Below are 72,089 nucleotides of genomic sequence, written 5' to 3'. Positions count from 1 at the left end.
GACTCCTCAATTTCCATGACTCCGACTCCAGACTCTGACTCCTCAATTTCCCTGACTCTGACTCCAGACTCTGACTCCTCAATTTCCCTGACTCCGACTCCTGACTCTGACTCCTCAATTTCCCTGACTCCGACTCCTGACTCTGACTCCTCAATTTCCTAGACTCCGACTCCAGACTCTGACTCCTCAATTTCCCTGACTCCGACTCCTGACTCTGACTCCTCAATTTCCCTGACTCCGACTCCTGACTCTGACTCCTCAATTTCCCTGTCTCCTCAATTTCCCTGACTCCAACTCCCTCATACATGGCTCATGTTTAAGTGATAAATTTACTGTAGTAAAATGGTAACATCACGCTTTTCATTCCACATTATGATACAATATTTGAGCTATTTAGATACTTAGCAGTACTTTGCACACACGGTGGGGTCAAATCGAAAGTGACGCACATCCAGCGTCGCTGTCGACATCGGAGTGTGTAAATCGTTTTTGATACGATTAACGAGCGCAAAAGCGTCAAAATCGTATCATCGGTGTAGTGTCGGTCATTTCCATAATGTCGTGGCAGCGACAGGTACGATGTTGTTCCTCGTTCCTGCGGCAGCACACATCGCTGTGTATGAAGCCGCAGGAGCGAGGAACATCTCCTTACCTGTGTCCCGCGGCTCATGCCGGCTATGCAGAAGGAAGGAGGTGGGCGGGATGTTTACGTCCCGCTCATCTCCGCCCCTCTACTTCTATTGGCCGCCTGCCGTGTGACATCGCTGTGACGCCGCACGACCCGCCCCCTTAGAAAGGAGGCGGTTTGCCGGCCAGAGCGACGTCGCAGGGCAGGTAAGTGCATGTGAAGCTGCCGAAGCGATAATGTTCGCTACGGCAGCGATCACAAGATATCGCTGCTGCGACGGGGGCGGGGACTATCGCGCTCGGCATAGCTACCATCGGCTTGCGATGTCGTAGTGTGCAAAGTACCCCTTAGTCAAACTTAGCCATTGCCATACTGGTGCTAGGATGCTAAATCCAGTCATACTTTTAGTTGAGAGATTGGCTGCTTGATTACAGAAAAATGTGTAATCAAAGTTCCAGAAATGCAGTGATTGAGTGGTGTGTGCATCGGGGCAGGACTATATGGGTTGGGTCTTGCGTTATTATTCCGCCCCTATATGTTTGCCTGGCCTTTCTACCCCCATTGTCACCATTACATTTCTGTCCAATGTGCATGCAGGAGAATCTAGAAGTATTTCAGGAACTCTTCCCCTAAATGGCGTTGCAGTCGGCGCCTGCACATACCGCTATCTCCGGCACCATCTTATTGAAGAAGCTGTTCCCCTGCTTTGGACTTCTTGGCTGCTTGTGCTGAGGGTGGTGAATGTGCTCTTGTATCCTCTCTTCTCATCAACTTTGCGGCACGGCCTCTGATAAGTCCAAATCAGGAGGACAGCATCTTCAATAAGATGGCGTCGGGGATAGTGCTATGTGCAGGCATTGACTCTGATGTCATCTTAGTGAAGAGTCCCTGAAATGCTTCTAGATGCTACTGCGCGTACGCCAGACATAAATGTAATGGTGGCGCTGGAGTAAAAAAAGGCCAGGCAAACATAAAGGGGCGGAATAATAATGCAAGCAAAGACTCATATAGTCCCACCCTGATACACACACCACTCAAACAATCAGTGCATTTTTGGAACTTTGACTACATATTTTTCTGCAATCAAGCATCCAATCTCTCAACTAAAGGTATGACTGGATTCAGCATCTTAGCACCAGTATGGTACTGGCTTTACTTTATATATGAAAATCGTGCTGGTTGGTTCCCTTAAAGTCTCACCTGGGAACACTCCTAAAAATGCAAAATAAAGAATTTTTGAAGTAAACCTTGTAATTCAGCTTGCTTTCAGTCTTATGTTGGTGGTTACGCTTCCTGAAAGTTAAGATATTACACTCATGGCCTTTATGAAAGGCCATGAGTACTGGCACCAAAATGAAAGACCCAGTTGGACTTCTGCTATGAAGCCCCCTCTATGTTGCGTACTCCCTGTAATTTAGCAGACACAATGCTTTGTTTTATAGACCATACTATGGTTATTTATTAGTTGACTCCATCGCTCAAACTTCGAGGCTTGAGTTTGAGGAAGAGATAATTGTAAAATTCAATATAATTACATTTACGTAAAGTCTATTATTTCTGAGAGTGTTACGGGGGATATATACAGTTGCAATTCTCATAATGTAATACATATATCTAACAGCAATTAAAGTAGAGGTATTTTTGGAGTGTGGATGGAAACAAGAGTACCGGTGGGAAACCTAGGGGAACATGCCAACCTTGCATGCAGGTGGTGGTGCCCTTAATGGGCTCAAACCTATTAGTAATTCTACTTCATGCAAAATATGGATTATATCTGAAATGTAAAAACTAAAGGCCCCGTCACACTAAGCAACATCGCTAGCAACATCGCTGCTAACGAACAACTTTTGTGACATTGCTAGCGATGTTGCTGTGTGTGACATCCAGCAACAACCTGGCCCCTGCTGTGAGGTCGTTGGTTGTTGCTGAATGTCCTGGGCCATTATTTAGTTGTTGCTGTCCCGCTGTGAAGCACAGATCGCTGTGTGTGACAGCGAGACAGCAACAACTAAATGTGCAGGCAGCAGGAGCCGGCTTCTGCGGAGGCTGGTAACCAATGTAAACATCGGGTAACCAAGAAGCCCTGTCCTTGGTTACCCGATATTTACCTTTGTTACCAGCCTCCGCCGCTCTCACTGTCAGTGCCGGCTCCTGCTCTGTGCACATGTAGCTGCAGGACACATCGGGTTAATTAACCCGATGTGTGCTGTAACTAGGAGAGCAAGGAGCCAGCGCTAAGCAGTGTGCGCTGCTCCCTGCTCTGTGCACATGTAGCTGCAGCACACATCGGGTTAATTAACCCAATGTGTGCTGTAGCTAGGAAAGCAGGGAGCCAGCGCTAAGCATTGTGCGCTGCTCCCTGCTCTGTGCACATTTAGCTGCAGTACACATCGGGTAATTAACCCGATGTGTGCTGTACTAGGAGAGCAGGGAGCCAGCGCTCAGTGTGCGCTGCTCCCTGCTCTCTGCACGTGTAGCTGCGTGAGCTGGTAACCAAGGTAAATATCGGGTTGGTTACCCGATATTTACCTTAGTTACCAAGCGCAGCATCTTCCACGCGGCGCTGGGGGCTGGTCACTGGTTGCTGGTGAGCTCACCAGCAACTCGTGTAGCCACGCTCCAGCGATCCCTGCCAGGTCAGGTTGCTGGTGGGATCGCTGGAGCGTCGCAGTGTGACATCTCACCAGCAACCTCCTAGCAACTTACCAGCGATCCCTATCGTTGTTGGGATCGCTGGTAAGTTGCTTAGTGTGACTGGACCTTAATTGTACATTATCATTGCATCACAGAGAACTCTTATACCTTTCAGGGCATCCAAGGATGAAAATGATATCTAATAGTTTACCAAAGGCTTACATTGATCGAATTCATGGGATGTAACATCTGGAAGAAATTTTACAAATCTATGAATGGTTTTTTACTTTGTGGTCATTATTTCAAAATCCAGATGTTACTGTACAAGGAATTTTGGTTCCCGCAACTACAAATGAGGACTTTCAAAGGGTTAGTGCGACTGTGTGAAGCACACGTCCAGCAGAATACGGCCCATTATTACTTACATGTAGCGCCTATACAGTAATAGCATTTGGTAGATAATATAATTTCCCGGGTCAGTGACTTTGAAAAGTTACGACAAATGTGCATTAGATGGAAGAGATTTATGAAAATGTTTCATGAATAATAAATCTCAAATCTAATTTTGATGCTTAAAGAGATTGAATGGCTATCTGTCCAACTACCGTAGAGTCTAGGACCAGTGCCACTGTTGTCCATGAACCATGTCAGGTGTTGCCACTAAGCCCTAATGCAGGGTTCCACCAACTCCAGTCCTCGAGGGCCGCTAACAGTGCATGTTTTCAGGATTTTCGTAGCATTGCATGGGTGTTGGAATCATCAACTGTGCAAGTGATTAAATTATCACATGTGCAATACTAAGAAAATTCTGAAAACATGCACTGTTGGCGGCCCTTGAGGACTGGAATTGGGGACCCATGCCCTAATGACTTCATATAGGAAACCCTGATGATGTCATATATCACATTTTTTATTTATAAGATCAGGCATCCTGATGATAATGTTTTTGGTAGACCATGACAATAAAGGGAATCTCTCAGTAAGATCAAGTTACGCGCCCACGGGGTCTGGGGGGTTACTCGTCACCGGCCCGGTGTAAGAGGTGGGATGTCACATCGGCCAGGCCCGGTTCTGTGACCTCGGTGGTGTCAATAAAAGATGGAGGGAAGGGAATATTTACAGGGGAGTAGAGTTTGTATTTGTGACGCCACCTGTGGTTTGCGGCTAATATAGGAGCTGCTGCTGCGGGAGGTATCCTCTGGGGCAGATGGTAGCTCAGCTCGGTTGGTCTCAGGCCCCAGGGATGTTGGGAGTAGTAGTCTCCTGCTGCTGTGCAGCTAAGGCGAGGGTAGGGCACAGGAAGGATTGGACGACACAGAGGTTGCAGTCAAAGTTCTTTACTCACTGAAGTATCACCGCCTCTGGAGTGCCGGGCTCCGCTGTCATGGGCTCCAGCAAATTCCGAATAATTCGGAGGTCAAAGCCAGTGTTTCTCGCTGTGAGTCCTTCTTCCTTGCACTGTGATGTGCGGGTCCCTGCAGCTTGAAGCTACGCTGAGACCCTCTGCCTTGTGTTGGCTCCGGTTCTTGCCCGTATAGCAGGTAGCGTAAGTCCATTACTGCTGCCGCTCTTTTGTCATGGCTCCTGGCTCTAGTATGCTCCTGTGCCTCGGGCCCTTTGTGTGGGCCAGGAGACTTGCAATCTCTTGCCCGGCGCATTCTGCTTGTGGGACTTGAAGTACCCACCCAGCCTAGGGCTCTGCACCCTGCTTTCTGCACTCAGTCCTGAGTGAGCTATGGCACCGCTCTCTCCTCAGCGACCATCTTCTCCCCTTTCCTTGTTTCCTGTCTGTCTGTAAGTGCAACTGCATGTGTGTGTGTCGCCTTGCTCCCCACTGTTTAGCTCCACCCCTGGGTTAATGAACTAGTAGGTGGGAGGTCCCATACTCTGTGATGTGCACCCCCAGGACCCTAACCTATCTCAGTCCCAGTGGGAGGGAAACTAACTGTGTGTTGGGTGGATTGTGGTTAGTACCTGGGTTGAATACCGCACCTCAGCCAAGGTGCAGTACCATGTGGCGACTGAAGCCTCAGGGGTGCCACACAAGCCTCCTAAGTTATCTATGTGGGCATGTATTTCATAGGAAGCTGAATAACATGATATCTTGATATCTGTGATCTGATATCTTATTCCAGAGAAATTCATGTTTTTCTTATATGTAAATGAGCTGTTAAGAGTTATAGGCCGGACACTGATCTCCGTGAGGATCTGTCTCCAGAGATTATTATAAATAGAAGAGGTGAGACAAGTAACTAACACAGGAGAACTTTGTCTTCTTGCACACACATTGTCTACAACTCTCATAGCTCTGCTGTATTGTAACAACATTGTAACACTGTCTGCCTGTGAGATGGAGGCTGAAGCACAGAGGCTCCTGCGGAAGTGTTAACCTCCATCACACATAGCGATATCGCTAGCGAGATCGCTGAAACGTCACAGGTTTTTTGACATATCAGCGACCTCGCCAGCGATGTCACTGTGTGTGACACGTAGCAGTGAGCGGGCCCCTGCTGCAAGGTCGCTGATTGTTACAAAACATTCAGGACCTTTTTTTGCTCGTTCGTCTCTCGCTGTGCAGTTCGCTTCGGCGTATTTGACTGCGGGAGACCAACGAGCACCGACTCTGTGTAAGAAGCGTACGCTGGTAACCAGGGTAAATATCGGGTAACTAAGCAAAGCGCTTTGCTTAGTAACCCAATGTGTACCCTAGCTACGTATACAGAGAGCCAGCTCTGGCAGCCTGTAAGCGATGTACGCTAGTAACCAGGGTAAATATTGGGTAACCAAGCAAAGCGCTTTGCTTAGTTACCCGATATTTACCCTGGTTACCAAGTGCAGCATCGTTACACGAGTTGCTGGTGGCTGGTCGCTGGTGAGATCTGCCTGATTGACATCTCACCAGCGACCATGTAGCGACGCACCAACGATCCCTGCCAGGTCGGATCGCTGGTGGGATCGTTGGTGCGTCGCTACGTGTGACGGGACCCTTAGTGATAGTCACACACAGCTCTGCAGTGAGGATGAGGAGAGCAGAGAGCGGCCATCATGTATCCCACTGGTAACTCCCCTTGTAATATAAATATGCTCTGGAGGCAGAAGATTCTTATGCAGATCAGTGTCCAGCCCATAGCCTGGAACAGCTCATCTACATATAAGAGAAACATGGATTTTTCTAGAATATCATCAGATCGCAGATATCAAGGTATAATTTTAGGCTATGTGCGCACTTTGCTTTTTTACCTGCTTTTTCGCAGCGTTTTGAACTGCAGCGTTTTAATGCCAAAATGCATGCGTTTTGATTTTCAATCAAAGTCTATGGGAAATAGGGATTTCTTGTGCACACAATGCTGTTAAAAACGCTGCGTTTTAGTTGCAGAAAATTTGGCAAAAACTCAGCGTTTAAAGAAAGAACATGTCAATTGTTTTTTCCATTTTGGCAGCGTTTTGCTAACATTAGAGTCAATGAGAAATTTCAAAACGCATTCTGCATCACAATCCTAGCATTTAACATGTTTTTTTTTATGCAGAAAGCATGCTTTTTTGACAAATTAAATGCATGCGTTTTTGATATTATATTAAGGGCATGATATGTCCCTTTACACACACACACAGCCCGACAATTAAATTTAGGAAAATCAATAATTTAACGTTATTTTATACATAAATATTAGCGCACAGTTATCATTTTAATGAAATAATATTTTATGTATGATTTTAATCATGATATTTTTTTTATCATTTTTTTCCTTTTTTTTCATAGTGTTTGAATGTTTAAACTTTATTTAGTAGTGTATTTGTCTTCAAAACGCATCTGACTTTAAGCAATGAAAAAGCATGTAAATCGTGGTAAAAACGCAGCCATAATGCAGTAAAAACGCAATCGTATTTATAGCGTTTTTGTGGTCAAAACCAAATTTGACAAAGACCATTTCTGCCAGAGGCTGCGTTTAGAACTGCAACTACCTCGACGCAAAGTGCGCACATAGCCTTATTTGGCTTTCTATGACCTGCATGCCCATGTAGAGGGCTTAGGGGGGTTGATTTTACTGACAGATTCCCTTTAAATAATTATACTTATATTTGATGTTGTTATAATATAACAATTAGTGATGAGCGAGCACTCACTATTATGCTCCAGTGCTCAGTACTCGTAACCAGCAGTTGGATACTCAAACGGGTTTGACTCGTGTACCGAGTAAAATGGAAGTCAATGGGGACCTTGAGCATTTTTCCGGAAGATCGTACAAGCGTCCAAATACTTGTTACGAGTACCGAGCACCCCAACATCGCAGTGCTCGCACATCACTAATAACAATTGTGCTGCAAATAAATAATTAAATATTACTATTATTATTATGTTTTGCCTTTATAGCGCCATTATATTCCACAGCGTTTTACAGCGTTTAATTATCTCTGTCCGCATTGGGACTCATAATCTAAATTCCCTATCAGTGTGTCTTTGAAGTGTTAAGCCTGCTTTATACCTTACAATTAAGCATATGATATCGTATGCGATGTGATACGCCCCCATCGTATGTGCGACACGTTCAATTTGTTGACCGTGTCGCACAAACGATTAATTGCTGTCACACGTACTTACCCTTCCATACGACCTCACTGTGGGCGGCAAACATCCACTTCCTGGAGTGGGAGGGACGTTCGCCGTCACAGCAACGTTACACAGCGGCAGGCCAATTTAAGCGGAGGGGCGGAGATGAGCGGGATGTAAATATCCCGCCCACCTCCTTCCTTCCGCATTACCGGCGGGAGCCGCGGGACGCAGGTAAGATCTGTTCATTGTTCCCGGGGTGTCATACACTGAGATGTGTGCTGCCTCGGGAACATTGAACAACCCGACGTGCAATTTTTAGCAAATGAACGACGTGTATGAGATGAACGGTTTTACGTTCACTCGCAATCGCACGTAGCTGTCATACGTTACAACAGCACTAACGATGCCGGATGTGTGTCACTTAAACGTGACCCCGTCGACACATCGTTAGATATGTTGTAGTGTGTAAAGCCCGCTTTAAAGTAAACCCATCCAAACACAAAGAGAACATACAAACTGTTTGAGGACAATTAACTTTGGAAAAAAAAAGAAAAATATTATGAGGACTTGAATGACAATCATCATGAGTCAATCATCATCTGTATAATATATATATATATATATTGTTTTGTTAGCCCATAATTGCAGTGACAACAACGTTTTGGTTCTACGGTTCATACCTTGCCACTGCCACTATGGGCTAATGAACCACTGTGTTTTTTTTTTTGCCATATTGCTTGGTGTGCTACCTCCATTCGTTACTTCTTTCATATATACTGTATTAATATATACAGTGGAGGAAAAAAGTTTTTAGTCAGCCACCAATTGTGCACGTTTTCCCACTTAAAAAGATGAGGTCGGCCTGTAATTGACACCATAGGTGACCACAACTGTGAGAGACAAAATGAGAAAACAAATCCAGAAAATCACCTTGTTTGATTTGGCAAGATTTGTTTGCAAATTATGGTGGAAAATAAGTATTTAGTCAATAACAAAAGTTCATCCAATATCTTGTTATTTATCCTTTGTTGGCAATGACAGAGGTCAAAAGTTTTCTGTAAGTCTTCATAAGGTTGGCACACACTGTTGGTGGTATGTTGGCCCATTCCTCCATGCAGATCTCCTCTACAGCAGTGATGTTTTGGGCCTGTCGCTGGGCAACACGGACTTTCAAGTCCCTCCAAAGGTTTTCTAAGGGGTTGAAATCTGGAGACTGGCTAGGCCACTCCAGGACCTTCATATGCTTCTTAAGAAGTCACTCCTTCATTGCCCTGGTGGTGTGCTTGGGATCATTATCATGCTAAAAGACCCAGCCACATTTCATCTTCAATGCCCTTTCTGATGGAAGGAGGTTTGCACTCAAAATATCACAATATATGGACCCATTCATTCTTTTATGTACACGGATCAGTCGTCCTGGTCCCTTTGCAGAGAAACAGCCCCAAATCATGATGTTGCCACCCCCCTGCTTCACAGTAGGTATGGTGTTCTTTGGAAGCAACTCAGACGATATGACATTCTCCCAAAACTTTTTTGGATAATCCAAGTGCTCTCTAGAAAACTTCAGACGGGCCCAGACATGTACTGGCTTAAGCAGGGGGACATTTCCAGCACTTCAGGATCTGAGTCCCTGGCGGCGTCGTGTGTTACTCATGGTAGCCTTTTTACGATGGTCCCAGCTCTATGCAGGCCATTCACTAGGCCGCCCATGTGGTTCTGGGATTTTTGCTCACCATTCTTGTGATCATTTTGACCCCATGGGGTGAGATCTTGCGTGGGCGCCCCAGATCGAGGGAGATTATCAGTGGTCTTTTATGTCTTCCATTTTCTTATTATTGCTCCCACAGTTGATTTCATCACACCATGCTGCTTGCGTATTGCAGATTCAGTCTTTCCAGGCTGGTGCAGGGCTACAATTTTGTTTCTGGTGTCTTTCGACAGCTCTTTGGTCTTCACCATAGTGGAGTTTGGAATGTGACTGTTTGAGGTTGTGGACAGGTGTCTTTTATACTGATAACAATTTCAAACAGGTAATGAGTGGAGGACAGAGGAGCCTCTTAAAGAAGAAGTTACAGGTCTGTGAGAGCCAGAAATCTTCCATGTTTTAAGTGACTAAATACTTATTTTCTACCATCATTTTCAAAAGATATCTTGCCAAATCAGTCAAGGTGATTTTCTGGATTTGTTTTCTCATTTTGTCTCTCATAGTTGTGGTCTACCTATGATGTCAATTACAGGCCTCTCTCATCTTTTTAAGTGGGAGAACTTGCACAATTGGAGGCTGACTAAATACTTTTTTTCCCCATTGTATATACACTCCTCAACATTAAATTGTCACTCCAATCATAGAAGTCAAGTGATGGATAGACATGTTAATGATATGCAAATTATGAAAAAATGGAAATTAAATTTTCAAAACATCTCGACTTAATCACTATTGAGTACGAACGCCAGAAATCCCCGCACTAACATGCTTTGGCCTTATATGAATGAGGTTATTAATGGCTGCCTGAGGATCGTTCTGCCACATTGAATGTACTTTGGCATGCAGATCATCAGGCTCTGTTGCTGGCAGCTCCCTTTGGGATGGTCGAACACATGTATATACTGTATATATTTTATATATATATATATATATATATATATATATATATATATATATATATATATATATATATATATATTAAAAATGTAGAAGATGCCATCTTTCCCCCTCATGGTATAAATCTCTCCTGCTTAATGCTGATTTTTTGCTTTTTTCCTCTATGATTTCCAGTGGTATGCATAATGAGCACACTAAGCATGCATGTTTCCCCCAGAAAAGTGTTAGCACATGTTCTGTGGATCATATGAAAATGCTTGAATCTCCCTAATGATCTAAAAAAACTGATTTATCATTGTTGCGTAAAGACAGGGTGCATTGCTCTTACAAAACCTAAGACACTGGAAGATACATTGGTATTTAATGGTTTATATAAGACACTGAATACAAGAAAAACTGCTCCGAGTCAAGTCATCTGAAGACGTCTTAGAGGTCAAAGAAGGGGAAAATACACACAGATGATGAAGTCATGGAAAAAATATGGTTAGGAGAAAAAAAATACAAAATAATACAGTATAAAAGTCTGGAACTGGAAAGCGAAGCAGATAATATTTATGACATATAGAATGGATTTGTTTCCATGGCTGACTCTTTGAGTCAAAGGATCGCTCTTCAGAAAGGTTGTTTGCATGTAAGGGGATATATGCTGATGCCATACATGAATATCACGTCCATAACAATAGTTGACTTACAGCTTGGAAATCAATGCAAAGTACTTTTAAAAAAATAGTATTTGCCTAAATAATGTCACAGGGTAATTCATGAACATGACACTGCGGTGAACAGGCTGCCATCAATCACCTATCAGTCATCCTCCCTGGAAGTGCAACAGTCAGGATTTGCTGAGGACAGACAGCTCAATGATGCCGCATGGTAACACACGATACCCTGGTATTTTAGCTCTAATTCCAAAAAGATTCTACACCCATCAGTTTATGACGTCTATAGCAAGTGCATTGACTCACCATTTAGCATCATTTTTCACATTTTACGCAGCATTAATGGGGACTAGAATCCATCTGTCAGATTTATTTTGCACGGTTTTAATAGGGTTTTTGGTTCTGTAAGATTTTTTTTTTTATGTTGAAGGTACAATGATTTGTCAGGTATTTATTTTCGCAGGCTCCTTATTATGATATAAAAATGCTGCAAATTGCATGTATTTTAAAATGCCATAAAGAACCCAGTGTAAACCACAGAAAAATATGAAGGTTCCAATCACCCATCAATTTCATTTTTAATTGCTCATTGCTGCTTCTATCAACTCAAATTCTTCAAAAACAATACTAAGGACCAGAGGGCACTCACTGCGAGTGGAAGAAAAGCGATTCTTGCAGGTAAATAAGAAAGGGTTCTTTACAGTTATAGCAGTCAGACTGTGGAATGCCCTACCACAAGAAGCAGTGATGGCAGACACTATGAAAACTCTTAAAAAAGGGCTGGTTGATTTCCTCAGTACACACAACATTGTCGGTTATAAATAAATTAGTAAGAAAATGTATAATTATTGGAGGAAGGTCGAACTAGATGGACCTAGGTGTTTTTGTAACTAAGTAAATCACATTAGACTACATTGGTTGGTCAACAGCTATCTGTCCTATCTCCCCATACACATGAACACTCATCCAAGCCCGTCTGTGTCCTCTATAAAAGAACTGCTGCCAGAATCTTTTGGCGGTGGTTTATTCCCAGGGTGACAAAAATGATCAGACAATGAAATTATTCAGGATGGAACTTTCTCTTGTCTGATATCATCTGTCAGAGGAAAGTCAGAAGGCCCCCATAAATGCTGGATGGTCAGTCAATTCCTATCTATGACAACTAAAGCAGCAGATATGCCGAGAAAATACAGGTAGTGGGGTCTAGTCGTTGGCTCTGCTTTTACTTTCGTCTGTGAGGCCTGAAACACACATCTGTTAAAAACACGCACGTGCCGTGAGACACGTATTTTCCCTGCGTGTTGCATGAGGTAAGTACGTGTCTCGGGTACGTGCGGTCCACGTGTGTTCTCCGTGTGCTATCCGCGATAGCACATGGAGAACAGGTAATTTACATACTCATGTGGTCCGCGCTGCTGTCCAGGGTCTTGATTTTCGGCTCCAGCCCTGCCCGTTCCCCGCTGATGCTGCTTCCGGCCGAGCTGAGGGGCGGAGATCAGCGCCCGTGACAGCACGCCAGCCTCCTTTACACGCTCATAACGAGCGGCGGCCGGCAGGAACGGTTTGCAGCGGAAGAATCTGTGGGGCTGGTGGAGGTGAGTATTTGTTTTTTTTATTTTAAAATGAATGACACGTGTTCTCCGGCGCGTGTCACACAGGCCCGCATCCACACTACATCCGTGTGGTACGGGTGCGGGCCGTGTGACACCCGTGCTGCCGTAGAATACGTGGACATGTCATCGTGCAAAAATCACGGACGCACGTAAGTACGGAACGGACACACGTTCCGTTCCAAAATACTTACGTGTGTCCATACAATAGTGAAAACATAGGTCCACGTGTCTTCGTGCCGCCGGTACGTGAAAAAACTGCCAAACACGTACCGGCGGCACGGATGTGTGTCGGAGGCCTTAAACTGCATATAGGCATAAAAATTTAGGGTAAGGAAAGCCATTGGATAATGGCAGGAGAAAAGCATGCTGGGAAGAGAGAGAAAGGACGTTCCAACACCTATAGTGCTAGAAGAATTTTAAAGAGGAACTGCCCAATCCAAAAGAGCCCAGTGAAAATTACATGGCAGGAAATTCACTGGAAATATTAGATTGCTAAATGCAGAATTAACTTGGGGGATGAAGGCATTTAGATTAGGATTTTTTACGTGTTTTATGTAAACTTATTTTTCTACAACAAGTGAGTTATTTTCATGGGTTTACTTAACAGGAATGTTATCGGAAAAAAAAAATTAAAAAATAAAAACATAAAAGAGCACATGCTTTTATTTAAAAAAAAATAAAAAATAAAAAAAAATATTAGTTCAGATGTAGGAACATTTTATATAAAATTATACAGAATATGCTACAAATGATAGGAAACTAAGATATTGTGTGTTTTTACACATCTATAATGTGTGTTTTTCTTATAAAGTAATGTTTTAATGACTTCACAATTTCATGTGTTTCTATTTACAGGATGTTCCAGCGTCGCATCAACATTATCTCTGAGGAGCTGCAATGTAACGTGTTGGGTATTGCAGCGTATGTACAGTAGATGATTTACCAAGAGAGAGCGGTGTACTGTAGATCCAATCAATCATCGTGACTAATAGGAAAGCACACAAGTAACCCGCTACACTGGAAAAAACCTCGGAAAAGTTGGGATACATCTAGAGATAGTATTTGTGCGTCTTTTGTTGCTGCAAATTTAGGAAATATTCTTACTACAGTTTTGTTTTAAAAATATGTTAAATATATAGTGAAAAATGTGGAAGTGTACAGTATATCAGACCTTTAGGCTACGTTCTTAGGCTATGTGCCCATATGACAATGTACCCGCGTATTTTGCAGCTGGTTTGTCCGCAGGTTTCCCGCAGCTGCTCCCTGGAATCTGCAGCTATCCATAGCAGCGGGATTCGAGCATTTTTGTTGTGGTAAACCTGCGGACATTCGTGCAACTTACCTGAGGAAGCCCCGGCCTCTATCTCCATAGTGGAGAGGCGGGACATCCACAGTTATTTCCGCATAAATAATTGACATGCAGTTACATGTGGCTGTGGGACATCCGCAGCATATTCCGCAGCCGCACATACCGCAGTATTGATACAACACTCCCCAAATCCCATAGGATAAGTGTCTGTACTTGCGTAAACCTGCGGATTTTTCTAGAAAATCCAGATAAATCCGCCGGTTTTCTGCAAAATCCATGGGTACAGAGTCCCGTGGGCACATAGCCTTAGGATGAGTTTTTGGTGAGTTTCGATGTTACAGAATTTCTGAACCATTTCAGCATTTATAATGCAAATTGGGTTACATGCATTTTTTTACATGACTTGTTTGTGTTTTTTTATCATGTTTTTGGCACTGTCTTTTTTGTCTCTTTTTAGTATCATGTTTTAAATAAAGCTGCTATGTTTTTGATACATCCTAGTATTTGGCCTTTGATAAAACTTTATTGATATACTTGTGCAGATTATATGCTTTTTTATGCATTCCACAGCAGAAATGCACTAAAAACCAAGTGTTTTTCCCTACGTTTTTTTCTGCATCTAATGCAACTATATGGGCAAAATCTGCACATAAAACTCAGGGGACCCGCAAGAAATTGATGTTGCAGATTTGAAGCAAATTGAGTAAAAAGAAGCTCAATGGCAGAAAATTTCTAAAAATCCTATCAACTTTTCTGGAACTGTAAAACCTTGTGCACATGTTGCGTATTTGGTGAGTTTTATACCTCAGTATTTGTAGTAAAAACCAGGAGTGGAACTGTGGCGACCCTGAGGCTTCAGTCGTCAAAGGGTACTGCATCTCCCTTAAGATGTAGTACTCATTACAGGTAAGGAGAGATTAATCACTAGTGTTTCTCACATTCACACACAAAACACAGTTAGGTGCTTTTCCAGTGGGGGGATGGCCTGGGGTAGATAGGAGGGTGGCCATCACGAAGCATGGGACTTTCCCGGCCACTAGGGCAACCACCGGGGGGGTGGGCTTCACTTGGGGAAAAGGAAGGAGCATCTGCACACATAGTCAGATTGCCCCGGGAAGAGGTTGGGGTGAGGAGCACAGTCAGGAGTTCGGTCCATTTTTCTTTACCTCACACTTCTGGGAGCGCCAAAGGACCCGCGGCTTGGAGCAGGTAGATCAGCCCGGGTTCTCTACAGCTACATGGGATTCCAGAATCTGCGGAGAGTGCAGGAAACATCCACAGCCCGTTCCACATTCCACACACCGAGATTGGAGGGACCCCCATCAGAATGGACTCACAGTTAAATTCCCTTTAAAGGGGTTGTCCCTGGGTCCACTTGTGAGTCTCTGTCGCTGTTCCCGGTGTCTGGCAATGGCTGTGGTTCTGACACTATGTTGACAGAGCGTCAGACAATCTGTGAGCTCACCGCCTTTGAAGCTTCTGTTGAGCTCACTGATTGGCTGGCGTGCTGTCTACATGACATCAGCACTGCAGCAAAGCCGAATACCGGAGCAGCGGTGGAGACTTGCTGGTGGACCCAAGGGAAGGTGAGTACAGTCCGTTTGTTATTTTTTAATAAAGCTGGGGAAAAACATTATCTGCAAAGGAACAATCCTCGTAAGGGTATTTTTTTAAAATTTTGCTCTTTTTACATTAACTTTTTAGTGTACTTTGTTAGGGATTTTATGCATTTAAAAAATCCATTGAGGTCTGTGAAGAAACAATAAAAAAAATAACCATAAAATAAACCACAGTGTGTACAGAAATACTTGTAGTTTACTATAGATAATAGCAGACACCTGACTTCAGCAATTCTTGTTTAATTTCTTGGTTAGGCCCTGTGTTCACAGTGCGTTTTTTGATGCAGATTTTGATGCGCTTTTTGAGAAATCTGCACCAAAATCTGCATGCCTATCCCGAAGGCAGCAAAGTCTATGAAATGTCTGAAGTGCTGAGCACACGTTGCTTTTTTTTCCTTGCAGATTTGGTACAGAAAAAAATCTGCTGCATGTCAATCGTTGGTGCGTTGTTTCCTGCTATTTTTTGCCCTTCCAGCCATTGACTTAATAAAAAAAAAAAAAAACGCACCAAAAACGCATGTATTTTTCAGGGCATTTTTTGGTGCACTTTTCTGCCAGAAGGTGCATATTTCAAGCAGACAATATCTGCACCCCATCTGCAGCGTGTGCACATAGCCTAAAAAAACTACTACAAAATTGCACCTTAGCCTGGTGTGCTCATCTAATAAAGCTGCAGTATATCTCAGTTATTTAAACACTACTTCTATATCCTCTGATCACCTTTTTGAAAGTGATGAAACCTCAGTGTAAATCTCAATCTTCTGAAGCCGTTATCCATAATAATGCATTATAAAGTGAGTGTATTTCTGCTCCTGTAAATAGGACGGAGCTATAAATTGTGCTTTTTATTTTTAACTTTCAGCTTGATTTGATATAATGCATTTTTTATTGCCGAACTCAGATAAAAGGAATTAGGGGAAACCTCTTTCAATATATACTGAAGTATACAAAAGCTGTTTTTATTTTATCCATTGAAATACTTTTCTATCTTGTATACATTGGTCATTGTAATCTAATAGAAAATCCATTAAGCAGCTGAGAACCACAGGAAGATGCATCACCGTCCAAAATATAATTCTTCAACTAATTAAAGGTGTTGTTCATCCCTTTTTTCCTCAAACAGACTCCAACATGGTGCAAAAATAAGAAAAAAAACAATACCTGTCTAATGATCTCTGCCGCTCCTCTGCAGGTGTTCTTAGGTTCTGCACAGGGTCGTACTGGTCCATGGGAGAATTAGAAGATCATCCAGTGGGCCCATGCACTGACACCTGCTGGCAGTGCTGCCAATACCTTTATTGATGGGGCCTGGTGAAGAGGGAGGCATGGTCCCAGCTGGGGTAATTACTTCACTTTATGAAGCCCCTGGCCAGGCCCCCTACACAGCCGCACTACCACATGGCTAATTTGCATAAGATGTGCTTCACATGCAAATTAGCCATGTGCTGGCACCAGGGTCAGTGGAGCAGAGCAGGGCATAGGAGCGTTATCCTGCGGCTTAGCATGCAGCAGAGTAATGAGGTCATCAAGCTGCAACCTCATCACACTGCTGTGGGCAACGCAGAGTAGCGGAGGTGACGAGGACACGGCAGGGATGGTAAGTGCTCCATGAGCTGAAAACAGGGCCAGGAGACCGTATAAGAGTAAGGTCAGAGACTTTAGATGAGAATCCCCACTCCAGCGGTAAAAGAAAAAACCCTGGATAGGTGCCTAAAGAAGTGTATTACCTTGTATTATACCCTGATAGTAGCATGTTTTACCACACAATTGGTGGTCTTATATTTATTTTTATGTAGCTACATGGTGGGCCCCAAGAATAATTTTCCCTGTTGGGCCCAGGGTACTCCAGGCCGAAGCTGGTCCTGTACGTTGGTAGCCAAAAGGATGAGGATGCTCGGATACTGATATGGCACCATGCAGTGCCCAAACAGGAGCAGCAGAGGATCAGTATTTGAGGAGACGTTTTATTATTTACACCATGTTGGGTCCTGTTTTAGAAAATCAGGGTTATAATTATTATTATTATTAATAATATTTATTTATAGAGCACCTTTGAATCCATGGTGCTATACATGAGAAGGGTTTACTTACAGGATACATATACAAATTACAATAGACAGACTGATACAGAGGGAAGAGGACCCTGCCCTTGCGGGCTTACATTCTATAGGGTTGACATTAGACTTATAATATCTTGTTCACAAGCTGTGTTTTTTTCAACAGTTTTTCTTGTGAATAAAAAACACAGCGAATATTACCAGTGTACCGCCCCGCGGGCTCGGCTGCGACCGCCGAGCCACTCAGATCCGTGCTCGTACTGCGGGTGGTGGCTCGAGCCTCTCACGGACCCGGGGGTCACGTCGCTCTGCAAGGGAGTTGGCTCTACACGCGGGGATTTGGGTGTTTGGTTTGAAGTGATAGTTCGTGACGCCACCCACGGGTTGTGGTGATTGTAGACACCACCGCTGCGGTGAAGGTGTGGGGGCCCCCAGGAGCAGTGTAGTAGCGCAGCTAGGTGTTGACCCCTCCATGTGTAGGGGATGTTGGTACCGGGGTCCGGTAGGCCGGGGCCCGGGTGCAGGGTGTAGTGTTGCAGTGCAGTGCGGCGCGGTGCCGGATGGCACTGGTGTACTCACTCTGACACAAGACACTGGAATTGCTGGTAAACCAAACGGAGTGATGAATGGGGCCCGCAGCCGGCTGCAGCTTTTCCCAGATTAGGTTGGTAATGTCCGCTTTTCTCCTGCACCTCTGTATGTGAATCTTGACTCCGGTGCCTAGGCACCGGTAGTCCGCTCCCCGGCGTTTATCTGTCATAGGAGCCCGTTGCCCGCAGACGCTGGCCCTTTGGATCTCTGGCCCTTGGTGGTGGCACTTATCCGGAATGGTTGGGCTGTTGCCTTCAATCGGGACTTAGGTGGGAATGAACCCCTGAGGTCCAGACCGCAATCAGTTAATTTGACTATGGTGGTGGCTTCTAGCCTAGTTCGGGGTCTGAGTACCCTGCCTGGTGCTCCGGTATCCAGTTGGCTCCCCGGTTCGGTTCCGGCAGGCCACTACCCTGTCCCGGTCCCTTACGGTTCCACCGGTCGTATTCCCGGTCTCCTGCAGGCGGCCACTACCGTCTGCCTCCTTGCTAATGGTGACTGGGCTCCAACCCAGCCACTGGAGTAGTCTTTGGCAGGCCTGAGCACAGGTCTGCTTCTGGACTTGAACTTGACTCCTTCCAGAGCCTGAGCTAGACTTCAACTCCTCTGTTTTCCCGCCTCCAGGCCTGTGAACTCCTCAGTGGGTGGAGCCAACTGCCTGTCTCCACCCCCCTGGTGTGGACATCAAACCTGGAGGGTGGTGACAAGGCTTTTAGTTTGACTGCTGTTACCTAACTGGTAAGGGGGTGTGTAGTGTTGTTGTGTCTACCTGGGACGACCTGGTTAGTCCAGGGCGTCACACCAGCAAAATGAATTAAATTTCTGAAATGTCATGCTAGTGCGGCTTTTTTTCCTTGTGCATTTTATCAAATCTGAAGTTTGTCAATACTTTCAGGAATATTACAGTGTTTTCAAATGAAGGCATAAAAAAGATAAGTAAAACACAACGAAAACACATTAAAAAGCTTGTACTCTACTTACCAAGAGATGTGCTTGTGGTAAAATAACTCTGCAAAAACTCAAAGGTTGAACATACCCTAAGGCCAAGTGCACATGCTGAATTTTTGTATGAGTTTTTACCTCAGTATTTGATAGACAAAATAAGAAGTGGAAATCAGAGGAAAAGTAGAATAGAAACATGGGCACAACTTTTGTATTTTTTACCCACTCCTGGTTTTGATTTACAAATACTGAGGTAAAAAACTCACCAAATACTCAATGTGAGTGTCGCGGGCGGAGGGGCGCGCTCGCCACGCTCGGGTCCGGGGCTTCTGCTGCTGCTTGGTGGCTCGAGCGGTGGGCCGGACCCGGGGACTCGAGCGGCCCTCCTCACCCGTGAGTGAAAAGGGGGTGGTTTGTTTGGGGAGATAGTTCGTGACGCCACCCACGGGTTGTGGTGATAATGGGCACTACCGCTGCTGGTGACGGGGATCCCGGGAGCGATGGCAGGGAGCAGCTAGGATGTTGTCCCCTCTTTGGGTAGGGGTTGGTGATCCCGGGGCCTGGTTATGGTATGGGGAGGCTGGATGGCTGGGGTGCAGGGTTGCAGGGACAGCGCTGCGCAGTGCCGGATGGCACTGGTGTACTCACTCAGGCAGTTAATGACAGAGTCTCTGGTAAACCAAACGGCCGGATGGACGGGTTCCGCAGCCTGCTGCAGTGTTTTTCCCCTGACCCTGGGTTGGTATTGTGAGTCCTTTCCTGCACCTTCTTGTACGCTCCTCCTGTGCTCCGGTTTCCAGCTGGCTCCCCGGTTCGGTACCGGACGGGCCACCACCCTGTCCCGGCTACCTACGGTTCAACCAAGACTGTCTTCCCGGCTCCTGCTGACGGCCACTTTCGTCTGCCTGACTGGCTACTCGAGGGCCCTAGGCTCCAACCTAGGCCCCAGTCTGCGTCTGCCTCTCTGCACACCTCCTCTCTCTTCCTCTGCCTGGACTTGTCTCAACTTGTTTTCTGCCTCAGGCCAGCTAGACTCCTCGGTGGGCGTGCCCATCTGCCTGACTCCGCCCACCTGGTGTGTCTGTCTGAACCCAAGGGAAGAAATCAGGTCTCACTGGGGATGACTGCTGTGAACTGCTGGGGGTGGGTGTGTGTGTGTTGTTACCTGTGACCCCTGGCTAGTCCAGGGCGTCACATGAGCATGTAGCCTTAGTGGCATATTCCAGCTGTACTAGGCCTCATATAAACATTGAGTATTTGGTGAGCTTTCTACCTCAGTAAGCCAAAACCAGGAGTGGGTTAAAAGTAAAGAAGTGGAGCCTGTGTTTCTGTCGCGCCCAGGGTTATGGGGTACTCGGTCCCGGGCAGTGTATATCTTGGGAATGTCACTTTGGCGGCCGTTGCCCGATTCCGTGCCCTGGGCCTTTTTTGTAATGGGGGTGTATTTACAGGGGATTAGAATAGTGTTCACATGTGACGCCACTTGCGGTGTTGCTGCTATGTGGATGGAGCCGCCGCTGCACGATGTCACTACTGAGGCTGGTGTTAATTGCAGCCTGGATGGCAAGCCCTCCGCAAGCAGGGCCAGGCCCCAGAGGATGGGTGATGTGACGGGTGTCAGAAGAAGGTAGTCCACACAGAAGTTCAGTGCAACTGGTCTTTACTCACTTTTGCTGGTGGAAACTGGTTACCCAAGGCCGGCTGGTTTCACCTGCAGGTCCCCTTTGTCCCAGTGCCAGTGTAGTAGTCTGATACCTTCTTCCCCTGCACCTGTCTCTGGTTAGTGGGTCCCGTGGCGTAGAGCAACTGGAGGTCCCCGTCCGGTGGTGTTTGTTTCCACTTCTGTCCATATGACGGTAACGTGAACCCTGTAGGGATAGAGTCTCTGGTCCTGTCCCCGGCTCTCCCTTTGTTAAAGAGTCTCGGATTTTTAGGGTCAGCGAGGTCCTTGATGGTCCCCTCGCTGTGAAGGTGTTAACAGGCCTGCCTGGAGCTTTATGTCTGTCCTAGGGTCCTGTACCCCATTGGTGCGTAGTTCCAGGAGTACTCCACCATACTCCACCGGCAACTACTCTCCTGGGTACCAGGTTAGTGTCAACCCCATGTCAGTGCGTCTCCTCATGTCCACCTTCACTCCTCTCCTCTACTGTTCTGACTCTCCACTCTCCATAGTCTGCCCCTCCCACCTGGTCAACTAGTGGACTGGACTGGCTTCACCTCTAGGCGGCTATCCATTGGTCCGACCCTAGTCTTGCACCATTGTATGGGGGATCGTTGGGGAAAACTGGGATTACCTGTAGTTTTTGTGTGTTACCGGCACTGATCTTCCGGGGCCCTAGGGGGTAGGCCCTGCATCCTGATGGGGATGCAGAACCTTGTAGCACCCTGATGGCTTCAGGGGCGCTACATTTCTATTATATTTTTCCTCTGACTGTTTCACTCCTGCTTTTGGCTACAAATTCTGAGGTAAAAAGCTCACCAAATACTCAATGTGTGCACAAGGCCTAATACAGCTACTATATACTACTAATGCCATGTGCACACGTTGAGTATTTGGTATTTTTTCACTTAAGTATTTGTATACAAAATCAGGAGGGGTAAGAAATCCAGAAGTGGTGCCCGTGTTTCTACTATACGGTACTCTTCCTTTTATTGTTCCACTCCTGGTTTTGGCTACAAATACTGAGGTAAAAAACTGACTAAAAACCTCAACGTGTGCACACATGGCCTTAGGAGCAGCATGTGACAGTAAAAATGCAGCCAGTCACCAGGCCCTGGAGAGGAGAAAAGCACGCCAGCGCTGACAGTATACAAAAGAGAGAGCCTGACTGAACATGATCACCTTCATCACAGTGACAAAAGGAGGAGAAGGAACCATGGCTGCCAGTGCTGACACACTTCTCAGACACACTCTCTTCTACTACCTCTGCATACAGCTTTATGGGATATATGGTATGAAAGAATATATAAAAGTGTAATAATCTTTAAAGGGAATTTGTCACCAGGTTTTTAATATGTATGAGACTAGCATGATTCATTACAATGGACTATATCAGTGATTAGTGTAATAAAAGTTCATGTCCCAAAGAGGGACTAAGTAAAAAAAGTAAATAAAAACTGTAAAAATATTTAAAAAATAAATAAATCACAAAATAAAGAGCAAAGAAATGAAAAAAGAAAAGATACTAATAAATATGTGCCGCCAAAAAAACAAAAAAGTACACATATTTGTTATCGTTGCATCTGGAATGATCCGATTTATAAAACTGTAGCAAAAGGTAACCCCTTCAGTGAACAATGTAAAAAAACAAAAAATAAGGCATAAAAACTATGCTTTTTCATCATTCACAAAAAAAGTGTTATAAAAAGCGATCAAAACTCGCATATAAATAAAAATAGTATCACATAAAACTTAATCTTGTCCAGCAAAAATCAAACTGCTATACAGCTCCGTCAGCGATGAAATAAAAAAGCTATAGCTCTCAGAATACAATAATGCAAAACATTTTTTTTTTAGAAAATAGGTTTATGGTGTAAAAGTGACAAAACAAAAAAGACAAAGACAAAATCGTCACTACAACCATAGATGAATTGCCAGAGTGGTGTAATATCCAAAATGTGGTCACTTATGGGAGTTTCTGCAATTGAAGTTTGCAAACTCTACTGTACAATCACATGTGGGGTATTGCCACATTCAGGAGAAATTGTGGAACACATTTTGGGGCCTTTTTGAACCTATTCCTCTTGTGAAATTTGGAAATCTGGGGATAAATCATCATTTTAGTGGTAAAAATATGCTCACTACACGCCTAGATAAGTTCGTTGAGGGGTGTAGTTTGTAAAATGTGGTCACTTGTGGGGGATTTCTGCTGTTCTGCCACCTCAGGGGCTCTGCCAATGGGACATGGCCCCCGCAAAGCATTCCAGTAAAATCTGAAGTCCAATAAGGCGCTCCTTCCCTTCTCAGCTTTGCACTGTGCATAAGGCCCGTTTCACACATCAGTGAAAAACACTGACATTCTTCACTGACATTCTTCACTGATGTGTAAAACACGCACATGTCCCTCTGTGTTCCGTGATTCATAGCACACGTGGGTTGTCCATGTGCAATCCGTGATCCGTGATCCCATGATTGCATATGGACATTACTCACCTGCCTTCGCTCCTGCTGTCCATGGTGCTGAAGTCTCCAGCTCTGCAGCATCCACCCACCGCTCTCAGCAGCTACTTCCTGGTCGGCTGTTCCTGCTTTCATGATTATTCATGAGCCAGGCAGGAGCTGCCGAAAGCAGAGGCTGCAGAGCGAATCGCAGGTAAGGTAAGTTGAAAATTTTTAATATTTAATATGTCCGTGATTTTCTTGTAAATGTTTCACTGATCACACACGGATCACACCATAGTGTGGTCCGTGGGTCATCAGTGATGCCAGAAAAAAACTGACATGTCTCCGTGCAGAATCACGGCCAAGGGTGCACGCTGCACAGAGACACATTCAGTGAAAAATCACTGATGTGTGAGCAGACCCATTGATTATAATGTGTCTGCGTATGTCAGTGATTCTGGTACGTAGAAAAAAAAGCACAAACGTACCAGAATCACTGACGTGGGAAGGGGGCCTAAAATGTAGTTCTTGATTACATGGAGGATATTGGCACACTCAGGAATTGTTATGGTCCATTTTTTTCTTATTAGCTCTTATAAAAATTAAAAACTTGGGGTCAAAACAATATTTTAGTGAAAAAAATGCAATTATTCTTTCTTCAGTGCCTGATGGTATAAAATTCACTGACACACCTGGGATCAATATGCTCACTGCATCCCTAGTTGAGCAGTAGTTTGTAGTAGGGTGTAGTTTGTAAAATGGGGTCACCTGTCTGCTTTTCTAGCATGTTAGGGACTTTGCCAATGAAAAGGCCCCCCTTTAGAGCGTTTAGTGTGGGGGGACTCATGGGTTTGCGTTGCCTGACACGTTAATTCTTGTTTTTAATGGATTTGTATTCATTAATTTGTACACTAATTGTGGTTGGTATGGTCTGTTCTGCACCCGCTTTTGTGAAATTTTTTTGGTACTTACCTTCTAGGTGCTTCTGTAGCCAGTCAAATAACTGGGCAGATTTGAGCAACAGATACAGGATTGGCTGTTAACTTTTTTTTAACCTTCTCTTTATTAGTTTTTAATAACAAAAACAGATAATAATCATATAATGCAATATATTATGATTATATTAAACTACAAAATTAGCTGTTAACTTTTGGCGGGAAAAACGAGTTATATGTAGACTGTCATCTGGTGCAGGTGTCAGTTCTGACAGGAAGCAGATTCAAGCAGCTCCCCGCCCGCCCTCCTTTTAGGTTTAAGACGCGGCTTTATTAGTTAGGTAGTCGCCCAGCTAAGCCTGGGTGGACAGTGTTTTTTCTGAGATATTGCAAGATTAATTATTTATACAAGAGGTTATTTATTGGTCTAATTTTTTTAATGGTTAAAATTATTATTTAATGATTAAATTATTATGTAATTCATTAATAAGCACAGCGGCCTTTTGTCAACAAGGCATGTTTTCTGTGTTTTTATTGTTAAGTTATATTTAGCTGTATAAGGGGTGTCTATGGCGTCTGCGATCACATGCGATGTGGCACACCCAAACCATTCCAACTAAATCTGAACTCCAATATGGCACTACTTCAATTCTGAGCTTTGTACCGTACTACTTTTCAACCACATATGGGGTATTGGTGTACTCAAGAGAAATTTATGGTCCATTTTCTCCTGTTATCTTTGTAAAAAATTAAAATTTGAGGCAACAGCAACATGTTTGTGGCAAAATTGTACTTTTTCATTTTCACGTCTCAATGTTATAAAATTTTGTGAAGCTCCTAGGGGTTCAAAGAGCTCACCACATACTGTAGCTAGATAATTTCCATGAGGGATCTACTTAGCAACATGGGGTCACATGTGGGGGTTTTTCACTGTTTAGACACATAAGGGGCTGCTAATGATTCCAGCTAATTTTGCATTCTAAAAGGAAAATGGCCCTACTTCCCTTCCAAACCCTGCCATGTGCCAAAACAGTAGTTTTGCACCATATATGTGGTATTGGCGTACTCATGAGAAATTGCACAACAAACTCTATGGTCCATTTTCTACTGTTAGCCTTGTGAAAATGTTACATTTGGAACTAAAGTAACAAATTAGTGGGAAAAAGTAAAATTTTCATTTTTTCCTTCCACATTGTTTTAGTTCCTGTGAAGCATCTGAAAGCTTAATAAACTTCTTGGATGTGGTTTTGAACAATTTGAGGGGTGAAATTTTTAGAATAGTAGCACTTTGGGTACTTTGTCACCTAGGCCCCTCAAGTCACTTCAAATGTGATGTGGTCCCTAAACAATTCAGTTTTGTAAATTTTGTTTGAAAAATGAGAAATTGCGGATAATCTTTAACCCTTCTAACTTCCTAACAAAAAAAAAAAAAGATGTTTCAAAATTTGTGCTGATGTAAAGTAGACATGTGAGAAATGTTATTAATTAACCATTTTGTTTGATATAACTCTCCGGTTTAAGGGCAGAAAAATTCAAAGTTTGAAAACTGCGATATTTTAAAACGTTTTACCAAATTTCTAAGATTTTCACAAATAATTGCAACAAAATATAATACTAAATATACCACTAACATGAAGTACAATATGTAATGAAAAAAAAACAGTCTTAGAATCACCGGGATCCGTCGAAGCGTTCCAGAGTTATTACCTCATAAAGTGACACTGATGGGAATTGAAAAAAAAATGGCCTAGTCATGAAGGTGAAAACCAGGCTTAGGGGTGAAGGGGTTAAAGATCTTGGAATATTAATAAATTCCACAATTGGATATGTTTAAAAAAAATATTCCTGTGCTTGGATAATCTTATACAGGGGAACCTTGGTTTAAGAGTAACTTGGTTTGAGAGCGTTTTGCAAGACAAGCAAAGTGCTGCACTGGTTAGCAGAAAGTACAATACTTTATCCACAAATGCAAATTAATAGACATGCTATATAGTATATACTGTACTGTACAGTACATATGTACAGAAAGTTACCTCCAGAGCGGGGAGAGCGCCCCTTTCTAAAAATTTGTAACTTGGTGTAAGAGCAATGCTTTGCAAGAAGAGCAAATACTCACTGTACACACTTCCGGATCTGTCCTTCACCGCGCTCTGCCCTGCTCTGGAGGTAACTTTCTGTACATCTTTACTGTACAGTACAGTATATACTATATAGCATGTATATGAATTTGCAGTTGTGGATACAGTATTGTACTTTCTGCTAACCAGTATAGCACATTGCTTGTCCTGTAATCTGCCTGTGCAGTATTCCTACCCCAGATTTGTTTAGTTCTACCCTTATTTTTGGGAGAATAGATTTGGGGGTGTTTTTTTGTGTATTGTACTAAAATAAAGATTACATATTTATTCGTAATTTTTTTCTCTCTATAGTGAACCTCCTGCACACCAACAATTCTATTGTAAGCTAACATGCAGTATATTTTGTTTTATGTTTTTACTCTTCTGTATTTTGTATTAGTGTATTGTAATAATTTTATATAAATACAGGACATTATTTATATTACTGTAATACATTTTTATAAATACAGTAAATATTTTTGGGTTGTGGAACAAATTGTCTGCATTTCAATTATTTCCTATGGGAAAATTCACTTTGATATAAGAGTAACTTGGTTTAAGAGCACACACCCGGAACCAATTATGCTCGTAATCCAAGGTTCCACTGTATATGTGTCCCTGCTATGTGCTGTGTAATGGCCGTGTCTGACTGTACAGGGGCATAGTCTGATCATACCACATCTCCTGGGCAGGGGAGTACACAACAGACTATAAGACATTACAGCATGGCATTATAGCTGATTCTTTTTGTGAGTTAAACATTTCACTGTCTGTTTCTAAAGAATGTTTTACCTCAAAGAAAGAATTATGTGGGATCCCGGGCTGTATACATTTTTACTTCCTCCCCTGCCCAGGAGCTGTGGTATGATCAGCCCATGTCCCTGTACGGTCAGACACGGCCATTACACAGTACATAACAGGAACACATACTGTATATAAGATTATCTCAGCACAGGAACATTTTTTTAAACACATCCTATTGTGAAAATTATCATTATTCCAAGACTGATTGATGAAAATCAACTTTGTTCGTGGGAAAACCCCTTTAAGTCACTTTTGTTTTTTGTTTTAAAGGTATTTGCTGATATTTATTGCTACAAATGTATCAAATTGGTGCACACAGGTCATGAATTTTGTGCAAAGGAATAATGGTCTTTTTTTCCCTGTCATTAACCATTTTTTTGTGGCTTTTTGACCAAAAAGATGCATCTTTTTCAAAATGTTACAAAAAATGGGACTGTTTTTTAAGCCTTCTTCATAGCTTTGTGTCTTCGGTCCGTGTGGTGTCCGTTTTCACATGTACCAGCGACATGCTCACAAGCATATTCATTAAAGTCAATAGAGCTCTTCATACCTCAGTGTTTTCACCCGGACTGTGTGTCCGGGTGAGTCCCATGGAAATAAATCAGTTTTTTTTTCCTGCAGCATGGGTCAAATATGGACATCACAAGGATGGCATCGTAAAAAAACGGATGTAACTGAAATAATTTTTTTTATGTGTACAAGATGTGCAAAGCTTGCAAACTAATAGACAGATAGATAAATGCTAGATAGAATACATAACATAGATAGATAGATGAATAGATATCAATAGATACATATATATATAGAGAGAGATGGCTAGATAACTTGTACATCTATATAGCAAAACTAATGAATAATTTAAGTAAAAACATGATGTGGGGTCCCCCCAATTTCTATAACCAGCACAGGTACAGCATATAACTGGGGGCTGATATTTTTTCGGTGGGAAGGGCAATGGTTATTTGGCCCTTCCCAGCCTAAAAGTAGCAGCCTGCAGTTACCCCAGAGGTGGTGCATCTATTAGATGTGCCAAATCTAGCACTGTACTCGGCTCTTCCCAATACCCTCTAGCGATACTTAGCATGAGAACCATCATATGCATTGAACTGCACGGAACTCATAATGTCACTGCCTGCTGCGGCTCACACACTACTGTGTGACCAGTTGCTCTGACCTGGGGTGACCTCATGAGGTCATCTCAGTTTACAGCTGTCGTTCTCACACAGAACAGTGTGGGAGGCTGCTGTAGCCACTCTGACTACCAATGAGAAATTATCTGTTCTTTATTGGTTGGGACAGCGAGTCTTGAAATGTTGTGGGGGCCCCCTTTTTGATTTTGGTGGATCTCGGAGTAAGGTTTTTGCTGGGAAATAAATTGTTGAATGAGGGTGTCTTTTGTTTTTATTCTTTACTCGTTTTCTCTTTTTATGTCTTTCAGATTTGCTTTAGGGGAACGTTGTGGGACATCGCTATGGATTACAGCGGACTTTTTTTTAAAATACATTTTTAATAAATTAGTGAATGAGGTCCGTAGTTGGGGGTGTTTGTTCATATATAATATTTTGTTGCTATTTGCCACTAGTGGATTAGTAATGGGGGTGTTTTATAGATGCCCACCCATTACTAATGCCAAGGCTTGATGCCAGCTGGCAATTCACAGCTGGCATCAACCCCATTTATTACCCCCTTTGCCACCACACCAGGGAAATGGAAAGAGCCAAGTACAGCGCCAGATTTGGCACATCTAATAGATGCGCTATTTCTGGAGCAGCTGCTGGCTGCTATTTTTAGGTTGGGAAGGGGCAAATAACCATAGCCCTTACCACCCTAACAATATAAGCCCCCAGTTTTGTGCTCTTCCGTGGCTGGTTTTGAAAAAAAAATGGGGGGACTTATGCCATTTTCTTGAATTATTTTTTCAAATAATTTAAAAATCAGTGTGGAATCCTCTCTATTTTTCAAAACCAGCCAAGTGCCAGCTGACAGCTGAGGATTACAGCCTGCAGCTGCTGCTGTACCTGTGCTGGTTATGAAAATTTGGGGGAAACCCAAGTCCTTTTTTTCCAAAATTATTTATAGACTCTGCTATATAGCTGTACAAGCTATCTAGCTATCTCTGAATCTATCTACCTGTATCTGTCTATCTATCTACCTTTAGCTATCTATCTATCTACTATATCTATTATCTATCTAACTATCTAGCATTTACGATCTATCACTTTTCTGGCTTTGTTTTTTTTATGTGTAAAAGATGTGCATTCATTTCAGTATCATGCGTTTTTTTTCCGCTACCATTCACATGCAGGTCACACGAATGTCACATAGACGTGTCACATGAACATCAGACACAAACACATGGATGGCCATATGGAGGTCCAAAATTGACTGTGAAATACGTGCTTTTTTTACATGGATGTGTGAAGGGGGCCTTAAAACATTACACATAAAGAATAAGTTGAAAAAAATCTGGAAATGTTAAGCTTCAATCTCAAAGCAGAAAACAAACAAAACAAAACAGGTGAGCACATATAAAATAGACTTCAAATGCACAAATACAATAAAGAATTGGGTGCAAACAAAAAAGGTGTAAAACACACAAAAACTATACAAAATGCAGGCACAAAGGCAACAATAAAGCAGATCCTTTGTTTTAAGGTCTCCTGAAATGACAGATAAACTGCCATTTTCTATCTCTGTAGTGGAAAAATCTGTACTCACTGTAGACAGATTTTATTTTGAGAATGACTGATCAGTTCAGGAGGAGAAAGAAGCAGATTTCTTTAATAAGATATGTTACTACTAGTGTTGAGCGAGCACTACCATGCTTGTGTGCTCGGTACTTGTAACAAGTATTTTGACGCTCGGACGGGCTTGACTCAATAACCGAGTATAATGAAAATCTATGAGGGACTCATGTTTTTTCCGGAATGCTGAAGTTTCCTATAGGCTTCCATTGTATTTAGTTAATGAGTTGAGCCCATCCGAGCGTCAAAATGCTCGTTACGAGTAACGAGCACTCGAGCATGGTAGTGCCCGCTCATCACTAGTTACTAGTACCAAGTACTCGAGCATGGTAGTGCTCACTTATCACTAGTTACAATTACCGAGCACCTGAGCATGGTAGTGCCCGCTCATCACTAGTTACAAGTACCGAACACCCGAGCATGGTAGTGCTCACTTATCACTAGTTACGAGTACCGAACACCTGAGCATGGTAGTGCTCGCTCATCACTAGTTACGAGTACCGAGGACCCGAGCATGGTAGTGCCCGCTTATCACTAGTTACGAGTACCGAGCACCCAAGCATGGTAGTGCCTGCTCATCACTAGTTACGAGTACCGAGGACCCGAGCATGGTAGTGCCCGCTTATCACTAGTTACGAGTACCGAGCACCCAAGCATGGTAGTGCTCGCTCAACAAAAGTTGCAAGTACCGAGCACCTGAGCATGGTAGTGTTCGCTCATCACTAGTTAGAAGTGCCGAGCACCTGAGCATGGTAGTGCCCGCTCATCACTAGTTACAAGTATCAAACACCAGAGCATGGTAGTGCCCGCTTATCACTAGTTACGAGTACCGAGCACCCAAGCATCGTAGTGCCCGCTCAACACTAGTTACGAGTACCGAGCACCCAAGCATCGTAGTGCCCGCTCAACACTAGTTACGAGTTTCGATCACCCAAGCATCGTAGTGCCCGCTCAACACTAGTTACGAGTTTCGATCACCCAAGCATCGTAGTGCCCGCTCAACACTAGTTACGAGTTTCGATCACCCAAGCATCGTAGTGCCCGCTCAACACTAGTTACGAGTTCCGATCACCCAAGCATCGTAGTGCTCGCTCATCACTAGTTACAAAGTTTCTTATTTTCACATAACTGTTGATTTATGGAGGATGAATTTGTTTAAAAAAATTAAAACAACGGTTACTCTTTAAGTGAACAATAGGAAGATACAATTAATTTTACATTTTCTGATGAAGATAGATTTAGGTCCTTGCAAAAGGGCTCATGAGAAAAAAATAGTTGTGATGAATGTCCATTCACCATATGGTTCTGTGATACCAACAATAAAACACGGGCGAAGCCAGATGTCTGTGAAAGGTGCAGATGCATCTTCTCACCGCGCTGATTATTAAAAAGCAGTAACATCTACTTCCTGACGGGCACTTCCCAGTACTTCAGCAAGTCGCCTTCAGTCATTACAGGCCGAGCGCTGACAGCTTTCTGTTTACAGTCTCTTGCAGCCAGTGCGGGAGTGACAACAAGGTGACTGGTCCGGGCTTCACAATCACAACTGCTCCAGGGAAAATAGGATGTAGCTCATCAGCCGAGACAGTTACTTCAAGTGTGACCTTTCTAGGGTGAAGTCTCTGTGCTCACCTATGGGATACGTCTGGGCCATTCATAGATACCATGATTGATCATACCACATAAGGTGTGTGCTGAATGGGTAGGGGGCCGCACAAGACAACACATAAAAGGTATTCCAGACCGTTTGTATTGCTAAAGAGCTTTTTTCCTAAAATAAAAACTTTCCATTACGACTTAATTTCTGATGCTTCAAAACACATCTAATATATAAAGCTGAGTGTATATGTGTGTGTATGTCCGCTAAAGGAATCCGCACCGTCGCATTTACAATCACAAAATTTTGCACAGACACCGCATGTGACTCAGGGAATGTCATAGACTATGTTTGGGTGGGAAAATTTAACCCCGCGCTTTACAGTTACTCTCCAAAAATCCTGCCTCTATTAAACTGAATGGAGGTGGGAGCTGCAGGCTATAAATAGCAACTGTCAGTGGTTGCTATAGGAACAAAATAAACTGTTAGTATAAGAAGCTTCTGTGTGAGGTAATATGATGTCGGTGGTGAGACGGATAGAGAGAGACAGAAAAAGACAGACAGACAGACAGACACAGTAAGAGGCAGCCCTGGAAAGAGACAGAGAGATAGACGACCAAAGAGAGACCTCGAAAGAGACAGCCCTGGAAATAGACAACCCTGGAAAGAGACAGCCGGGCAAAGAGACAGCCCAACAAAGAGACAGCCCAACAAAGAGACAGACCTAGAAAGAGACAGGCCGGGCAAAGAGACAGACCGGGCAGAGAGACAGACGGAGAACGAGACAGCCCTGGAAAGAGACAGCCGGGCAAAGAGACAGCCGGGCAAAGAGACAGCCCAACAAAGAGACAGCCCAACAAAGAGACAGACCTAGAAAGAGACAGACCGGGCAAAGAGACAGACCGGGCAAAGAGACAGACCGGGCAAAGAGACAGATGGAGAAAGAGACAGCCCTTGAAAGAGACAGCCCTTTAAAGAGACAGCCCTGGAAAGAGACAGCCAGGAAAAGAGACAGCCGAGCAAAGAGACAGCTGGGCAAAGAGACAGAAGGGCAAAGAGACAGCCCTGGAAAGAGACAGCCCTGGAAAGAGACAGCCCTGGAAAGAGACAGCCGTGGAAAGAGACAGCCAGGCAAAGAGACAGCTGGGCAAAGAAACAGACCAATAAAGAGACAGCCCTGGAAAGAGGCAGCCCTGGAAAGAGACAGACCGGGCAAAGAGACAGACCAGGCACAGAGACAGACCGGGCAAAGAGACAGACCAGGCAAAGAGACAGACCGGGAAAGAGACAGACCGGGAAAGAGACAGACCGGGAAAGAGACAGACGGGTAAAGAGACAGACGAGGAAATAGACAGCCCTGGAAAGAGACAGCCGGGCAAAGAAACAGCTGGGCAAAGAGACAGCCGGGCAAAAGACAGACCTAGAAAGAGACAGACCGGGCAAAAAGACAGACCGGGCAAAGAGACAGCCCTGGAAAGAGACAGCCGGAAAAAGAGACAGCTGGGCAAAGAGACAGAGAGGCAAAGAGACAGAGGGGCAAAGAGACAGAGAGCAAAGAGACAGCCCTGGAAAGAGACAGACGGGCCAAGAGATGGACGGGCAAAGAGACAGACGGGCAAAGAGACAAAAGGGCAAAGAGAGAAACAGACAGACACACACATAGAGACAGACACAGAGATAGAGAGAGACAGACAGACAAGGAAGGAGACAGACAGAGAGACAGAGACTGAGAGAGGGACAGAGAGACAGTTACTATCCCGGGCAACGCTGGGTACTACAACTAGTAATAAAATATAATTTGAGTAACAAATGTAGTTTAGATCATTTAGTGTTGTAATGTAAATGTGTTATTACGGATGTTTTTAAAGGCAAGTCGTTTTCCCAATATAAATTATGGCCACCAGCTTTAAAGGAAATCTGTCATCAGGTTTTTGCCACCTAATCTGAGACCAGCATAATGTAGAGACAGAGACCCTGATTCCAGCGATGTGTCACTTACTGGGCTGCTTAGTGTAATTTACATAGAATCACCATTTAACCAGCAGTAGATTATCATTAGAGGACTACTTGGAGTGCTGCCAGGTAGTCCGGCATATTCATGAGCTTTGTATAACTGCTATATTTGCAGCAGAGAAAACATTGATTTTATCAAAATGAGAGCATACAACTCACTAAGTGACACATCGCTGGAACCAGGGTCTCTGTCTCTACATTATGCTGCTCTCTCAAACCACAAAAAAATTGGAGTAACACTTCCACTAAAATTATATATTTTTTATTGAAAAATCTCATAAAATCAAGATATATCAACAACAGTACATAGGTCAAAGTATATAGAGGAAATTTCAGACATAAATCCCACTACTAGGGGGGAATCCCTCCAGAAAACCCACCTTATTCAGAGGGCAAGTACCTGACTATACAACATCAATCTCTGAGTGGAGTGGGACAGTGAGCGTATATATTACCGCTAAAATAGCCACAATGAATACACTCATCACCAACCCACACTATGAAGCATATTTAATATTAAGATGTCAAATTGTCCATAATGAATGAGAAGGACCTCCCAGAGAGCCCCAGCAGCCCCGACGAGCGTTTTGCCTATAGTGGCTCTTTCAAGGGAATGTGCTTTCTGATGGGGTAGCAAAAACCTGGTGACAATCCTTAGATTAGTACAGCATTGCTAATGTATGTAAAGCGCTAAGAATTAATAGCGCTATATAAATGAAGAAATATTATTATTATATTATATTATTATATTATTCCCTTTAAGGCCGCTTTTACAGCATTCTAGTAAGCTGTATATATTTCCCCAATCCCCTCTGCACAACACAAAAGATACATTTTTTCAAACCCACAGCCGGCGAGGTCCAGACCGATTTATATCTCTGGTCTTGATTTAGCGCCTCCTCCCTTCCTACAATCACCATCTTTCTTCATGTCGATGTCTTGTCTTATTGTCGCGGGCGGGGAGGGGGCCGCTGCGCTCACCACGCTCGGGTCCGGCGCTGCTGCTACTGCTGCTCGGTGGCTCGAGCGGTGGGCCGGATCCGGGGACTCGAGCGGCGCTCCTCGCCCGTGAGTGAAAGGGGAATAGTTCTTGGGGTTTGGGAAGTCGGTCCGTGACGCCACCCACGGTTTGTGGTGAGGTTGGGGACACCACCGCTGCTCTGGACGGGGATCCCGGGAGCGATGACAGGGAGCAGCCGAGATGTTTCTCTCCCCTCTTTGGGTAGGGGGTTTTGGTGGTCCCGGGGCCCGGTAATGGTGACTGGAAAGTGGATGACGGGGTTCGGCGAGGTGCAGGGTCGTGGGGGTCAGTGCAGTGCCAGACGGCACGGTAGTACTCACTCAGCCAATAACGTACACGGAGTCTCTGGTGAAACAAACGGCTGGATGGACGGGTCCTGCAGGCGGCTGCGGTGGTCACTGCCGGTAGGTTGGCGGTGACTGTCTCTCCCTGCACCTGTGTTGTGTTTTCGGCTCCGATGGCTTCCCACCGGTAACCCGCCCCCCAGCGGTGTATTTGCCAGAGGAGCCCCTTTTTGCCCAAAGGCTCTGGCCCTGGGAACTCTAGCTGTGGCGGTAGCTGTATTTCCCTTCACGGTTGAGCGGTTGCCTTCAGTCGAGTCTTTGCTGCTGGGAAACCCCGGAGGTTTCCGTCACTGACGGATTTGACCGGTTTAACGGCAACTCCAAGCCTGGTCCGTAGGCCCTGCCGAATGGTGCTGGCTTCTCTTCGCTCCCCGGTTCGGTACCGGCGGGTCACCGCCCGTCCCCGGTCCTTACGGTTGTGCGTCAATCGGCCTCTCGTGCAGACGGTCACCACCGTCTGCCAACCTTGCTCTGGGGTGCCCGGGCCACGTACCCGGACACGGTCAGTCTGCTCCTCAACCACCACTTCACTCCTTCCACTTCCCTCTCCCTAACTGAACTACTGTCCTTTCCCGCCTCCAGGACTGTGAACTCCTCAGTGGGTGGGGTCAACTGCCTGGCTCCATCCCACCTGGTGTGGACATCAGCCCCTGGAGGGAGGCAACAAGGATTTGTGTGTGTGACTGATGTGCCTACCTGGGGTGTAGGGTGTGTTGTTGCAGTACCTGTGACGTCCTGGCTTGTCCAGGGCGCCACATTATGTCATGCACACTTTGTCTCCCAACCGTCCTCCTGCACAGGTGTACTGCATTCTGCTATTCTGAGGGCAGAGCAAAGTACTGTAGTGATCATGCGCCGGTTTTACTTTCCAATGATCAGCACTCTTTGATGTTTCCCGGTACATGCACATTACAGTACTTTGCTCTACCCTCAGCATGGCAGAGCAAAGTACAACTGTGCAGGAGGGCGATTGGGTGTCACTATGTGGATGATGTAGGACATGTCGTCTACATGAAGAAGGGAAGGAAGACAGAAATTATGGGAAGAAGGAAGACAGTGATTATGGGAAGAGAGGAGGCGCCGGATGAAGACTAGAGACACATCAGATTAGAGACACACACAGACCTTGTTGTCTATGAGGATAATAAAAGGTCTTTTTTTGTGCTATGCAGAAGCAATTTCGAACATACATGAAGTTTTTTTAAATGCTGTAAAAGCGCAGGTGGTGGCCATACTTTATATTGGGAAATCCTGGTGACAGGTTCCCTTTAAGTTCTATAGAGAAGCCTATAAAAATGCAAGAAAAACCCTGAAACATCAGATTGGATTGTAACACTTTAAACAACAAAAAGATACAAAACATATTGTATATAATGCATGTCATATTCCACAGTAGACTTCAAAAAGTAAAATCTGGCCACAGAGGTTTTGCTTCCCCCCATTAAAAAATGGAAGATAAAAATGCCCTGTGCCCTGAAAAACATTATTCTAAAAACCAATCATGTAAAACCTCTATAATAGTCCTATGAATCCTTGAGCTGTTCTCATCTCAACGTTTAAAAAAAATAAATAAATTAAAAAAAATAATTCAACTTTCTTCATCAAGAAAAGACCAAAAAACAGCCATAATATTTCCCAGCTCCTAAATAGGATATGTACCGGTGTCCTGAGAGGCCGGGTGAGCTGTATGGACGCTGTAGTAGTGACAAGATCAGATCAGGATTTATTGTTTAGGAGGAAATACCGGTACTTCCTTTTTTTTTCCTCAGTAAAACTTCTTTAGTTTGATATTAAATAATCCAGAAACTTTAATAATCAATCTGACATTCATTTCCCGCTTAATGTAATGTAGAATATTACAAAATTAGGTGGTAATGACTACTTTAACGCTGTTTCCTGAAGATTATTTTTTTTAGATTAAACCCTTCACCCCTGAGCCTGTATTCACTTTACTGACCAGGCCATTTTTTTCAATTCTGACAAGTGTCACTTCATGAGGTTATAACTTGGGACGCTTCAAAGGATCCCGGTGATTCTGAGACTGTTTTCTTTTTTTTTTCCATGACATATTGTACTTCATAATAGTAGTAAATTTAGGCCGATAAATTTTGTGTTTATTTGCGAAAATATCAGAAATTTGGCAAACATGTTGCAATTGTCAAAGTTTACATTTTTATTCCCTTAAACCAGAGAGTTATGTCACACAAAATAGTTAATAAATAACCTTTACCACATGTTTACTTTAGAAACAATTTTTTTTTTACAAGGGTTAAAAGTATATCAGCAATTTCTCATTTTTTTCAAGCAAATTTACAATTTTTTATGTAGCGCCCCTGAAGCCATCAGGCGCTACAAGGAACTGCATCCTGTCAAAGATGCAGGGCCTACCCCCAGGGACCCAGAAGACCAGTGCCGGTAACAACAAAAAACACACATATAATCCCTGTTTTCCCCTTCCCCAAGGACTGGTGACAGGCTAGGTTTGGACCCAATGGATGGCCACCTAGGGGTGGAACCGAACCAGTCCACTAGACATCAACAAGGGAGGAGGGGTCAGACAGTCAGTAAGTGGAAGTGAGAGGAGACGGACGTAACAGTACTGACGGGGGAGTGTAACAGTGACCTGTCAGGCTCAGGTGTGTGGTTGTCGAAAGAGTACGGTGCAGTACTGTCAGAACCATAGCACCGATGGGGTACAGAGCCCTAGGTCAGGAAAATGTTCCAGGCAGACCTGATAAAATCTGCATGGTGAGGGGACCATCCTTGACCTCACCGACCGTAAAGTCTGGGGCACCAGCAGTGACGGGAAAACCAGGGACCGGAACAGAGCACCGACCCTACAGGGTTCAAACTGCTTGCCGTACGGACTAAAGACTGAAAGAGTACGAGGAGGGTACCTCCAGACGCTCTAAGCCACGGGGACCCACCAACCAGAGACAGGTGCAGGGGAAAGAAGCCACCAGGTTACCACACTAGCACTGGGACTAAGGGGACCACTGGTGAGGACCAGCCTCCATCGGGTTGCAAGCATCACCATTGTGAAAGAACCAGTTACACTGCAAACCTTTGTGTGGAAAATACCCAAAAGTGACACCATTCTAAAAATGCACCCCGAAAACTGCCCAAAAACACATTCAAGAGGTGAATCACAGGCGCTAAAGAAATGTAAAAGGAAAAAATTCAAATTTTCCCCCAAAAAAAATTTCTTTAGCCCCAAATTTTGGATTATCACAAAGGTAACAGGAGAAAATGGCACATACAATTTGTTGTGAAATTTCTCTTGAGTACGGAAAAAAAGAAATCCCTGAAGAAGGAGACGGTCCTTGTCTCTGAAACGCGTTGGATTGCTAAAATAAAAAAGAGATTGCATCAATATCCTGACATCAGTGGTTTTTAGCGCGGCATAAACCCGTTTTTCCTATATGACATATTCTACCACATTTTTGCACGGGGCCGCTGCTTGGACCACGCAGACACTCACATGCTTGCTAAGGAAGGTAACTGGCACAACCCAACCAGGTGAGTGTACCTCTCTTTACTTCTAACGGTAAATACCGGGTAAGACCCTATTGTGCCTTCTGTCTCCCCATTTCTAGTATTCTCCAATTTTCACAAGGGAAATAGGTAAAAAAAAGGCCCCGTAAAGGAAGAGCCCGGACTGCTGCCCCGAAGGGGCTCAAGGGAGGGCTACATGACTAGGAGGGATGCCAGGCCATAGGGTTAATAAGGGGTTAATGGAGAAGTCAGTTTGGGCGCAAAATCTGGGGGTGGTGCTAAGGGTCAGCCAGGATCAGGGGTCAGTGTGATTGGTCAGGGGGTGGTGCTATAGGGGGTCGTATATAGGGCAGGTCAGAGGGGGGTGGGCCATTCCTACCTGGACAGTGACTGTAATCGTTGTGTCTGGATCCTGAAGATGGAAGACTTCATGGCACAGATGAAGAGGATGGCGGAGCAGCGTGGACAGCGGTGGATGGACGAACAGCTGCAGCGATGGACCGGCGACGGCGCGGAAGATGGGACCCCCCTGCCTCCGAAGCGGCAGCGAAGAACGCGGCCTCCGGAGCGCCTCAGCCCTGAGATGACGCCGAGGAGCCGGCAGCGGAGACGGAGCCCAAGTGGACGTGCGGCGGTGGATCCGGGAGCCGGGACGTCGCGAGGCCCCGGCCGGAAGTTGGGCCGCGGGCACCAAGGCAGCGGGGCGGTGAGCGACATGGCCGGCCTCCCCTCCTCTTCCGGTTCGCGGCGCACTGTGGTGACGCGCGCGTCGCGGCCGCGTGACCCGGCGCGGTCACCTGACCCGGCGCGGTCACCTGACCCGGCGCGGTCACGTGACCCGCTGCGCTCCCCTGGCCCGGCGTTCCCTTGTGATCCGGCGGGCTCACCTGACCCGGCGCGCTCACCTGACCCGCCGCGGTCGCGTGGGTCGGCGCGGTCACGTGGGTCGGCGCGGTCACGTGGGTCGGCGCGGTCACGTGGGTCGGCGCGGTCACGTGGGTCGGCACGGTCACCTGGCCTGGCGCGGTCACCTGACCTGGCGCGGTCACGTGACCCCTCGTACTCACCCGGCCCGGCGCGTCCTCGCGATCCGGCAGGCTTGCTTGACCCGGCGTGGTCACCTGACCCGCCGCGGTCGCGTGGGCCGGCGCAATCGCGTGGGTCGGCGGGGTCGCGTGGGCCGGTGGGGTCGCATGTGCCAGCGGGGTCACGGGGGCCAGCTGGGTTGCGTGGGCCAGTGGGATCGCAGGGCACGGATAAGGCCGCAGTGGCAGCGGCAGCACAGGCCAGGAACCGAGCGGGGCCTATGCAGGAGCATAGGGTCCCAGTGCAGGCGGGGGATTCCGTACGGAGACAGTCCCGGATCAGCGGGGCCCGGCCTTTTGTCACAGAGGATGGACAGCGACGGGACGGCGTCGGGGTCCGCTGGAGCGCGCGGGGATGCCGGACGGCATGCCCCAGGCGGAGATTACATGGAGGCGCCAGCGTCTGGATCGTCGCGGACGGTGCGGAGGATGTGTGGTGCTGCGGGCGGACGGGGTCTAAGGTCGAGTCTGCCAGACGGCGGGCTCCCTGGGCCTGGGTCCAGTGAGGAGGATGATGCCATCTTGGAGGAGGACGTCGCGGAGGACGACACCGGGGACCATATCGTGGATGTCGGCGAAACGGCTGGAGTGCGACGCGGAGGACATGTGACGGCTGTTTCGGGATCTTCTCGGAGTCAGCCTGGTAAGACCACAGTTTTTCCCTTTTCTCGTACACCTGGTTTGGCTATGGATGGTGTGTCTGGTGATATGGATGGCGTGCAGGGCGTGAATGTGGTTGGTGGTACGGGTGGTTTGCTTGGTGGCCCGAGTGGTGGGCAGGTCATGAATGCGGTGCCGGGTGACGGCAGTGTGGCATCCGAGTTGTTGAGGTTGGTCAGGGGTTTGTTTGCCCCTGTGGGGGGCCCTAGCATGGTGTGGCAGGGTGCGACGGGGCAGGATGTTGTGACTCCTGCGGCTGGAGGGGTTGCCAGTGGCAATGTGGTTGGTGAGCCGGTGGTGGCGGCTCCCGCGGCCGCAGCTGCGGCTCCCGCTGCCGCAGCTGCGGCTGCAGTGGATATTGTTCGCTTAGATGACAAGGCGAGAGGGGAAGTGTATGTCTGCTTTGATGGGCCGTTGGGGGCGCATCTGAAGCAGGAGACCAGGGAAAAAATATGGAAGGATGAATATGTTGAAATATTCTCATTGCTTCCGTTGGAAAAGTTTAATCTGGATCGGGTTAAACCGGATGAGAGCTAAAAGGACGAGGAAGAACGGCGGCGTTATCGCCTTATTCCTCGCACTTTTCAGAATTGGTTGCAGGCCTTTGTGATACTGGCCAGTGTGGTGGGGGAAAAGGCTCCGGATAACTGTTCGGCGCTTTTTTGCTATCTGGATTCCATTTGTGAAGCGTATAGGACCTACGGGGGGACTGCTTGGCTACGGTATGACGAGCAGTTTCGCCAGAGGAAAGCGGTCAGACCCAGTTTACGGTGGGACCACAAAGAAATCAGTCTATGGATGCGACTGATGGCTGCGCCGAAGTCGGCATCGCAGTCCTTTCCAGGGGGTACCGGCGGGGGATCATTTGGCACCCCGCCGGGGCCCAAAAAGGGCGTTTGCTGGCAGTTCAATGAAAAGGAATGCCGATTTGGTTCCTCCTGCCGGTTCAAGCACGAGTGTTCGGGCTGTGGTGGCGCCCACAGTTATCTCAAGTGCTTCCGGAAGGGAAAAGGGAAGGCCGCAGAGTCTTCGTCAAAAAGGGAGGACCCCGGTGAGGGTAGATCGGATGGCGCCGTTTCTAAGTAGATACCCGGATCGGGTGTCGGCGGAATTGTTGAGTGAAGGTTTTAGTTTTGGTTTCAAGATACCGTCGGTTGTTAAGACGGGAGAGATTCGTTTAAAAAATTTACAGTCGACTCGCCTACATGGTGAGATTGTTGCAGATAAGTTACAGAAGGAGGTGGAACTAGGACGGATGGCGGGGCCTTTTGATGCCCCTCCATTGCCTGACTTGGTGGTGTCCCCGTTGGGGTTGGTCCCAAAAAAGGAACCTAACAAGTTTCGGCTCATCCACCATTTGTCCTATCCTACTGGCAGGTCGGTGAACGACGGTATTGATCCTGAGCTGGTTTCAGTATCGTATGCTCGTTTTGATAAGGCGGTGGAATGGTTAAGGAAGTTGGGTTGTGGTTCGCTTTTGGCGAAAACGGATATAGAAGCTGCCTTCCGCCTGTTGCCGGTGCACCCGGACAGTTTTCACCTGTTGGGGTGTTGGTGGGAGGACAAGTTTTATGTAGATTGTTGTTTGCCTATGGGCTGTTCAATTTCATGTTCCTATTTTGAGAAGTTTAGTTGTTTTTTGGAATGGGTAATTAAGGAGGAGGCGGGCCTAGATTCAGTGTTGCATTACTTGGACGACTTTTTGTGCATGGGACCTGCTGGATCCTCGCAGTGTTCCCTTTTGCTTCGGACAGTGGAGCAGGTTGCTCGCCGCTTTGGCGTTCCGTTGGCGCCTGAAAAAACGGAGGGTCCGGTTACTGTTTTGAAATTCCTGGGTATCGAGCTAGATACAGTTGCCATGGAGTGCCGCTTGCCGGAGGACAAGCTGGCGGATTTGAGGCGTTGCGTTCAAGGGGCCATTGAGGCCAAGAAGATTCGTTTACGGGATTTGCAGTCCCTGTTGGGAAAGTTGAATTTTGCGTGTAGGATTTTGCCGATGGGAAGAGTTTTTTCCCGTCGCTTGGCTCAAGCCACTACCGGTGTGTTGCACCCTTTGCATTTTGTGCGTTTGAAGGTGGAGCACAAGGCGGACCTGAGAGTGTGGTCCCGTTTTTTGCAGCTGTATAATGGACGGTCATTGTGGCTTCGTGAGGTGGTGTCCAATGAGGAGTTGGTCCTTTATACGGACGCGGCGGGATCCAGTGGTTTTGGTGCATATTTTGGGGGGAGATGGTGTGTCGGCAGGTGGCCTGATTCGTGGCGGGTTTCCGGTCTGACTAGGAATTTGGCCCTGTTGGAACTTTTTCCTATTGTCATGGCCATAGAGGTTTGGGGACAGGATTTGAAAGACAGAAAGGTGCGTTTCATGTGTGACAACCTGTGGGTCGTTCAGTGTGTTAACAAGTTGACAGCTGATTCCCCCCCGGTGGTGGATCTCTTGCGTCATTTGGTGTTGAAATGTCTGGAGTTGAACTTGTGGCTCTGCGCTGTACATGTGCAGGGGGTGCTGAATTCCGTGGCTGATGCTTTATCTCGCTTCCAGTGGGACCGCTTTCGAATGCTGGCGCCGGACGCGGAGCAGCAGGAGACCGTGTGGCCCGTCTGGTTGTGGGACCTGGTTTGCAGCCGGCCTGGGAATTGATCAGACATTCGGTGGCACCCAGTACGTGGCGCAGCTATAATGCAGCGTGGGACCGTTGGCTCGAGTTGGTTGATGAGGTGGGAGGTGATGTACCTGAAGGTGACAGAGTTTATTTAGTTTTGTTCATGATGGGCAGGGCAAAGGAAGAAGGCCTTTCGTGGTCGGCGGTTGCGGGTAGGTTGGCGGGCATTGCTTTCTTTTTCAGGTTACTGGGCTGGAAGGATGTCACCAAGGATTTCTGGGTGCGCCAGGCGTTGAAGGGTTACCGTAGGGCGGGGGCGCGCCGAGACCTTCGGCGCCCGGTGTCTTTTGAGCTGCTGGGCAAGCTGTTGTCGGTTTTGCCTCGGGTGTGTTGTTCGGAGTATGAATGCCAGTTGTTTGGGACCGCTTTTGTTTTGGCCTTCTTTGGGGCGTTCAGAATTAGTGAATTGGTGAGCAGGAACACGAGGAGTCACGGAGGTTTGTTGTTGGAGGACGTGGCATGCGGTATGGATGCGGTACGGTGTTGCTTGAGACGGTCAAAGACGGACCAGCTGGGTAGAGGTCGGGTGGTGGAACTGTGGGGTGTACCTGGTTTAGCGGAATGCCCTGTTAAATGGCTGTCGGCGTTTTTAGAAGTGAGGGGAACTCGCCCGGGGTCCCTTTTGTCCCACCAGGACGGGTCAGCCTTGTCCAGTTACCAATTTGTCTGTATCTTTCGGAGGTGCCTGCAGTGTTGCGGTCTCAACGAGGCTGAGTTCGCGTCACATTCCTTTCGGATTGGGGCTGCGACTCAGGCGGCTCGTTGGGGCCTGGGCGCGCAGGCTCTCCGTAAGATTGGACGATGGGACTCGGCCAGGTTTAGATCTTACGTCCGGCCGAACTTGTTGTGAGATATTGGTGGGGGGGGGGGGGTCGGGGGCGGTATTTGTTTGGTATTCATTACCCCCTTTTCTTCCACGTGTCCCCCCCCGTGTTGTCACCTTTTGTTTTGTAGGTTTACCATTATTGGTGTGGGTGCTCGGCCACTCATACGTGTATTGGGGGGCGTTTCGTGCGGGAATACGACCGGACGGCCGTCAGTTGGGGGTCCCCAGGGAAAAGGCGACAGTGCGATGGATCGGCGTCAGGGGTATGCTGTGGAGTGAGGTGTTGCCTACCTGGCGCCACCATTCACAGTTGGATAGAGCACCGGACGTGGTAGTACTACACGCGGGTGGGAATGACCTAGGTCTCCGGGCTTCCAGGGACCTGATACAAGATATAAAGTGTGACTGCCTGCGGCTCCTGTCCTCCCACCCGGGTCTAGTAATTTTCTGGTCTGATATTGTTGCGCGGCTGGCATGGCGGCACGCCAGGTCGGTGGAGGCAGTTAACAGAGCACGAAGCAAAGTGAATCGGGAGATTGGGCGTTTTATTTCCCGGGTCGGGGGTGTCTCGGTTCGGCACCCGGAGTTGGAAGCGGCGTCCGCCGACTTGTTGCGGCGGGACGGGGTCCATTTAAATTCGGTGGGAAATGATATTTGGGCCTTAGGGCTTATGGAGGGGGTCGAGAAGGCTTTGTTGGTGTGGGAGGACTCGCGCGCACAAGGGGTCATGCGCACTCGCGGTGGCGGAAAGGAGGGGGGTGTCTGAAGGTGGGGGTTTGCACAGAGGAGAGGACGGAACCCAGTGCCGGAGCGGGTTACCTCTAGCGGTGCAATTGTTTGGTAAACGGGTCCTTGCTGGGTTGAGTCTCAGCGGGACATAGTGTGGGCAACATCTGGCTTGGGCTCTCGAGTCGGTGTGTTGCGGCTGAGGGTCAGGAGGTGGGCTGATGTTGCAAGGAACATTTTGGTTAACCTTCAGGTACCCCCCCTCCTTTTTCGGGGGTTCTTCAATGAAGAATTGTATTGTTACATGGCTTATGTTTCTGTTACTAATAAATGGGGCTGCTGTGGCCTTTATATCCAATGTCACGCAGTGTTTGTGTTTATTTTAGATAAGAACGCTGGGGGGTAGGGGGCTGTTGGGTGAAGGTCAAGGCCTTTAGTCAGACATTCCGGAGTCAAGGAAGAGCCCGGACTGCTGCCCCGAAGGGGCTCAAGGGAGGGCTACATGACTAGGAGGGATGCCAGGCCATAGGGTTAATAAGGGGTTAATGGAGAAGTCAGTTTGGGCGCGAAATCTGGGGGTGGTGCTAAGGGTCAGCCAGGATCAGGGGTCAGTGTGATTGGTCAGGGGGTGGTGCTATAGGGGGTCGTATATAGGGCAGGTCAGAGGGGGGTGGGCCATTCCTACCTGGACAGTGACTGTAATCGTTCCCGCCCGCCCGCCCTGATTGTGGATTCGACATCGACGAAGAAAAGGAGGAAGATCGTATTTGTCGCAGCGGCGGAAAGGAGGAGGGTGTCTGAAGGTGGGGGTTTGCACAGAGGAGAGGACGGAACCCAGTGCCGGAGCGGGTTACCTCTAGCGGTGCAATTGTTTGGTAAACGGGTCCTTGCTGGGTTGAGTCTCAGCGGGACATAGTGTGGGCAACATCTGGCTTGGGCTCTCGAGTCGGTGTGTTGCGGCTGAGGGTCAGGAGGTGGGCTGATGTTGCAAGGAACATTTTGGTTAACCTTCAGGTAGCCCCCCTCCTTTTTCGGGGGTTCTTCAATGAAGAATTGTATTGTTACATGGCTTATGTTTCTGTTACTAATAAATGGGGCTGCTGTGGCCTTTATATCCAACGTCACGCAGTGTTTGTGTTTATTTTAGATAAGAACCCTGGGGGGTAGGGGGCTGTTGGGTGAAGGTCAAGGCCTTTAGTCAGACATTCCGGAGTCATGTGTTACACAATTGCTCCTGAATGTGGCAATACCCCACATGTGACTGTACAATACTATATGGCCACAAATCAAAGCTCAGAAAAAAGGAGCACTATTTGACTTTTGGAGGACAGATTTTCCTAGAATTGCTAGTGGACTCCATTTTCAGAACCCCTAAGTGCCAGAATAGCAGAAAACTCCTCAAGTGATGAGATTTTGGAAATTACATGCCAATAGGAGTTGGGACTTGTTTTGTTTTTGTGGGTTCAGTTGAATGCTATATTGCTGGCAAAAACAGAACATTTTGGATCAGTTCACATTTATCCTGTGCTCTATGTTGAGAATTTACATGAGAGTTTCCATTTACATCTCCAAAATACGTGATTGGATATCTTGGGGGTTTCACCTCATTCACTAATGAAAGATAATAAATTCACTGCACTCAGAGATTATGGTGCAAAAAATTATTAAATTTTTTGAAGCGACTGTGAAGTCATTCGATGTTTTGACCCCACCTGGGTCTTAGGGGTACTTTGTACGCTACGACATCGCAAGCCGATGCTGCGATGCCGAGCGCGATAGTCCCCGCCCCCGTCGCAGCTGCGATATCCTTGTGATAGCTGCCGTAGCGAACATTATCGCACGGCAGCTTCACATGGACTCACCTGTCCTGGGACGTCGTTCTGGCCGGCGACCCGCCTCCTTATTAAGGGGGCGGGTTGTACGGCGTCACTGCGACGTCACACGGCAGGCGGCCAATAGGAGCGGAGGGGCGGAGATGAGCCGACGCTACACCGATGATACGATTACGACGCATTTGCGCTCGTTAATCGTATCATCTAGGCTTTACACACTACGATGTCGCCTGCAATGCCGGATGTGCGTCACTTTCAATTTGACCCCACCGACATCGCACCTGCGATGTCGTAGTGTGCAAAGTACCCCTTAGTCAAGAGTCGCTTGCAGATGGGTACCTGGGATATAGAAATTTGAGTGGATTATAGCTTTGGTAAAGAATATCTTGAGGATAGAGGTCCTGGGTTAAGCCAGCGCAGCAGCGCCGTGGCTGGTGATAAGGTGTATCCCTATATACACCTTATCACCAGCCACAGCGCTGCTGTCCTGGCTTAACCCAGGACCTCTATCCTCAAGATATTCTTTACCAAAGCTATAATCCAGTGAATTTATTATCTTTAATTGGACCCCTTTTTTCACTTGCACCACTATTCAATTGTCTCAGTGCAGACCATCTTTTTCCATATTCCATTTACTAATGAGACAGCAGAGTCTCTCGGGAATCCATTTGGCTTCTGTTCAGCGGTGTCCGTCTTTTCAAAGGTGCACAACACTGTTGTTGACCGCACTTTTGTGTACGCCTAAAATCACGCAAAAAAAGATGGACACTGGCTGACCACAGGGCAGTCGGGAGTTAAAAGTGACTCTTTGTGCCTCATTACAGTTAGTTTTCCATTGGTTTTGTCTCTATATAACTTTTTCAGAGGTCTACTTGTAATCCCCAATGGACGTGCTCAGCATTGAGGACCATTGTGAGCTGGGCCTTACTGTGATCTTTGGGAGGCTGAATAAAAAAATCAGCAGCAGTTGAAGAATTGACTTTATTACTATTTTTTATGCCTTTATTCACTTTATGGTATAAGTGAATCACCAAAATCTAGTCTTTCGTTTTCTTGTTTTGCTGCCGACAGATCATGTGAGGATTTTTTTGCGTATTGAGTGGAGTTTTTATTGGTACCATTATAAGTCACATAATATTTTTTGATCACTTTCAATTCCTTTTTTCCAAGGCAGAATCATGAAAAAACAGCAACTGAGTTTTTGTTCTTTTTTTACACCGTTCACCGTGTTATAAATGTGATAACATAGTTAAATTCTTTGAATCAGTATGACTATAGTGATACCACACTCACATATATATATGTTGTATATATATTATATATATATACACAGTGCCTTTCGAAAGTATTCGGCCCTCTTGAATTTTTCAATCTTTTCCCACATTTCAGGCTTTAAACATAAAGATAAAAAAATGTAATGTTATGGTGAAGAATCAACAACAAGTGGAACACAATTGTGAAGTTGAATGATATTTATTGCTTATTTCAAATTTTTGTAAAGAATAAGAAAATACAAAATTGGGGCGTGCAATATTATTCAGCCCCTTTACTTTCAGTGCAGCAAGCTCACTCCAGAAGTTCATTGAGGATCTCTGAATGATCCAATGTTGTCCTAAATGACTGATGATGATAAATATAATCCACCTGTGTGTAATCTAGTCTCCACCTGCTCTGTGATAGTCTCAGTGTTCTGTTTAAAGCGCAGAGAGAATCATGAAGACCAAGGAACTCAACAGGCAGGTCCGTGATACTGTTGTGGAGACATTTAAAGCCGGATTTGATTGCAAAAAGATTTCCAAAACTTTAAACATCCCAAGGAGCACTGTGCAAGCGATCATATTGAAATGGAAGGAGTATTATACCACTGCAAATCTACCAAGACCCGCCCCTCCATCCAAACTTTAATCTCAAACAAGGAGAAGACTGATCAGAGATGCAGCCAAGAGGCCCATGATCACTCTAGATGAACTGCAGAGATCTACAGCTTAGTCTGTCCATAGGACAACAATCAGTCATACACTGCACAAATCTGTCCTTTATGGAAGAGTGGCAAGGAGAAAGCCATTTTTCAAAGATATCCATAAAAAGTGTCATTTAAAGTTTGCCACAAGCCACCTGGGAGACACACCATACATGTGGAAGAAGGTGCTCTGGTCAGATGAAACCAAAATCGAACTTTTTGGGCACAATGCCAAACAATATGTTTGGCATAAAAGAAAACAAAACAATAGGATAAAGAGTTGCACACCAGTCACAATGTATAGGGGAATAATGAAAAGCATAACTGCTATATGAATACTAGACTGAAAAATACAATGGACTATCTGAAATAAGTGAAAAACATGAAAATGGTATCTGCATAACTGCTATGAAAAATAGAAATGAGAGATATTTAGCCATTGTATTGATCAATGCAAAGGAGCCCCAAAACCAAACGCCAAGGTAATCTCTATTTTTGGGGTCCCTAACCTATGTGTAACCTCACCTGCAGTTAAAAAACTTGCTCTGTATGGGAAGCAAGGGACCAAGCTATATATGTGTGAAATAAGAGACATGGCTATGGGTGGGGCAGGGTTCTCAGACAAAAAGTGCATACTAACTAAAGAATGTATGTCTGGAACACCAATGGTGTGAACAGGGTGCAAGACTCAAAATTATACAACTAAACAATAGGATAAAGAGTTGCACACCAGTCACAATGTATAGGGGAATAATGAAAAGCATAACTGCTATATGAATACTAGACTGAAAAATACAATGGACTATCTGAAATAAGTGAAAAACATGAAAATGGTATCTGCATAACTGCTATGAAAAATAGAAATGAGAGATATTTAGCCATTGTATTGATCAATGCAAAGGACCCCCAAAACCAAACGCCAAGGTAATCTCTATTTTTGGGGTCCCTAACCTATGTGTAACCTCACCTGCAGTTAGAAAACTTGCTCTGTATGGGAAGCAAGGGACCAAGCTATATATGTGTGAAATAAGAGACATGGCTATGGGTGGGGCAGGGTTCTCAGACAAAAAGTGCATACTAACTAAAGAATGTATGTCTGGAACACCAATGGTGTGAACAGGGTGCAAGACTCAAAATTATACAACTAAACAATAGGATAAAGAGTTGCACACCAGTCACAATGTATAGGGGAATAATGAAAAGCATAACTGCTATATGAATACTAGACTGAAAAATACAATGGACTATCTGAAATAAGTGAAAAACATGAAAATGGTATCTGCATAACTGCTATGAAAAATAGAAATGAGAGATATTTAGCCATTGTATTGATCAATGCAAAGGAGCCCCAAAACCAAACGCCAAGGTAATCTCTATTTTTGGGGTCCCTAACCTATGTGTAACCTCACCTGCAGTTAAAAAACTTGCTCTGTATGGGAAGCAAGGGACCAAGCTATATATGTGTGAAATAAGAGACATGGCTATGGGTGGGGCAGGGTTCTCAGACAAAAAGTGCATACTAACTAAAGAATGTATGTCTGGAACACCAATGGTGTGAACAGGGTGCAAGACTCAAAATTATACAACTATACAATAGGATAAAGAGTTGCACACCAGTCACAATGTATAGGGGAATAATGAAAAGCATAACTGCTATATGAATACTAGACTGAAAAATACAATGGACTATCTGAAATAAGTGAAAAACATGAAAATGGTATCTGCATAACTGCTATGAAAAATAGAAATGAGAGATATTTAGCCATTGTATTGATCAATGCAAAGGAGCCCCAAAACCAAACGCCAAGGTAATCTCTATTTTTGGGGTCCCTAACCTATGTGTAACCTCACCTGCAGTTAAAAAACTTGCTCTGTATGGGAAGCAAGGGACCAAGCTATATATGTGTGAAATAAGAGACATGGCTATGGGTGGGGCAGGGTTCTCAGACAAAAGGTGCATACTAACTAAAGAATGTATGTCTGGAACACCAATGGTGTGAACAGGGTGCAAGACTCAAAATTATACAACTAAACAATAGGATAAAGAGTTGCACACCAGTCACAATGTATAGGGGAATAATGAAAAGCATAACTGCTATATGAATACTAGACTGAAAAATACAATGGACTATCTGAAATAAGTGAAAAACATGAAAATGGTATCTGCATAACTGCTATGAAAAATAGAAATGAGAGATATTTAGCCATTGTATTGATCAATGCAAAGGAGCCCCAAAACCAAACGCCAAGGTAATCTCTATTTTTGGGGTCCCTAACCTATGTGTAACCTCACCTGCAGTTAAAAAACTTGCTCTGTATGGGAAGCAAGGGACCAAGCTATATATGTGTGAAATAAGAGACATGGCTATGGGTGGGGCAGGGTTCTCAGACAAAAAGTGCATACTAACTAAAGAATGTATGTCTGGAACACCAATGGTGTGAACAGGGTGCAAGACTCAAAATTATACAACTAAACAATAGGATAAAGAGTTGCACACCAGTCACAATGTATAGGGGAATAATGAAAAGCATAACTGCTATATGAATACTAGACTGAAAAATACAATGGACTATCTGAAATAAGTGAAAAACATGAAAATGGTATCTGCATAACTGCTATGAAAAATAGAAATGAGAGATATTTAGCCATTGTATTGATCAATGCAAAGGAGCCCCAAAACCAAACGCCAAGGTAATCTCTATTTTTGGGGTCCCTAACCTATGTGTAACCTCACCTGCAGTTAAAAAACTTGCTCTGTATGGGAAGCAAGGGACCAAGCTATATATGTGTGAAATAAGAGACATGGCTATGGGTGGGGCAGGGTTCTCAGACAAAAAGTGCATACTAACTAAAGAATGTATGTCTGGAACACCAATGGTGTGAACAGGGTGCAAGACTCAAAATTATACAACTAAACAATAGGATAAAGAGTTGCACACCAGTCACAATGTATAGGGGAATAATGAAAAGCATAACTGCTATATGAATACTAGACTGAAAAATACAATGGACTATCTGAAATAAGTGAAAAACATGAAAATGGTATCTGCATAACTGCTATGAAAAATAGAAATGAGAGATATTTAGCCATTGTATTGATCAATGCAAAGGAGCCCCAAAACCAAACGCCAAGGTAATCTCTATTTTTGGGGTCCCTAACCTATGTGTAACCTCACCTGCAGTTAAAAAACTTGCTCTGTATGGGAAGCAAGGGACCAAGCTATATATGTGTGAAATAAGAAACATGGCTATGGGTGGGGCAGGGTTCTCAGACAAAAAGTGCATACTAACTAAAGAATGTATGTCTGGAACACCAATGGTGTGAACAGGGTGCAAGACTATTGTTTAGTTGTATAATTTTGAGTCTTGCACCCTGTTCACACCATTGGTGTTCCAGACATACATTCTTTAGTTAGTATGCACTTTTTGTCTGAGAACCCTGCCCCACCCATAGCCATGTCTCTTATTTCACACATATATAGCTTGGTCCCTTGCTTCCCATACAGAGCAAGTTTTTTAACTGCAGGTGAGGTTACACATAGGTTAGGGACCCCAAAAATAGAGATTACCTTGGCGTTTGGTTTTGGGGCTCCTTTGCATTGATCAATACAATGGCTAAATATCTCTCATTTCTATTTTTCATAGCAGTTATGCAGATACCATTTTCATGTTTTTCACTTATTTCAGATAGTCCATTGTATTTTTCAGTCTAGTATTCATATAGCAGTTATGCTTTTCATTATTCCCCTATACATTGTGACTGGTGTGCAACTCTTTATCCTATTGTTTAGTTGTATAATTTTGAGTCTTGCACCCTGTTCACACCATTGGTGTTCCAGACATACATTCTTTAGTTAGTATGCACTTTTTGTCTGAGAACCCTGCCCCACCCATAGCCATGTCTCTTATTTCACACATATATAGCTTGGCATAAAAGAAACACAGCTCATAACCCTGAACACACCATCCCCACTGTCAAACATGGTGGTGGCAGCATCATGGTTTGAGCCTGCTTTTCTTCAGCAGGGACAGAAAAGATGGTTAAAATTGATGGGAAAATGGATGGAGCCACATATAGGACCATTCTTGAAGAAAACCTGTTGGAGTCTGCAAAAGACCTGACACTGGGACGGAGATTTGTCTTCCAACAAGACAATGATTCCAAACATAAAGCAATATCTACAATGGAATGGTTAACAAATAAACGTTTCCAGGTGTTGGAATAGCCAAGTCAAAGTCCAGACCTGAATCCAATCGAGAATCTATGGAAAGAGCTGAAAACTGCTGTTCACAGATGTTCTCCATGCAACTTCAGTCAGCTCGAGCTATTTGCAAAGGAAGAATGGGCAAGAATTTCAGTCTCTCGATGTGCAAATCTGATAGATACATACCCAAGTGACTTGCAGCTGTAATTGCAGCAAAAGGTGGCTCTACAAAGTATTAACTTAAGGGGACGAATAATATTGCACGCCCCAATTTTCAGTTTTTTATTTTTACAAAAATTTAAAATAAGCAATTAATTTTGTTCACCTTCACAATTGTGTCCCACTTGTTGTTGATTCTTCACCATAACTTTAATTTTTTTATCTTTATGTTTGAAGCCTAAAATGTGGGAAAAGGTTGAAAAATTCAAGGGGGCTGAATACTTTTGCAAGGCACTATATACAGTGTGTTCACCCATATCCTGTCCACCGCCATTAACTTGAGAATGGCGTCAGCTATAGGCATAGAAGTGGTGTCTAGGTATAGTAAAGTAGCCATGCGGTACGCAATGAAACCACCTATAGCGCCACCTGGTGGAAAACAACGGAGTTAGCATTTTTATTTTGAAAACGAAACGAGATAGAGAAAAAAAAGTGAATTACAAAGTTGTAGGGCATCATCAATTCAATACAAATCGACACCTTGCATACAGAAATGCTATGATTAGAACGTGTAAAACTCACAAGGTTGCAGACGTGAAGCGATACCTCATGGAGTCCTTCCTACAAGTCATTGGGTATGGTGGGTGTGTGGAATGGCCTCCACGCTCACCTGACCTGACCCCATTGGACTTCTGTCTGTTAGGTCATATCAAACACAGGTGTATGCGACCCCTCCTCCAACTGGATGCTTGTGCAATTGTGTCACCTACCATATTGCACAACGTGCAGCAATATACAGTATGCCGTCCAGAGTCCAGATGTGCATTGCAGCTGACGGTGGCCACTCTGAGCATCAAAGTTAAATGAGCGCCATATGCGTGACCAACATTCAATGTTTTGGGGGGTCATGGGTTTCATATCATAGCATTTCTGTATGCAAGGTGTCGATTCATATTGAATTGATGATGCCCTACAATTTTTTAATTCACTTTTTTTCTCGATTTTGTTCACATTTTCGAGATAAAAATGCTAATTCCGTTATTTTCCACCAGGTGGCGCTATAGGTGGTTTCATTGCGTATCGCATGGCTACTATACCTAGACACCACTTCTATGCCTATAGCTGCCACCTTTCTCAAGTTAATGGCGGTGGACAGGATATGGGTGGACACACTGTATACATTTTCCTTCCCTTTTTTCTAAATCACAGCTCTTTTAAAATGTGCTAGTGGTTATGATCCCTTTGTGCTATTTATTCTTGGTGCCCTCCCATATCTGTTTTTAAAAGTTGAGACACTGAATACAGTACAGACCAAAAGTTTGGACACACCTTCTCATTCAAAGAGTTTTGTTTATTTTCAGGACTTTGAAGTTTGTAGATTCACTTTGAAGGCATCAAAACTATGAATTAAAACATGTGGAATGAAATACTTAAAAAAGTGTGAAACAATGAAAAATATGTCTTATATTCTAGGTTCTTCAAAGTAGCCACCTTTTGCTTTCATTACTACTTTGCACACTCTTGGCATTCTCTTGATGAGCTTCAAGAGGTAGTCACCGGAAATGGTTTTACAACAGTCTTGAAGGAGTTCCCAGAGATGCTTAGCACTTGTTGGCCCTTTTGCCTTCACTCTGCGGTCCAGCTCACCCCAAACCATCTCGATTGGGTTCAGGTCTGGTGACTGTGGAGGCCAGGTCATCTGGCGTAGCACCCCATCACTCTCCTTCTTAGTCAAATAGCCCTTACACAGCCTGGAGGTGTGTTTGGGGTCATTGTCCTGTTGAAAAATAAATGATGGTCCATCTAAACAAAAACCGGATGGAATAGCACGCCGCTGCAAGATGCTATGGTAGGCATACTGGTTCTGTATGCCTTCAATTTAGAATAAATCCCCGACAGTGTAACCAGCAAAGCACCCCCACACCATCACACCTCCTCCTCCATGCTTCACGGTGGGAACCAGCCATGTAGAGTCCATCCGTTCACCTTTTCTACAAAGACACGGTGGTTGGATCCAAAGATCTCAAATTTGGACTCATCAGACCAAAGCACAGATTTCCACTGGTCTAATGTCCACTCCTTGTGTTCTTTAGCCCAAACAAGTCTCTTCTGCTTGTTGCCTGTCCTTAGCAGTGTTTTCCTAGCAGCTATTTTCCCATGAAGGCCTGCTGCACAAAGTCTCCTCTTAACAGTTGTTCTAGAGATGAGAAGGTGTTGTACTGTATATATATATATATATATATATATATATATATATCTAAAATTGTTTTTGCATTGCTATATTCTGAGAGCTATAGCTGTTTTATTTTTTTGCGGACGGATCTGTTTGGCAGTTTGTTTTTTGCGAGATAAAATTAAGTTTTCAGCTATACAATTTTTACTTAAATAAAAGTTTTTTTATTTCATTTTTTTAACTTTTTATCAGTTGTATGATGAAAAATCATAGTTTTCTATATTTTTTTTATGGTGTTCATTGACAGAGTTTACTAGTGTGACAGTTTTATAGATCGGCTTGTTCCAGATGCAGTGATACCAAATACTTTTTATTATACATTCTTGTTTTAGATTACAGCAGGATTTGTACACTTGCACCGTTTAGTGCATTTCTTGTGGCACTAAAGCATGTTTTAAGGCTGCTTTAATCTAATAAATAAATAATTAAAAAAACCTGTCCCCTCCTATTTTTGATTACCAGCCAAGGTAAAGCAGACAGCTATAGGCTGGTATTATCAGGCTGGAAAGGCCCAAAGTTATTTTGCCTTCCCAGCCTATAAATATTAGCCTGCAGCCACTCCAGAATTGAAGCATCCATTCGGTGCTTGGTTCTTCCTCAGTGCCATGATGTGTTGGCAATTGGAGTAATATTTTTTGGGGTTGATATTTGCTGTGTAATGTCAGCTGGCATCAAGTGCAAGGGTTAGTCATTGAGAAACATTTATCAAACGCTCCCATTACTAATCCACTAAGTATAAAGATAATAAAACACACACTAGAAAACAATTTATTAAAAGAAAAAAAAAGCCATGAAGATCTGAAGTGTTCTGCCGAATCCATTGGGAATCTGCAAGACATAAAAAGAGAGAGTTAAATAAATAAAAACAAGAGACAAATCCTCGCAGCTCTGATGTAGTCCATGTTGTTTCCACATTGTCCACCAATTTTTTAGCCCACCTATGGAGCGTGGTTCTGAGAATGATGCTTCATAGGTCACTCCTGGTCAGGCTGCACTCTGCACAGTCATGCCTAATTAGGGTTTTTTTTTTTTTGTAATAAATTGGTCAACCAGGGCAAGAATTGGGTAGTGTTTTTTTTAAATAAAATATTTTTGTGTGCGTTTTATTCCTTTTATTCTTACTGAGTCAGTAATATCATCCCCCAGCTATTTTCTTTACCTTGGCTGGTTATTAAAAATGTGGATGACCCCACGTAATTTTTAAAAATTATTTATTTAGTTCCCAGCAGCGACCTGGGAGTCCAGGCGTTTTCCCCATGATGTTTCCATCATTTGATTTTTCAGCCCCCCAGCCCTCTTGTTAGGTTCTTGTTAGGTTCTTCTGGAAAAATGCTCGAGTTCCCTTTTGACTCGCATTATATTCTTTACTCGAATTGAGCCCGTCCGAGCATCTGACCTGCTCTATTCGAATAACAAGCACTAGAGCACTTTACGGCTCGCTCATACATAAAAATTACCTATTGATTAGATCAGGTTTTTGTGTTAAATATATTTTTAAAAATGTTCATATCCTCTGTATCAGTGAGTGAAAAGATACTTCTTTGTTTTATACAGGCTGCAAATTAGTGTTCCTGCAGCTGAGAAATGGATATGATTGTATTCAGTCTAGTATAGTGTGACTGAGGAAAAGAGGGAACAACTGAGAAAGAGAAGGGGGTGACGGTGACACAGAGTGATCTAGTGGAGCCGGGTCAGCGCACTGACTGAAGGAATTAGTGACAGAGAGATGGCTCCAGATGCAAGACAGAACAGGACAATTGTACGCCAATTGTAATGCTGCGCCGGGTGATAGTTGTGGAAGAGGTAATTGTCTGCCGCACCCTGGTATACTACATGAAAATAGAGGTCTTGGCTGGGTGTGGGGCATCGCAGCCAAGTTTGTGATGCTGCCCCCTGACTGCCGGCCCTAATAGGGTTAATAAAGTGATGTCCCCTTTAAGAAGGAGACATCTCACTAGTTAAGCAGTGATGCGTAAATGACGTCACTGGCCCCGCCCCCTGTTAGTATAAATACCACAGTAAGTCACGGGGGCGGCCTCTCTCTGAAGGACCCGGACCTGTCTCCCGCCTTCCCTCCCTGGTTATAAAAATGTTTTATTTTGTTTGGTAATTTTTCTTTGTCAAGTCACAGCAGCAGAATGGGTTGTTAGAGGTGGCTGGAGACACCCGCACCGGACGGCCGGTTTAGGCGGTAAATATCCCAAAAACCCAGTTTTGTGTGTTGGCCTTGTTAAGGCCCCGTTGAGTTTATAAGCTGTGACCTTTAAATTTTGCCACTGGAGAAAAAAGATGAGAGCTTTCAATTATCAGTCTCTCCTTTATATAACAAAATATAATGAAATGATATTTAATAAAAAAGTTAGATTGTTAAAAAAGACTTGGTGTGCAGCAACTATCACGGGTAGCGGGGAGAGAGGCAGGGTGAGCGGAAGCCGGCCGGGCCCCTCAGCTCCAACGGCCGATCCCTCAGGAATACAGGGGCGTGGGTCGCTTACCCGCTCCTCCAACTCCTCTTCAACCTTGCGTCTCCACATAGCAGCCACCACGTCCGCCATGTCGGTCTCCCACTCCTCCAGGAGGAGTTGCATATGAGCCTGCAGACGGTTACTCAGCGGGACGGTCCGGTCCCTCAACCACGTCGCTGTGCCGGGCGCGGGGGCTTCCTCGTTGGGAGTTGGGTTGTACATCTTGGCAATCGTGCCTTCCAGGAACCCAGTATCGCTGCAGAGTCCTGGCGTCCCTGCTTTTATAGCTGCTGTTACATGCAGCCAGCCGCCATCGCGTCCCCCTTAGCTCTTTTCGGCCCCTCCTTTCTCGGGGCGGGGTTTTGGCCTTCGCGCCTCTACTACTCGAGAAGACGCTCGAGCGGGAACTTTTCGCGCCAAAGATGGCGGCTTCTGAAATTTTCCTGCCGGATACCTCCGGCGGTAACAAGGCGCACCTCTACCAGACGGCAGAGCGGTAAGATCCTGTTCGTGACGCCAAGTTGTCGCGGGCGGGGAGGAGGGTGTCAGCACACCACGCTCACCCCTTCTGCTCGGGTCTGGCGGTTGCTGCTCAGTGGTGGCTCGAGCTGTGGGCCGGATCCCGGGGGTTTCTCGAGCGGCACTCCTCGCCCGTGAGTGAAAGGGGGTTTGTTGGGTGTGGGGATAGTTTATTGTCCGTGACGCCACCCACGGTTGTGGTGATTTCACCACCGCTGCTCTATATGGGGATCTCGGGGATGGTGATGCGGAGCAGCCAGGTGTTGTGTTGCCCCTCCGTGGGTAGGGGTTGGTGATCCCGGGGCCCGGTGATGGCTTGGGAGGTGCAGGGCCTGGTGGGCGCAGGGACGCGGGGGCAGCGCTGTGCCTTGCGGCACGGTGGTACTCACTCAGCCTGAGACGTTGACACAGTTTTTACGGTAAACCAAACAGCTGGTAAGACGGTCCCACGGACGGCTGCACTTGCTCTTCCAGTAGGTGACGGTGATGTCCCTCTTCCTTGCACCTTTGTTTACTTGTTGGTTGCGATGCGTCCCCACCGGTAACCCGCTCCCCGGCTTCAAGCTGGACCGGGGGAGCTCTACTCTTTGCCCGCAGGCGCTGGCCCTGAGAAACTGGTGCCTTGGCGGTGGCGGTGTCTCTCCTACTCTGGTTGGGCTGTTGCCTTCCATCGGGACTTGGTTGTTGGGGGATCTACGTCCCCTTCACTGACGGATTTGGCAACTTCTGGCGACTCCTAGCCTTGCCGGGGTCAGAGAGGCCCCTGCTCTGGTGCTGACTGTCCTTCGGAACACTGCTCCAGACCGCCGGGCCACTACCCGTCCGCGGTCCATCCAGGAACTTCCAAACGGTCCCCCTCCAGACAGTCACCGCCGTTGCTGACCTTGCTGACCTGTCCTGCACACAGCTGGACTACTTCAGGCTTTCTCTCTGTCACCACTCTTGCTTTCCTCCTTTACCACTTTACTTCCTTCTACCTTCACTTCCTTAACTCATCTTAGCTGTTTACTCCTTCACTCCCCTAGCTTATCTGCCTGGTTTCTCCCGCCTCCAGAGCTGTGAACTCCTCGGTGGGCGGAGCCAACCGCCTGGTCCACCCCCTGGTGTGAATCATCAGCCTCTGGAAGAAGGCAACAAGGATTTTTGGTTAGCTTTGGTGTTCCTAACTGGGATGTAGGGTGTGGTGGTGTGTGACCTGTGTCCCCTGGCTTGCCCAGGGCGACACAAATGCATTCTGTATATATGTTTTAACTGTGATTTTAATCTGTATTTAGTATTTTCATGGCTATGGAGACCAGTCCTGTGGGAGGGATGACAGGAGTGATCTACAATCAGACCTCCATATAAAGCAGTGTATATTGAGTTGTGACTAAATGTATATTTTAATGGCTTGACAATGCCCTGCATTGGCCGAGACGTTGCTATTTGCACTTTTTCTCTGTATGCTGGTATCAATAATGCTTTTGGATATTTTTTTTGGAGTTTTGGTGCCTTGGATTCCATAATATTTCTCTTCAAGTTTTGCAGCTGATGGAGGGCTGTACCAAGTAGCACGAGTAGTGGAGTGGTGCATGGGACTTTGTCGTTTCTCAAATTTATACAGTAATAAACTGGGTCATTTGGTACCTGAATGAGGACATTCTGCCTTTGCTCCTTTGTCTATACATAGATAATCTTGTGTAAAGTGCCAAGTACTTCTCATATTGTATAATGGGGTGCCAACTCCTACACGGGCCCACCGGATTCTCCTGTTCTCCTATTGGCCAGTCTGAGCCAGAATGAGGGTATAGTTCAGCAATGGCCCACAAAAGGTCTTGTATTTGGTTATCTTTCCTCAGTCCTCAGCTTTTAGTCTGGAGAAATGTATAGTATTATGGCCAAAATACCGTGAACTATTGGCCTGCTGGGCTGCAATCAGTACAGCACCCTCTACTGAGATAAGCAAAAGGACTAAAGCCTGCTTTACACTAGTCGACCGATCGTGCGATTTCACGATCGATCGTCCCCGCCCCCGTCGTTTGTGCGTCACGGGCAAATCGCTGCCCGTGTCGCACAAAGTCGTGAAACCCTCGTCACATGTATTTACCTGCTGAGCGACGTTGCTGTGGGCGGCGAACATCCTCTTCCTGAAGGGGGAGGGATGTTCAGCATCACAGCGACGTCACACAGCCGCCCGGCCAATAGAAGCGGAGGGGCGGAGATGAGCGGGACGTAAACATCCCGCCCACCTCCTTCCTTCTGCATAGCCTGCGAGTGCCGCGGGACACAGGTAAGTTGAGTTCATCGTTCCCGGGGTGTCACACGGAGCGATGTGTGCTGCCCGGGTACGATGAACAACCGGCACCATTTTAAATAAACAATATTTTGAAACTGAGCGACGAGTACACAACTCACGATTTGTGAGTGATACTGCGTCTCTCAGAGATGTTACACAAGATGACGTCGTGAACGATGCCGGATGTGCGTCACGAAAACCGTGACCCCGACGATGCATCGCACGATAGCTCGTCTCGTGTAAAGCACCCTTAAAGGTCAAAGTATTGCAGCCATAATACAGATAATATATGGACAATCATATTACGCCGGTCTTGCATTTCTTTCATTTCATAGTTAAGGCATATTTAATGTGTTCTGTTTTGAATAAATCCCATTTTAAAGTCCATTTTATAATATATTTATGTATATTGCACCCACATGGGGCATACACCATTCCCACAGCATAGCCGCAGATAAATGAAATATGGATAGACACTATTTAGATATCAGCGGTAACAATGCACAATTTCCAGTTCTTGCAATTCATAAATTTGATGACTATATGTCAAATATATTTAAATCTATTAACGGCATTTCACAGATATTAGGCCTATACTTTGCACCTTCATAATTTGTGTTACAGAAACTGTATCTTTAATAGTGTCTGGAGGATACGACATTTACATAAGGAGTATAGGTATTGATTTGAATAGAATTTGCACCTCATTACAAATCAAGTCTTGAAGTCCTCAGTTAAAGTAGAGCTGTTTTATTATATCTTCTTAATACATCCAGCTGTAAAAAAAAAATTACATTTTTATTACAGGTGCAACAATGACATTTTAATTAGATATATAAAATTTTATATTTTTGGCCTTAAAGATGAACCTAAAGGATAATTTTGAAAAAGATAAAAGGATCTCCTAAAATTATTATATATATGTGCTGAACAAAATAAATATTCAATCACTGGCATATACTGCTGTATCTAAGGGTTTACATAGAGGTGAAGGGGTGTGCTAGCCAACACTAAAATGGAGCCCAAAACTGAGGCTTAGTTATACAATCACATCTCTATCCAGTCAGTGTATAAGGATTTATGTGTTTGTGTGTCGCCGAGGGTTATGGGGTACTTGGTCCCGGGCAGTGTATCACTTTGGTGGCCATTGGCCGGTCCCGTGCCCTGGGTGCTTTTTTAAAAGGGGGTAATATTTACAGGGGATTTGAATAATGTTCACACGTGATGCCACATGCGGTGTTGCGGCTATGAGGATGGAGCCACTGCTGCACAGTTTTCGCTACTGGGGCTGGTGTTAGTGGCAGCCTGAATGTTAGACCCTCTGCAAGCAGGGCCGGGCCCTAGAGGATAGGTGATGTAGATGGGTGTTGAAAGAAGGCAGGCCACACAAGGGGTTTCAGTGTAATTTTTTCTTTTACTCACTGCAAGCTGGTAACTGGTCACCCGAGGCCGGCTGGTTTCACCTGCAGGTCCCCGTAGTCCCAGTGCCGGTTTAGTGACCTGGTGGCTTCTTCCCCTGCACCTGTATTTTGTTTGGTTGGTCCCCGTGGTGTAAAGTGGCTGGGAGTCCCCTCCTGGTTGTCTTCTTTAGCAGTCTGTATAACGGTAGCGTGAACCCTGTGGAGTTGGAGTCTCTGGTCCTGTCCCCGGCTCTCCATTTGCTACCGAGTCCCGAACTTCAAGGGCAGTGAGGTCTTTGATGGTCCCCTCACTGTGCAGATTTTATCAGGTCTGCCTGGAGCTTTTGCCTAACCTAGGATTCTGTACCCCGTTGGTGCGTAGTTCCGGGAGTACTCCACCGGCAACTAACCGCCTGGGCCCCCAGGTCACTGTTCATTCCTGTCAGTCCGTCTGCTCACTTTCACTTTCACTGCTAGACTCCTCACTCTCCACTGTCTGACTGTCCACTGTCTGCTTCTCCCACCTGGTCGTCTACTGGACTGGATTGGCTCCACCTCTAGGCGGCCATCCATTGGTCCAACCCTAGCCTGGTTCTATTTTATGGGGGAGTTTTGGGGAAAACAGGGATTAACTGGAGTGTTTGTGTGTTACCGGTACTGGTCTTCTGGTTCCCTAGGGAGTAGGCCCTGCATCCTGGTGGGGATGCAGTACCTTGTAGCAGGGGCACTACATTTGCTCTATTTCCTTTTTAGAATTATTTGGTTAACTAAGTTTTCTCAGTAAAAAAACCCCTATTAATATTACGAAATCTATCAGGATAGAGTCAATGCCGACCTACTTAGGGTCACAATATGCAATTAAACAGGAAAAGTTAAACTTTTATAAGTCTATCTATATTAGAGTTTCACTAAACATGGTGCTGTAGTGTGGTAATGCACTACACAGTTGAATTTAGTAATTAGCTATTCTCTCTCTCAGTACTGTACGTCAAGGCAGGAAGTAACGGCCCGGATCACTTGGATGTTGCTGCAGGACAAATGTCCATTTCTCATTCCCTGGTTCCCAATGTCCAATCTTTGGTGCTTGATGGCGTAGGCTGATCCTCTTCCAGGGAAAGTGTTTGGTCTTTGAGTTCTTGTGGTGACCATATTCGGTCTTTGGGTTCCTCTGTCGATGGTATTTAGTCTTTGGGTTCCTCTGGCAATAATATGCAGTTTTCTGGTTCCTCTGGTGATGGTATGCAGGCTTTGGATCCCTTTGGGTGCAGTGCTCTTCCAATAATTTCCCTGCGGATGACACACCCCTACACTACTGTGCACACGTACTTTTCTCTGATGATCTTGGTACCAACTCTGTCCTCCCGCTGCTGTCCTAGCTCTTTATATTTGGTAATAGTTGTCACCTGACTCGGTGTTCCCTTCTACCTCTTCCCTGAAGGAAACACACTCCTTACAGATTGGTTCCTGGTGACCCTGATCCTTCGGCAGATGGCAATATTGGAACACAATTGCCGGGGAGCAGTGAATAGGAGTATCTTCTTCTGACTGCCCTCTTCCAACTGTAAGAAAAATCTTACCTGCCATCGGGGGTTTCTGAAACTGTAACCAAAGTTAACCCTGATTGCAACATGATTTCCTAACCTTTTAATGGCCTTGAGGAGGCTCAAAACATAGGATGCAGCCAATCTCTCCAGTGGGGTTCATTGTAGCCACATGGCCTGTCTCTATGAAAAGTATGCACTTGGCTAGATACTCTTTCACAATCTGATGATTTAGTGACTGAAAATATCCAATATGGTTATCGCTAATGATGGCCATAGAGTCCAGATTTTCTGAAAGTACTACTCCTGGAATGTTATTTTTCCCTTTGTTAGGTATTGTGTGTAAGTGTCATGAAGGTAAAAGCATGTTCATCATTTGCAGTTTTCTCCTGATTTCAGCAGTGTGACTGCATTTGTGACCTGTGATTGCTGTGTGGAGGTCATTTTATGAATTTTCTCAATGAAAGTCTATGAAACTCAGAGCAAGGCTAGAGAGCATCATTTTGAGTTTCATAGAATTACATTGAGAGAGTAACCACTGCTCGACATGGTGATTCGGCAGGTTACAGATGCTGTCACAAGGTGTTCCAGTGTACTGGAGCACTGCCGAAACCTTTAGAAGACAGTGACTTTTGACTATACTACTACCTACATGATGCTTACACACCTGATACCTAACAAAGGGGGCAAATAAAAAAACAATAAAAATGGAGCTCTGAAGCAAAATGCTATATGTATAGATGAGTGAACCCGAGGTTTGGTGTTCCTACCAAACACAGACTTTACAAAAAACCCATAGAGTTCACGTGCTTGACGTATGCAAACCACTCGCATGAGCATAATTTTGCTCAGGTATGCTCAATGTGAACCGCTTGCAGTGTTTGATTGGCTCGCACTGACAGTAACAACAGCATGATCAAATGCATCAAGCAAAAAAAAAAATAAAAAATGGAAAAACCCTGTCTACCCTCCCCCGGAAGTGTTTTGTATATGGCTGGCTGCATGAAGGTGGAGACACTAACTAATTAGGGACTTCCATTGAGGTTAAGGTCAACTCTGGATCCCAAACCAAATTTTATCTAAAGTCTGGCTGGACCCGCCGAACAGAACTTTAACGGGTTCGCTCATCATTAGTTATATGTTATGGGGTACATTGAGTAATATTACCTAGTGTCCTCCATTTGCGCCCTTGGGGGACAGATTCAAAGTCTTTTTTTCTTTCTGCATAATGATAAGAGACACACCTGCTCTCAAGTGCATCTTAGGTGAGCAGCTCCAAATATCTGGTCAAAGAGTATCAGTATTAACACTATGAAAAATGGTAGAATATTATATTTATATACATTTAAAGGGATTTCCACTTTAAGTTTAAGGGTGCTTATAGCAGAAAGAAACAAGCTATACTTACCACTGGCCTCATCCCCTCCAGCTTTCCCTCTGTCATTCTCTACCGGAGTGATGGCGTCATGATCACAAGTGATCTGACCACCAAAGCCACTGATTAGGTGATCAGGTGGTCAGGATATCATCACATCTGATTTGGTGTAAACTGTAGGAGTGATAATGCTGGAGCACATGGCAAATTCAAATGATAAGTATGTCTTGTTTTTTTTTTTTTTGTTATAAGTAGTGATGGGCAGACCTGGACAGTAAAAGACCGGATCTGCAAGGTTTCAAACTTACCTGAGTGCTAAGTCTGGGCCTGGGATTCCGAGTGTTGATCCAATAAAGAAAAAATAAAGAAAATAATAATGAAGCAAGTACTTCATACTTACTGAGGCTCCGGTGCGGCAGCAGCTGCCACTGCGGCTGCCTATTCACTTCCAGGGCCGCTCATTACATTCATTGCATATGCACTGCTTTCCTTGCCCACCAGCTGTCCTGGCGTCTGTGACTGGTTGCAGTCATTAGCGCCCCCACCCTGAATGACAGCGTCTGCCTGCAACCAATCACAGGCACTGTCTGCGGGTCTATATCGTACAGTAAAAATAAATATTTGGAGTATGTTCCTACCATATTATGATACCCAGCACAGATAAAGCATATGATTACAGGCTGCAGTCCCCAGCCATGCGCTTATCTTAGCTGTGTATCAAAATAAAAGGAACTGCATGGGACTTTTTTTTTAAGTATTTAAATAAATATATAAAAAAACAGCATGCAGTCCCACCCAATTTTAATACCCAGTCAAAATAAAGCCCGACAGCTGAGGGCTGGCATTCTCAAGCTGGGGAAACCCATGCTTATTGGACCGCTCCCCAGCCTAGAAATAGCAGCATGCAGCCACCCAGAATTGTTCCATTAGATTAGACAAGCTATTGGGCTTTATCTTTGCTGAGTATCAAATTTGGGGGGATCACACGTCGATTTTTAAAATTATTTATTTAAATAATTAAAAAACAAAACAAAATAAAAAAAGCGCATGTGGTTTCTCTTATTTTGATACACAGCCAAGATAAGCGCAAGGGTTTATTTATTTATTTTTACTGTACGATAGACTGGCAGACAGGGTCTGTGATTGTAAGCGTCACTCAGAGTGGGGGCGCGTCTGACTGCAACCAATCACAGACGCCAGTGGGCGGGGAAAAGCAGTACATATGCAATGAAATCTAATACGCTGGCCCTGAAGTGAATGGGCAGCCTGAAAGCAGTGTACAGCCGTGACGGAGTCTTAGTAAGTACAGTGCACCTGCTCCTATCCCCCTATCACTTCTACCACCATTTTTAATCACTAGATTCTGGCCCCATAGACTTTTATGGGGACCAGCATCCGGCACGGAACCAGATTTTAAAAACTAAATAACAGGGACCGACCGGACCCGGTTACCTGCGAGTCCGCCCATCATTAGTTATAAGCATCCCTACAAATGTATAACTTAAAAAAAAAGAGTGGAAAACAGCGGTAATATCTGATTTGTGGAATTCAAATTCTGAGAAATATTATTGGTGGGGGTACAATTACTCAGACCACAAACAATCCTTCTAAAAGAGCCAAAAAACTAAAGCCAATCAATTAGAGATTATTTTATTCCCCTAATAGGGTGAGGAACATGTCCAGTTTCTAAGTAGAAAGATTTGGCAGTTGCATTGCGATTACTACATATGATAAAATTAATAATTAATCTGATTTCTAAATACAATATGCAGTATATTATTCAGCTCTTATTTTACCGATGATAAAATATTTATAACCACATACATCTGCTGACACAATAAATTATATTCATAGTCAAAAACTATTAAGTCATCATGATCTTTATTCCAGCACTTGTTGATCTGGTGTAGTAATATATTGTTGCATTGACAGTAATATAATAGCCTATTTTCGAGGTTCTTCCTATTATTGGCATCGGAAAGTGAAATATTGTTTATTGTAAATACTGAAATGTCTTATGTATGGAATATTGCTCTGGGCTCTGTATATATAAGGAACCTCTCCTCCATCTACTATGATGTATGATTGATTGCACTTTAGGCCATGAACACACAGAAGGTGAAGAGTTGAAGACCATTTTATGTATTGCCATGTACTAGTGTTACTCTAATGACCAATGTGTATAAAAATCATGTACAGGAAGGGTGACAACAGTGACTACAAACATGTCACGGTGCATTGGGAGGTTTAGTAAACATGGCTTTGTGCAACCCCATCATAACGTCCTACCACTGGGTGAATTGCTGATCCAAATGACTTGAGAGCTTATTTCTTGCGCAGCTGCTGAAGCTTTACTTAGTATCTATAGAAATAGATGGGGCTCCTGTGCGAACCAGTTAGCTAGTGGGGTCACCGATTAAGTGAGCTGCTATTTGCTGTGGGTTCCCTTCTTTAGCTAATAGATGAAGGTCCAAAGTTGGGGACTACCTCTTCATTACATTTATAATCCATATATTTTATGTAAATTTCCTACATATCTAGAGCCCAATTCATTATTGCCTTTAAGCCTGTGTTTTGTTGAGTTTTTAGTGCTTTGCATCTTTTTCTCCTTTGCTTCATATTCTGCTTGTGCCTTTTTTATGGTCATAAACTGTGTGCTCCATTTCTAAAAAATTGGAACAAAAAACGATAATGAAGACCATAAGACGAAAAAGAAAAGTGTCTTAAAAAACCCTAACCACTGAGGACTCTCTGTTCTTTTAAACAATTTTTTTAAAAAACCCTTAAACGATGAATAGGGCCCATAATGCTTACATTTCTTGGTGAACCCTTAGAAGCACCGCTAGAGGTGCGAAACGGTTACCGTAGTCCTGCTTGCTCAATACCCCTTCCCTCCCCCTGATGCCTGTTCTTTAAAACAACAATAAACGTGAAAAAGTGCAGCCAGTGAGTGCCTCCAACTTGTCTTTTTTGGGCGATCTTCTACCTGTTTTCCCTTGGATGAGCACCATGGTGACTGCATACCTCCAGGAGTAGTGTAGGACCGGAAGTTCATGGACATTCATAGAGTGTGGAATACTCTGACCTGACTCAGCAGTGAAGCAGCAGGAGACCCACGGGTGCTCTATAGCGGTAAGCAGTGCCCGGTTTTCATTTCTTTCTGGGTGCTATTTCCAAGATTTTTGTTCACAGTAAAAGGAAGCATGGGCTGGATAAAGCCTTTAAAGAAGTCCTTCAGTGTCACAAAAAACTATTAGCGTCATAGTATTGAAACAAAATAATGTTGCTGTTAACACATAACAAGACAATGACCAAATCTGTGCTTACGGGTGCACTTAAATGCACAGCGTACAGCTCTGCTTCCTCAGATACTATCTTTAGTGCATGGGAAAGCATCATACAATACATTAACATGACCAGCTTAGCAGTCACAGTAAAGCTGTGTACACACGTTGCGTTTTTTTTTTACCCTTGTTTTTGTGGGCAGATTTTTACAAATCTGTAAGGATATCCATATACCAGCAAAGTCTATGAGAATCCTGAAGTGTTGTGCACATGTGAAGCCCTACAGGTGCGGTGCAGCAGTGTATTACCCTTAGGGACTCCACGGGATGGGACGGTCTGGTCACAGGTAGGGAACCTTCGTTTTGGGATTCGTCGTGACGCCACTCTCAGAATTGCGGTCAGTGAGGACCGCCACTGCAGGTTAAGGGATGCCTGGGGCTGATGGTGGGTGCAGTCGGTTGTAATAGCCTCCTGAGAGTAAGGCAAGCCCCAGGTCCCTGTGTACGTGTGTGGGACCACAGGTCGCAGAATGACTCAAACACAGTCCAAGAAGTCTTTTAACGTGTTTACTCACTGTTTGGAGGTCACGGTGAGATGCCCGGGCGGCACTGTGATAACCAGGTGGAACCAGGAATTCCAGGAGGCCGTTCTGAGGGTAGCTGTCCACTCGCCCTCCTTGCACTCTTTTTTTGTTTGGGAGGATCCCTTGCTTGAAGCGTGGTAGGACTCCTCCAGGGAAGCTGTTACTACCCTGCTCCCCTCTCTCTGGCCCGTCTGCCGGCAGCGTGGCCTTGGTGGGATGGCTTCGGGCCCTGTCCCCTTATGGGCCCGGTGATTGCTGCTTGGCTCGAGCTCTGTGTAGTAGTGGTGAGGGCATGAAGTACCCCCACCTGTAGGTTAAGCAGCTCTGGATGATTTGCTGCCTGTACTGGGGATCTGTTTCCCCTTGCGTGCTCGGATACCAGGATCTCCGTACTCAGCCACCCCTCTCTCTGGATGTCTTTCAGGCCGACCCACGGTACCCTTTCTCCCCCGCTTCCAGCTACTGCACTCCTCAGGACCTGGCCGACACCAGAGCCCCCTCTCTCTGCTTCCTTCCACACCCTTCAACCTCCAGACTCCTTCTCCCCTTCCTCTCTCCTGCTTCCTAGCAACCAGCCTCTGAACACACCCCTAGCTGGGAATTGAAAGTTAACCCCTACTGGCTACCCAAGGGTCCCTTCTAGAGGTGTGGGAGACCTGGTCACTATGTGTTTGTGTGTGCACCTCATCCTGGCCTTTGGAAATTACCTGGAAGCATTGTCCCCGCATGGGTGCAATACTCTGTGGTGCCTGACCAGGTCAGGGGCGCCACATTCCCCCTTAGTTATCATCAGCACGTCCTCGGGCTGCAAAGACAAGAGAAAAAGGTAAATACAAACTTTTCCCACACAGGGGCAATCATTTACATTTAAACATACCAGGTACCATTTCACCACCAACTACCCACATGTCCGAAACCCACCCAAAAAAAAACTCCAGGAGGTAGGTCGCCGGTCCTTTTGGTGACCAGGTCTGGGCCATCACATTCCCCAGACCTTTCCTCCAATCTTCCTCTCCTGAGGAGAGTGGTGTAAGGTAGGCCCCATAAACAGGCGTACCCGCTTCCGAGTGTTGGAGGGCAGGCCCCATAAACAGGCGTGCCCCTGGTTGGTGCAGAGCCATGCCCCTCAACAGGCAGACCCTGTGGTTGGTACCAAGGAGGTAACTTTTTACAATGCAAGAGTTTGTGGTTAAAGCCAGTTCATAACCGATGGTCCATTTTTAAAGTGCACGTAAACTAGTGCAAAGAAAACATTTTAAAGAAGTCTCACAATAGTCCTTGTGGGCACATTTCACTTAAACGTTACTTAACTGTAAACAGGTGAAACATTACATTTCATACCGTCACTTTGAACTAAACCGTACTTTCTCTATAGCGTAATGGGAGCTGACCAAAGTTGCTGCGGGTTGATCTACGCAGTACTATACTGTCATCTGTCTGAGGTTGTGTCCTCCCACCCGATGTATGTGTCTCAATGTGAATAATGGGTGTACTGGGTATTGATACCAGTGCATGGTCTTCTGCTTCAGCTACATTTGGCTCTTCCAGGTTCTGAACAGGTTCTTCTGGTTCTCTTACTTCTCTAGATTGAGGGAATGTAATGACTGGAATAACTACTGCTCCATTGTATTGAGGCCAACTTGCTGGGAAATCTCCAAGTACAGTATGGATCATCTTTTCTTTTGGTTCTTGAACTGGCAAAGGGTTGGGAATTTCTTCAGGGGTTCTTAGTTGTTCAGGACATTTCTTTAGGCGATCTCTAGAAACGACAGCTGTTGTTTTTCCTCCATCTTTGCTGATAAGGCATGTCTTTTCACTGCTAAGCGTCGATGGTAACACAGTATAGGGTTCTTCTTCCCAGTGATTGTCAAGTTTATGATGTCTTCTCTTTCTCTTGAGAACTATATCTCCTGGCATCAAAGGAACAGCAGGTGCTTTTCGATTGTAGGCTTTTTCTTGTTTCTCACGCTGCTGAGTCAGGCTTCGCTCCACACACTCTTGTACTTTCTTGTATTGGGCTTGGCGGTTGGAATCCCAATCAGCACCTTGTAGATGGTCTTCAGGGGTCTCAACTCCCATTTCCAGATCTACTGGCAATCTCCCTGGTCTGGCCCTCATCAGGTATGCCGGTGTGCAGTTCGTGGAACTCACAGGGATGTTGTTATACATGTCCACTAGATCGGGCAGTTTTTCTGGCCACTGACTTTGTTCTTCTAGTGGGAGAGTCTTCAGAAGGTCGAGAATGATGTGGTTCATCTTCTCACACATGCCATTGGTCTGAGGATGGTAAGGCGTGGTACGGATCTTCCTGCAGCCGTAAAGGTTGCAAAACTCCTTAAACACTTCAGCTTCAAAGGCTGGTCCTTGGTCAGTGAGCACTTGATCTGGGTAGCCATGTGGTCGACAGAAATGTGTCTGGAAAGCTTTGGCTGCAGTCTGACCGGTCAAGTCCTTGACTGGTACTACCACCAGGAATCTGGAGTAGTGGTCAACCATAGTGAGAGCGTAGTTGTAGCCTTGTCTGCTGGGTGCCAACTTTACATGGTCCAGGGCCACGATCTCCAGGGGCCGTTTAGTTTGGATTGGCTGGAGTGGTGCTCTCTGGCTGTGCTGGTCTTTTCTTCTAAGATTGCAGGGCCCGCAGTTTCGACACCACTTCTCTAGGGCAGATCTCATGCCCACCCAGTAGAATCTTACTTTCAGTAGGGCCTCCAGTTTCTTCCAACCAAAGTGGCCTGCACCATTGTGATAGGCTTCTAGCACCATCCTCGTATCCTTCTGTGGTACAATCACTTGCCACACCTTCTCATGCGTCCTCGGGTCAATGATGCTCCTGTAAAGTTTGTCTTGATAGATGAATAATCGACCCCTCTCCTTCCATAGGTACTGTGCCTCAGATGGGGCTCCTTTGTCAAGGCTGGCGCCAGGCTGGTTGATCAGTTTCTTTACCAAGCCTACCGCTGGATCATTTTCCTGGGTCTCCTTCCAGTTGTAGTGAGGTAGTGGGTTCAGGGTCACCTCTTGGCGGTTGGCACGCAACTGCCGGCACTGTTTTGCTCCATGGCGATGGAACGCTGGCAGCTCAATTTCTTCAAGATCATCTACATCTTCACCCTCGTCTGCTAGGTGAGGCATCCTGGACAGAGCATTTGCGTTGCCGTTCTTGCGGCCAGCTCGATACTTGACAGTAAAGTCATAATTCGCCAGCCGGGCTACCCAACGCTGCTCCATGGCACCCAATTTAGCAGTGTCCAAGTGGGTCAGGGGGTTGTTGTCCGTGAAGACAGTGAATTTGGTGGCTGCCAGGTAGTGCTTGAACCGCTCTGTGATAGCCCATACCATGGCCAGGAACTCTAGCTTAAATGAGCTATAATTTTCTGGGTTTCTTTCAGTAGGCCTGAGCTTCCTGCTGGCGTAAGCAATCACACGCTCTTTGCCTTCCTGCACCTGTGAAAGCACTGCTCCCAGTCCCACATTACTGGCATCTGTATACAGTACAAATGGTAGACTGTAGTCAGGGTAGGCTAGGATCTCTTCACCCGTCAAGGCCCCTTTCATTTGTCTGAAGGAGTGTTCTTCTGCTTCTCCCCAGTGAAATGGCGGGCCGGAGGTCTTTCCTTTCTTCTTTGGGTGGCCTACCAGGAGCTCTTGCAAAGGCGCTGCCATTTTCGTGTAGCCCTTGATGAACCTTCTGTAGTAGCCTACCAAGCCAAGGAACTGGCGTACCTCCCGGACGGTAGTAGGTGTGGGCCATTCCTGGATGACTGTGACCTTCTCTGGGTCCGGTGCTACTCCTTCTGCACTGACCACGTGACCTAGGTACTGGACCTTTGGCTTCAGTAAATGGCACTTGGATGGTTTCAGCTTCATTCCATATCGGGATAGCGCTTCAAAGACTTCAGCCAGGTGTTTCAGGTG

Source organism: Anomaloglossus baeobatrachus, chromosome 2 (assembly GCF_048569485.1).
Source record: "Anomaloglossus baeobatrachus isolate aAnoBae1 chromosome 2, aAnoBae1.hap1, whole genome shotgun sequence".
In the NCBI taxonomy this organism is placed as follows: domain Eukaryota; kingdom Metazoa; phylum Chordata; class Amphibia; order Anura; family Aromobatidae; genus Anomaloglossus; species Anomaloglossus baeobatrachus.
This window is presented reverse-complemented; position numbering follows the sequence as displayed.